A 72,089-nucleotide genomic window follows, 5' to 3' on the forward strand; every position below is an offset into this window, starting at 1 on the left:
TGTGTAGAAATGCCACTAAATGTGAATGCTCAGATTTTGGATACACACAGACAGCTTTAAGGAGGGAAAGAGCCGCTTTAGATGCTGGAAATGTGGAAACAGCGCTTTACAACAGTATCGCATTCTCAGGTGTAGCTGATAACTTTATGACATGTAAACATGAAATCCATCATATTCTTCATGAATGCTACTCAAATAGACAGGAAAACTTATCCTGAAGTGTTCTGTATAGACAGGACAATGAGTGACAAAAACTCAGTTCTCAGACACAGAGAACGCTTCTGACGAGGACTTAGAGCAGATCCTGACGCTTAACAGAGCGTTACAACAGTATCGCATTCTCAGGTGCAGCTGATAACTTTCTTACGTGTAAACATAAAATCCATCATATTCTTCATGAATGCTACTCAAATAGACAGGAAAACCGATCCTGAAGTGTTCTGTGTAGAAATCTCACTTAATGTGAATGCTCAGATTTTGGATACACACAGACAGCTTTAAGGAGGGAAAGAGCCGCTTTAGACGCTGGAAACGTGGAAACAGCGCTTTACAACAGTATCGCATTCTCAGGTGTAGCTGATAACTTTATGACATGTAAACATGAAATCCATCATATTCTTCATGAATGCTACTCAAATAAATAGGAAAACCGATCCTGAAGTGTTCTGTGTAGAAATCTCTCTTAATGTGAATGCTCAGATTTTGGATACACACAGACAGCTTTAAGGAGGGAAAGAGCCGCTTTAGACGCTGGAAACGTGGAAACAGCGCTTTACAACAGTATCGCATTCTCAGGTGTAGCTGATAACTTTATGACATGTAAACATGAAATCCATCATATTCTTCATGAATGCTACTCAAATAAACAGGAAAACCGATCCTGAAGTGTTCTGTATAGACAGGACAATGAGTGAAAAAAACTCAGTTCTCAGACACAGAGAACGCTTCTGACGAGGACTTAGAGCAGATCCTGACGCTTAACAGAGCGTTACAACAGTATCGCATTCTCAGGTGTAGCTGATAACTTTATGACATGTAAACATGAAATCCATCATATTCTTCATGAATGCTACTCAAATAGACAGGAAAACTTATCCTGAAGTGTTCTGTATAGACAGGACAATGAGTGACAAAAACTCAGTTCTCAGACACAGAGAACGCTTCTGACGAGGACTTAGATCAGATCCTGACGCTTAACAGAGCGTTACAACAGTATCGCATTCTCAGGTGCAGCTGATAACTTTATTACATGTAAACATAAAATCCATCATATTCTTCATGAATGCTACTCAAATAGACAGGAAAACTTATCCTGAAGTGTTCTGTGTAGAAATCTCACTTAATGTGAATGCTCAGATTTTGGATACACACAGACAGCTTTAAGGAGGGAAAGAGCCGCTTTAGACGCTGGAAACGTGGAAACAGCGCTTTACAACAGTATCGCATTCTCAGGTGTAGCTGATAACTTTATGACATGTAAACATGAAATCCATCATATTCTTCATGAATGCTACTCAAATAGACAGGAAAACTTATCCTGAAGTGTTCTGTATAGACAGGACAATGAGTGACAAAAACTCAGTTCTCAGACACAGAGAACGCTTCTGACGAGGACTTAGAGCAGATCCTGACGCTTAACAGAGCGTTACAACAGTATCGCATTCTCAGGTGCAGCTGATAACTTTATTACATGTAAACATAAAATCCATCATATTCTTCATGAATGCTACTCAAATAGACAGGAAAACTTATCCTGAAGTGTTCTGTGTAGAAATCTCACTTAATGTGAATGCTCAGATTTTGGATAGACAGAGACAGCTTTAACGAGGAACGGAGCCGATTTAGACGCTGAAAACGTGAAAACAGCTCTTTTTCAACAGTATTGCATTCTCAGGTGTAACTGATAACTTTATGACATGTAAACATGAAATCCATCATATTCTTCATGAATGCTACTCAAATAGACAGGAAAACCTATCCTGAAGTGTTCTGTATAGACAGGACAATGTGTGACAAAAACTCAGTTTTCAGACACAGAGAAAGCTTCTGACGAGGACTTAGAGCAGATCCTGACGTTAAAAGCGCTTTTCAACAGTATCGCATTCTAAGGTGTAGCTGATAACTTTATGACATGTAAACATGAAATCCATCATATTCTTCATGAATGCTACTCAAATACACAGGAAAACTAATCCTGAAGTGTTCTGTGTAGAAATCCCACTAAATGTGAATGCTCAGATTTTGGATACACACAGACAGCTTTAAGGAGGAAATGAGCCGATTTAGTGGCTGGAAACATGAAAACAGCTCTTTTCAACAGTATTGCATTCTCAGGTGTAACTGATAACTTTATGACATGTAAACATGAAATCCATCATATTCTTTCATGAATGCTACTCAAATAGACAGGAAAACTTATCCTGAAGTGATCTGTTTGAAAATCCCACTAAATGTGAATGCTCAGATTTTGGATACACACAGACAGCTTTAAGGAGGGAAAGAGCCGATTTAGACGCTGGAAACGTGGAAACAGCGCTTTACAACAGTATCGCATTCTGAGGTGTAGCTGATAACTTTATGACATGTAAACATGAAATCCATCATATTCTTCATGAATGCTACTCAAATATACAGGAAAACCTATCCTGAAGTTTTCTGTGTAGAAATCCCACTAAATGTGAATGCTCAGACTTTGGATACACACAGACAGCTTTAAGGAGGGAAAGAGCCGATTTAGACGCTGGAAACGTGGAAACAGCGCTTTACAACAGTATCGCATTCTCAGGTGTAGCTGATAACTTTATGACATGTAAACATGAAATCCATCATATTCTTCATGAATGCTACTCAAATAGACAGGAAAACTTATCCTGAAGTGTTCTGTGTAGAAATCCCACTAAATGTGAATGCTCAGATTTTGGATACACACAGACAGCTTTAAGGAGGGAAAGAGCCGATTTAGACGCTGGAAACGTGGAAACAGCGCTTTACAACAGTATCGCATTCTCAGGTGTAGCTGATAACTTTATGACATGTAAACATGAAATCCATCATATTCTTCATGAATGATACTCAAATAGACAGGAAAACTTATCCTGAAGTTTTCTGTGTAGAAATCCCACTAAATGTGAATGCTCAGATTTTAGATACACACAGACAGCTTTAAGGAGGGAAAGAGCCGATTTAGACGCTGGAAACGTGGAAACAGCGCTTTATAACAGTATCGCATTCTCAGGTGTAGCTGATAACTTTATGACATGTAAACATGAAATCCATCATATTCTTCATGAATGCTACTCAAATAGACAGGAAAACCTATACTGAAGTGTCCGGATAGACAGGACAATGAGTGACAAAAACTCAGTTCTCAGACACAGAGAACGCTTCTGACGAGGACTTAGAGCAGATCCTGACGCTTAAAGCGCTTTTCAACATTATCGCGTTCTCAGGTGTAGCTGATAACTTTATGACATGTAAACATGAAATCCATCATATTCTTCATGAATGCTACTCAAATAGACAGGAAAACTTATCCTGAAGTGTTCTGTGTAGAAATCCCACTAAATGTGAATGCTCAGATTTTGGATACACACAGACAGCTTTGAGGAGGGAAAGAGCCGATTTAGACGCTGGAAACGTGGAAACAGCGCTTTACAACAGTATCGCATTCTCAGGTGTAGCTGATAACTTTATGACATGTAAACATGAAATCCATCATATTCTTCATGAATGCTACTCAAATAGACAGGAAAACTTATCCTGAAGTTTTCTGTGTAGAAATCCCACTAAATGTGAATGCTCAGATTTTGGATACACACAGACAGCTTTAAGGAGGGAAAGAGCCGATTTAGACGCTGGAAACGTGGAAACAGCGCTTTACAACAGTATCGCATTCTCAGGTGTAGCTGATAACTTTATGACATGTAAACATGAAATCCATCATATTCTTCGTGAATGCTACTCAAATAGACAGGAAAACCTATACTGAAGTGTTCTGTATAGACAGGACAATGAGTGACAAAAACTCAGTTCTCAGACACAGAGAACGCTTCTGACGAGGACTTAGAGCAGATCCTGACGCTTAAAGCGCTTTTCAACAGTATCGCATTCTCAGGTGTAGCTGATAACTTTATGACATGTAAACATGAAATCCATCATATTCTTCATGAATGCTACTCAAATAGACAGGAAAACTTATCCTGAAGTGTTCTGTGTAGAAATCCCACTAAATGTGAATGCTCAGATTTTGGATACACACAGACAACTTTAAGGAGGGAAAGAGCCGATTTAGACGCTGGAAACGTGGAAACAGCGCTTTACAACAGTATCGCATTCTCAGGTGTAGCTGATAACTTTATGACATGTAAACATGAAATCCATCATATTCTTCATGAATGCTACTCAAATAGACAGGAAAACCTATCCTGAAGTGTTCTGTATAGACAGGACAATGAGTGACAAAAACTCAGTTCTCAGACACAGAGAACGCTTCTGACGAGGACTTAGAGCAGATCCTGACGCTTAAAGCGCTTTTCAACAGAATCGCATTCTCAGGTGTAGCTGATAACTTTATGACATGTAAACATGAAATCCATCATATTCTTCATGAATGCTACTCAAATAGACAGGAAAACTTATCCTGAATTTTTCTGTGTAGAAATCCCACTAAATGTGAATGCTCAGATTTTGGATACACACAGACAGCTTTAAGGAGGGAAAGAGCCGATTTAGACGCTGGAAACGTGGAAACAGCGCTTTACAACAGTATCGCATTCTCAGGTGTAGCTGATAACTTTATGACATGTAAACATGAAATCCATCATATTCTTCATGAATGCTACTCAAATAGACAGGAAAACTTATCCTGAAGTGTTCTGTGTAGAAATCCCACTAAATGTGAATGCTCAGATTTTGGATACACACAGACAGCTTTAAGGAGGGAAAGAGCCGATTTAGACGCTGGAAACGTGGAAACAGTGCTTTACAACAGTATCGCATTCTCAGGTGTAGCTGATAACTTTATGACATGTAAACATGAAATCCATCATATTCTTCATGAATGCTACTCAAATAGACAGGAAAACCTATCCTGAAGTGTTCTGTATAGACAGGACAATGAGTGACAAAAACTCAGTTCTCAGACACAGAGAAAGCTTCTGACGAGAACACTAAGTTTGGAAAGATTTTAGACCGTACTCCCTCAGATGCAGGCACTTATATTTCTTTTTTCAACAAAATTTCATAAATCTGTTTTACTTTCATATGCTTTAAATTCTTCTTAACACTGTTAAATTCAAGAAAAAGATTTGGCATGTCACTCTTTCCCAAATTTATTGTCTGTTTTTCAATAACCTTAACCCATTTTACAATACCTGTTTTAATATTTTCAAACACATTATCTACTGTTGACCTTCTAACGTCCTCATAGCATTCTAAAACACAGTCATATATTTCTCTATTGGGTAAGAAGCAACAATATCCTCAATCTGCCTAACTCCAGCTGACATACACAGCTAATACATATAAAACATTTTCCCATTCTTCTCTATTTTAGGGCTCAAACACATACGTTGTTCTATTATCTGAGTTATATCACCACAATCATATATCACATCCTTTAAGAATTCTGCCCATGCCCCAAAGATTTCCTGATAGAACAAAGGCACTGTATTTGTAACGCACTTTTCCAAACACATGAAAATTCCACCTTCACCTAAACCTCCACATTTAAATAGATAGTGCCTAAAAAAGACAATCCATCCACAATCTTTATTTCCATATAAATACTTCTGTACCATTTTAATTCTCATTGCTTTCGTTTTAGTATCTATATCAACTAATTTACGTTCTCCATTCTTGTAACTACCAATCAGTGGCTTTGTTGAAATCTTAACCAACTTACCACCCCATGGAAAATTAATTACATACCTCAAAATTTTATTTATTATTATTTATTTTATTTTGAAATTGACACTGACCTGCATCTATTATACCGAAAAACATAATTTTAGATTTTTAAATATGAGTTTTTGCACCGGAAGCCTTCCCATATATTTCAATGTCTTTCATAACACACTTCACACTAACTCTTTTACTGTGGAGGTAATATCATCTGCAATCCAATAAATCAAACTAATTTTGTCAAAAGGAATTTTAATACCTTTAATTATTCTATCTTTTTTGACAAATGCTGCCACAGGTTCAGCTGAAAAATTAGAGAAAATATAGCAAAAAAGCAGCGTTGCCTCACAGATCTCTCTAGTACATAATTTATTTTAACAATATAACAAAATTAAAAAAAAAAACCCTTTCATATTTAAATTCAGTCTGTAATATTATGTCAGTTTGTACTGAAAAGGTTAATGTTCTCATCTGACTGCTTTTCCAATAAAGCCTGTGTATATTCTCATTTGTCCAGGTCATAGTATCTTAAAGGAGTTTTTTTTAAATCGAAAACAACTGGACTAGGTTATTTGTCTGCGAAGACGTTTCACCTCTCATCCAAGAGGCTTCATCAGTTCGTGTACGCATCTGACCAGGCTAGGACTGGTCCTGGTTTATTTTCCAATAAACAGCAGTCCATTCGATTATACACAGCTTTAAGATCATTAAATATCACTCTGTGCCTTGCTTCACGTCGACTGTGTTTTTTAAACAGGAATGCCTCAGTATGGTGTTGCAAATAGGAAGTGAATATGAAGTTTAAACAGACTATATTGTCATATTACGTCAGTATGGACAGATGAGGTCAAAGTGTTGCTTTGAGCGTCCCGAGCGCAAACAGCAGTCTATTAGGCGTAATACAATGTTTGAAGTTCATTCAAAGCAACACTATATTTAGTGTTCAGACTCCTGCCCGACTCATACACACCGTGAACATCGTTAAAAAGCTATCTGGTGCCTTTTTTCATGTCACCTGTCTTTTGTCTCAGGAAAACCTCAGCATGCTGTTTCCCGTGTGTACGTGTGGCAAATAGGACGAATATGAATTTTAAACAGACTCTATTGTCGTATTATGTCAGTATGGACAAATGAGGTCAAAGGCGTAATATAGTATATACGATCCATTCAAGTAATACAATGTTCACAGGACTCATACAAACCTTTAACATTGTTAAAATGCAGTCTGGTGCCTTTTTTCACTGTACATGTCTTTTCATTCAGGAAAGCCTCCGCATGCTGTTTCCCCTGTGTACGTATGGTATATATAAATATGATTTTTAAACAGACTCTAACGTCATATTATGTCAGTATGGACAGATAAGGTTTAAGTGTCGCTCAACGTCCCGAGCGCTAACAGCAGTCTATGAGGCGTAATGTTTAAAGAACATTCAGAGCAATATAGTATTCAGACTCCAGCTGGACTCATACACACCGTTAATATTGTTAAAATGCAGTCTGGTGCCTTTTTTCACTGTGCATGTCTTTTGTCTCAGGAAAGAAATATTATGTCCGTTTGTATTGAAAATGTTAATGCGCTCATTTGACTGTTTCTCCTATCAACAGCAGTTCATTTGGTGTTATACACAGCACTAAGATCAAGAAATATCACTCTGTGCCTTTTTTTTTTTTACTTCGCTTGTCTTTCTTAACAGGAAAGCCTTTAAAATGTTAAAGTGTTGATCTGAGCGTCTGTAGTGCCAACGGCATTCCATTTGGGGTCATAGACAGCGTTAACATACAATGACATATACCTGAGCAGGACGTGTTAAAGTTTACAAACATAATATTACTTTTATTTTGGGAATGTGGCAGAGTTGAACAGTTGGACTTTTTGCACTTGGTTGGAACAGATATGCTGCTGTATGCAGTAAGTATAATATCCTTATGTTTTATCTTCGAGCAGTTATGTTTGGCTTCAGGCTGACTTTACTCAGCTTTCTGGATCTTCAAAATGTAAGTCAAATTTCTTGCAATGCTTGGCAGTAACTTTATTGAAGCAAGGCAATGGTCCATTTCACTGAGAATTGTTTTAGTTTTTCTGGTCCAAACCGAGGCTGTTGTCGGGATCAGGAAATTCCTTGTCTTGCCCTGAACAAATTCCTGACTTAAGTATTTAAGACTTTTCTTAACATTTGATTTATTCTCTTACGTTTTTCATTTTACTCTCTGTGATATGTTAAAGTCAGTGACCAACAGTGTGCTGATTTTTTGTTTCATTTTTCAGTCAAGAACGTCTGTTCAGTCTTTCTTTATTGTGACTGTTATTAAGTCATCCGTCTGTTCACTCACAGATCAATAAACTTCCATGTTGAGGACACCTCAGATTCATTGACGGAAGAAACAACACACTCATCAGTTTTATTTTAAGGCAAAATCACTCAACTTCCTTTGTGCCTCAGGTACAGTTTTCTAACATAACACTTTTGTTACAGAGGAATGAAACGACACTTCAATGTCACCACTGCTGTAAACTGAACACAGGAGCTGGTGAATGACGTCGAGTCTGAAGACTTGTCAATGTGCTCATGCTTTCATACAAAACAGTTGCTGTAGGAGAAACTAGTTCTTCTCATGAATCAGCAGCATCAGGTGATGAGACCAGTGATCAATGACATCATTAGACAAGAAGCAGAGCAAATCAGGTTTTATTTATATATAAAAATTGTAACTTTTTCAATCATTGGGAAAAAGAAACATCTATGAAAATAAGGTGAGAGAAGAAATGTGTTAAGTGTTATTAAAAACTTCTCTGCTTTCACAAAGTAACACGACACCTCAGAATAACAGCAGGATGCTGCTCGACTGCTGCTGCTCCATTTAGAACCACAATCCAACACTTATGGCTCAGAGCCTGAGAGCTGGGCTGAACCTCGCTGAGTGAAATCATGGCAGTGAGTATCTCAGACACGCTCCACCCTGACAGATGACAGAAGACTATCTGGGGAAAAAGTGAGCCAATAAAACTTGATGATGAGCTCCTCTTCACACAAATGCTTTCCACAAACACCACAAACACATAAAACACAGCTGATACATCCCCAGCTCAAAGTGTCAGTTTAGCTGAATGTGTGTGTGTGTGTCCTCAGGTTGACCGTTACCCAGCCTGCTTTGGTTGTCAGGGTGGATGGGCCACTGTAATTGTAGCATGTTGGTGAGGTTGGATGTGAGGGCTTGTAGATGGCAGCATCGACAGGCTGCAGTGATGTCACACTTCACTCCAGTGTCTCGCATGAAGCAGCATCAGGGCACCGCCCTCAGGCTTAGTCGTTGTCTTTCCCGCCTGTTTTACTCAACTGCAACAAAAACACAAAAACACATGTAACACAGGTCTGTGTTGTTGAGGACGTTTAAAGACATTTTAACTGAGATGGTTTCACTTACATGCTGGAGGACGGTTGTATCAACGAGCAGGGAGAAGAGACAACAGAACAAAAAGAAGTTAGTTCATCATATTGCTAGACTCAGAGGTAAGAGGTGCTGCACCATCTAGTGGAGAAAAGGTGAAATGCACCTACTTTAATAACATCCACCCAGTTCCAGCCTCGAGGCAGTTCTCCTTTATTATCTGAAAGAACAAATCCTTCTTTTAAAATGATGAATGTGTTTAGAACTAATATCAACCAGACAGTCAAAATTAAATAGCATCTGTTGCACAAAAATGAGACATCCTGTTGGGTTTAATTGTTTTATTGTACTCAGTGTCAGCATCATGCAGCTTCAATGAAGAGCTGAAATAAGAACACAGACCATATACAGTAGGTCATTGTATCATATGTGTGGGAAAAGTGTTTTTCAAGGTTAAGTTTAAGTTCAACAGTGTTATATGTGGATATCTGTCAGGACAGTGCTTCCCTACAGCACCTCCTCTCATAATTGTTTTCACGTTTCCTATATATACTCTGTTGGTGTGATGTGGTTGATGAATCTTGAAAATCAAATGTGCTTTCATGTGAGAGGGTCACAGAGGAACATGAATGAAACACTGTGGCAGTTGCAGCTATCCACTGTGGTTGGTTTGTCTATAGCACGATATTTCAATTTTGCAGTCAATGCGAGAGCCCCATTTAGGGTTGAGGTCCTTTTGGTGCAGTTTCCAAGACTCCTTCTCCAGCTGCTTTCCCTTTTCCTATTCACCAATTGGTTTGCTTAGTCAATTAGCTTCTCCTGTTAGGCTTTCTGTGACAGGGCCTTCAGTGCTGTAAAACCAGGCTAAACAATCCCAATTGGCCATGGGATGTAACAAGCTCTCTGATTGGTTGGAGAACTAACCAGTCATATCATATCCATAGGGTTTTAGGCTAAATTGGCTTTGGGCTTATTTATCGGTGGATTAATTGTTCATTTATAAATTCTTTTAACAATTCCCATTTTATTTCACATTTAAATATGAAATTAAGGAAATACTTTATTAGTTTTCCTGCGATGTCCCTGGTCCTCCATACTGTTGATTTATCAGTAAACTCAACAGCTAATAATGTTATGTGGTTTGTCGTTAGTTGTGTTAAAGAGGAGCTATTATGGCCATTTTTAAGACATTATTTTTCTTCTGCTGTACATTTTATACAAGACCCTCTCTCTGAAACGCTCTGTTAGCGCTCAGGGCCAGTATTCACAAAGAATCTTAAGGCTAAAAGTAGTCTTAACTTGCCGATTTAGGAGAAACTCCTAAAAATAATGGGCGTGTCAGTCCTAACTTTAGGATTCCTATTTTATTTTACTAAGAGCTATTCACAAAGCCAGTTAGCGCTAAAAGTAGCTCCTAAGTCTGGGAGAAGTTAGAAATAGTTGAGAGGACGCCTAACTCACTAAGACCAAATCACAAAGAATCATAAAAGGGTCAGCGCTGTCATTCCACGTCGCAGTGTTTTGAGAACCTAAAACGATGTTGAATTACTTAAAAGATACTGTCAATCACGAGGGAATAATGATTGTTGTGGAGTTTGTGAAGGATGCAATCTCCTACCAACTGACACAACCCGATCAGTGCGGAAATTTGTCTAGCAACACTGTGTTACTTGGCACAGAGAAAAAACGATCCACAAAACAATAAATGCGCTTTGACCTAACATCATAGGACAATACATACGATTTTTTAAAAATGTTCAACAACTACAGGGAAATAGAGCAGCTTTATAGCAATAGCTGGTCTACCTGCTGTGATTGATGCCATAGATGGAAACATGTAAAAATGATTGCACCATCGCAAGACAAGGAAGTATTTGTGGACAGGAAAACAAAATCACGCCATCAACACACAGGTTGTATTCAATGCTGGCTGTACAGCTGTAGACGTTGTTGTACAGTGTACAGGACTACCCAAGAGTCATGGATCTAAATGGAGAGTGACCTGAGGCAGCTGATTGAAAGGTTCATATTCTACCTGTCTGGTGTATGAGGTGTATGAAGATTTCTCCTGTCCCCCACCAAGGTCCCTTGGTGAGGGACAGCAGAAATCTTCATACACCTCAACCCACAGCCAGGGCCACAGCTACATTACAAAAGGTACACCTACAATAGGTTGTGGATAATAGGCTGCCAGTTAGGTTTATTTAGGTAGTCTAGGACTTTTTTTCCATTGGGAGAATTGAATGTAAGTTTTGATAGTAAAATTAAATTCTCCCAGGTCGACACAAACCTTATTATACAGATGCATTTTGGAGAATGCACTACTTTTGTAAACAGCTCTTAAGCCGTTATTATTTAATTTGTATTCATTTATTTCTGTTTTTTTTTTTTTTTTTTTTTTTATTATTACTGCGGGATGTTGCACATTTGTTTTCATGGGCACACACCTGTCTTTCATCAACCAATCGCTGTGGTTCCTGCAAGGGAGCTCATCCATTGAAACTGACAAAGCAATGCAGTCGCACTCCTAGCTTAGGAGTTTTCGCTTCTCCATACTAAAAGTTGGAGTGGTAAGATAAAATGCTACAAAAGCAGATGGGCTACAGCAGCAGAAGACCACACCAGGTGCCACTCCTATCAGCTAAGAACAAGAAACTGAGGCTACAATTCACATGGGCTTAACAAAATTGGACAGTAGAAGATTGGAAAAACGTTGCCTGGTCTAATGAGTCTCGATTCAAATTGGTAGGGTCAGAATTTGACGTAAACAACATGAAAGCATGGATCCATCCTGCCTTGTATCAATGTTTCAGGCTGGTGGTGGTGGTGTAATGGTGTAGAGGATATTTTCTTGGCACACTTTGGGACCCTTAGTACCAGTTTAAATGCCACAGCCTACATGAGGATTGCTGCTGACCATGTCCATCCTTTTATGACCACAATGTACCCATCTTCTGATGGCTACTTACAGCAGGATAACGTGCCATGTCACAAAGCTCAAATTATCTCAAACTGGTTCCTTGAACATGACAATGAGCTCACTGTACTCAAACGGCCTCCACAGTCACCAGATCTCAATCTAATAGATCACGTTTGGGATGTGGTGCAACTGGAATGAAAACCTCTGAGGAATGTTTTGAGCACCTTGTTGACTCTATGCCACAAAGAATTAAGGCAGCTCTGAAGGCAAAAAGGGGTCCAACCCGTTACTAGCGAGACGTACCTAATAAAGTGGCCAGTGAGTGTATAGTTAATGGGCTAAGTATATGAATCCACCAGTATAACCAGTATAAATCCGGCAGTTTGAACAGGTGAAGACTGCCCTGACTAATGTACCTGTTCTGTTGATGATCCTCCTCTTCTGAGCTTTTGTCAGCTGTTCCTTCTTCTCCCTCTTCTTGGTTGTTGAGCTGGTTGTTGTTACATCACTGCTTGATGTCAACGCCTGCAACAACAAGACATAATCAAAAGCTGTTTTCTTGAAACACAATGACTCTGATCATCACTGAAACTGATGTGCACAGCTGATGGAGAATGAAAATACAATGAATGTCTCAATTCAAAATGTCTCAATTCAAAATCAAGATATACAACCAAACTTCTGACTTAACTTTTCATAAGATGTGATTTTGAGGGAATAGATTATGTAATTGTATAAAACACCACAGCCATCAGTCGGAAGTATTGAGGATGGTCAGAAGACAGAACTGTACTCACCACAGCTGTCACTACAGGTTTATGGTTCTCCATGAGTGCTTCCTGGTTATCCTTGGCCCACTCAAACAGGGTGTACATCATGGCGGTCCCCAGGTTTGCCTCCACTTGCTCCTCCAGCTTTGACAGGATCATCTGCTTCGTCTCTGCAGAGCTGTGATTGAACCCAAAGAAAAAATAAGACAATGTCCATAAACAACGGTATCGTACTGCAGTCTCTCACTGACACAAGCTGACCAAAGACATTTTTGCTACTTTAGCTCATTTGAGGCCACTGTGTGTTGGCATTGGCGTCCCCTAGTGGTGGTGGCAAAGAGAAAGATAAGAATTCAGACAAAATGTATCTGCAGTGGCAACTTTTAACTGATTTGAGTATTTTTAGACTCATTATGCTTAAATTTGATAATGTTTTGGTAAATAAGAGGATTTAGTATTTCTGTTTTGTTCCAGGCAGTCTGGAGCTTTGAAAAAGCTTTCAGATATTCCTGTTCAGAAATAAATTTCAGAAAATCTAAGTCCACCGAACCAATAAAACAAACAAAAACACACAAAATCTCAAAAATTAAAAAAAAAAACTTAAGACAGGCTGTTTGTAAGTTTTCTCTGCCTCTGTACATGGTTTCTTGCTGGGCCATTGTTATGTTTACAAGGCAAGAGGTTATAATACGTTCTCTGAACAGCTATGTCTTCAGGGCAGACTGGAGGCTGCAGTGAGTCACTATCAGAGAGTGATGAGATGGGCCGGGGCTAGCTGGTTAGCATGCTAACTTCAGTTGAAGAAAAGACATGATAGAGTCAAGAGTTAACATTGGTGTTTGATGCTGAACGTGATGAAAACAATGATGTCAAACTCATCTACACTAATGGAAACTGTCAACAAGAAGAAGCCATGGCGGAGAATAAGAAACGGTCCAAAGTTTAGCTACACTTCACGAAAAAATGGTCATTTCAAGTCAGGGTCTAAACACTAGTATGTTACATAGAGTAACAATAAAATTAGTGTCACATTTAAACAGTTAAACTGGGGCTTCGGCAAACCTTCAGTCACATCCATATTGTTTTTGTACTGTTTCTACACTTTGTTCAGACTCAGTTGTGTTGATGCTGAAAACCTCTGTAGGCAGAAAATTAATTTCCTGATTAATTTCAATAACCAGAATCAATAATGGCATCGGCATATTAATTCCCATAAATACACATGGCTTTAATATTTCTAAAATAATTTTTTTTGGCCCAGACAGCAACAATTTTCACCTGGATTGTCCTTTTTTTAATTTTTTTACTCAAATTTCCTACTTAAAAATTAATCAAGGTGTCAAAAGACAGTATTGACACTAAAACTGTTCTGTGGTTCTATCAGAGCAGGTGCATCCCTCTCTATCTTTACGAATCAGAGAAGACCTCCTCTCCTAACACCCCAACATGTCTAACTAGCTCTTACTGTGAACTTTACTTGCACCTTTTTACTTAGTTCTTGCACCAAGGTCTCCTACTGAAGCTTTAGTGATGTCCCTCACTCGTAAGTCTCTGTGGATAAAAGCATCTGTCAGATGACTAAATGCAATTGTGTGTGTAAACTGTTTATTACAGTTGAATGGTCCTACGATTTATCCCTGCAGGTATGAAGTGATTGGTGTTTCCAGATTTTGCTCTCATCTGTCATCAGTAGTTCAAATAAAAATCAAAGCATGACCGAAGGGAGATCTGACAATACACTGTACTTCAAACATACATCCTATTGTTGAAAAAGGCATCAAGGGAGATTTCGGGGGCTGTCTCAGGATACGTCTCTGGCCATGTGATGTCCAGGATGAAAGCTTTGATGTCCTCAAGGTTTCCTATCTTTTATATAAAACAGAAGGTGAGACAAGTTACTACAGCAGAATCAATCCGAACAGCTTGTAGCTGTGAAGAATAATCTTCAGTCTTTGTCTTTCTTTTAATTTCTGTTGATTTGTTGTATTTTTAAAGCAGGTTTGTACGGTACAGAGTACTCACCCTAAACTGAAATGACACTGGGCTGACTTCCTTGAAACCCTCATCCCCTTCATAGATGGAGCGCAGAGCCTCCAGCTCCATCTGTGATTGAACAAGAGGTTAGTGACAGGTTAGTCTGATATAAGTAGTTGTTTGTCGCGCCCGAACACCGTTCAGAAATATGGTAAATTAAATTTGAGGCAGTTTGAGGGGTGTGCAGGACAGAAACTAAACTTTACACATCACCATGGTGACTTATTTTTTTATTTGGCATATATGGAATCCTCTAGGCATAAAATGACTTCCATAAATATAACCTTTGACTTCCTAAAGCCACTTTCTCCTGTAAATGGAGCAAGGTGGCTTCGGTGAAACGTCGATATTTTGTGGGCATAATATTGCTACTGATGGTTACAGTGTACACCGAATAACTTTGCAAACGTTTTCTAGTGAGACAACGTCTTTAATTTTAGTTTCTGTGGCATGTATTCCTATCAATAACGCAACACATTAATTTAGCAGATTTTGGATGGAGTTTGGTGATATTTTCTCCGTTATGAACGTCGCGAATCAGGGCTTAACAACGGATGAAAACCCACTTGACACCCTGGTCTGGCCGCTTCTATAGTTACAAACAGTGCTTGCACATTAAAGTAAAACTAACATGTTGACTTATTTTATGTCTGACAAGTAGGGAAGCCCTGAAACCCAGCCTCAAATGCTAATAGCCATGCTACTGATATGTAGTTAGCTATTAGCCGCTAACGGCAGTGGCAACTACTGCACCATCATTCATTCATTCATACCTCTTGATCCTCGTTCGCTGTCATGGTTCTCCTCCTGTTTCTGTTCACAGCTTCAAACCTATAAAACTTCCACAGTTAACGACCCATTTCTCTCATTAAAACTTCACTGTTTTAATTTCACAACTTCCCCAACTGCTACAACCACTGACACCATGCCAGTACACGCATGCGCTGTAGGGCACGCTACGTAAACTGAACCATGTTGTCGTGCGTGGATACAGTTTATTATTATAATTATTACATTAAAATGATTACATTATTACAGTTACATTAAAAGAATAATGTTTTTGGGAATACATTTGACCGCAGCATATTGTGGATAAACTGATATAATAAAAGAAAACATTCACATGGATATAGCAGGAATATAATATGAGATGTAAGGGAAGTGATTTTGGGTAGTATATGTTAATAAATACTGTTAGTGATGAAGTAAGAGACACATCAGGTAAAACGGGCTTTAGTCTGCATACTGAATTATCCTGTGATTTATGTGGATTAGATAATACCATACTTTCCATTTTATAAATTGTTTTTGACACGTTTGCGTTTACACAGAGCTATCTGATAATATAGTACTGTTTACCAGCGTTGAGGAAGCTGCTTTAAAAGAACCTGTTGTGACGGTCAGTCTATCTAATAAATCCAGGTCTATGTAGTGGTGAAGGAGTCGCAATCATCTGCTGACTTTATTACATTCTTTGGTACACAGCACACGGAAGATTTTCTTTAGCATCAAGCTACCTACATGCACACACTACTTTCGGTTTCCGTTGCCGGGTATTTCAGAATAAAGGTCCTGTAGACATTTTTACCAAACGTTACAGAACCCATACCGAAATGTAACATAGCATATCAACAGTGATGTTGCCATATATGTAACCTATAAAGGGATGTATTATTGCATATGTACATCCTCTGGATATATGAAAATCTAAGTTTAGTAAAAGTTATATACATGATATATATATATTAAAAATATCTATATGATGTTTTTTTTTATGGTATAACATGTTGTGACCATACATGTTAAAGACACATATTGAATTTATATATGCAAAACAATATACATATAAAAATTCTATATGTTTATATATTTTCTCTATATTAATTTCTTATTCATTTTAAACATGTCTGTTTTCACATTCTGGGAAAGGGGTCTCAGACTTTTTGACTCCACTGTTTATAATATCAACATATATTGACAGACTTTGAGGTGGATATATATTTATGCATCAAATGTTTACAGTGTGAGCATGCTTACATTAACATACATCTTTATTTGCGTTAGACATATGTGACCTTCTTAAGGCTCACCTTAACCCGGGTTTCCCAAGACTGGATTCTTTTTTATCCATACAGGCCAACACACAGATAAGTATAAAGTAGGTTAGTCAGAGACGTGGCTTCGAGAGCAATTGTACAAAGTTTATTAAAAAGAGTAAAATGATCTAATATTTGTATATTTACTATTACACAATACTAATATACCAAGACACTTGCCTGGCTGGTTTAAGATAGCACAAATGTGGCGATGCTAGAAGAAATTACTGAAAAAAGAAAAAACTGTTTCTGGGCAAAAGGGTCAATCAAAAAGGGGGCTGCACTGTTCCTAGAAAAAAACAAAAACAAAAAGGATATGATTAGTAACGGAGGATGACTGCTGGGGGGCCAGCTTGTACCTGACTACTACACCACATCTGTTACAACAAATGACACACACACACACCAATGGCGGCTGGTGCATTACTCTCCGGGGTGGGGGGGGGCTATACCAAAAAACAAGAAGCCATTTGTACTACGATATCACACTAGTATATTTAAACAAATGAAAATACCTGTTTTTGTTTTTGCTGAGCTGAAAGTACATATGTTATAATAAAATATAACACAATAACAAAACATAACTAGAAAACTCCAGGGAAATTTTGAGTGCCACAGGGGTTATTGCCGGGATGAATACATGATTTATTTCCAGTGTTCAAAAGTCACCCTGATCATATTCTGGTTTTGAGAAATGTCTTGATATAAAACAATGTCACATCCCTCCATCATGTATTATGTGGGAAATATCTCATATTGTTGTTTTTTTTAATAAAACAAGAGGCAACATGTCTTCAAACTGGCATTTAAAGGGTTAAAATCCTGAAAACTAATAAACATTTGGTAGGTTTGAGCAGAACTGAAGCAGTTTAAGAGATGTATGCAAAAAAAAGCAGAAAAAAATATTGATATATGATGATTTTATAGTATTTTCTTTGTGTGTCCTTTTTTGGACGCGAGGAACCCCAGAGGGTACAAAATGTGTTACCAGTGTATAATAAACCTGTAACAGTAACTGACATTAGATTTTAAAAATATGTCAAAAAAGACACTTTCTTGCAGAAATCCATACCTTCAGCTGTAACACAGCCAAAATGATCAGCAAATCAAAAAAGAAAAGTGAAGAAAATGTCCAAAAAAGGACAGAGGGACCCCTGAGGGTTAATAAATCCCATGAACCGCTATTTAAATTACCACTATTATGTTTTTTTCGGTGCTAAATTTAACATTACTGGAGAGGAGAGCAATGCGACTAGAAGTGACAGCGAGAGAGGGCTAGTAGCTTCTCCTCTCCTCTGTCTCAGCGGAGACCGTCACAACTTCATTCACTCATTTAACAAAACAAAAAAAAAAAGCAACGAAGGAAGCAGTAAATGGACTTACATATTTAAGACCTAACTAAATGTAATTTAAGACCTAACATGCGGCTAATGTAAAGCTAGCGGAGCTTGGAGAGTTGGTTATCTGGTTGCTAGGCCCAGAATTTGGCTTCTACATGGCTTCAAAACAACTGCAAATTATGAGAAAACCGTTACTTCTTTTCATAAACCGAAAAGACCGTGCCAGACACTGAAGCCAGAAGTTTCTACAGTCTCTATTTTATTCAGATATTCCTTAAAATTAGTGCGTAAGCTCAGTGCGAAGACAGAGTGAGATTCTTTTGAAAAAAAAAGACGATTATATTAGGTGTCAATGAAAGTGAGACAGGTATTGCTGCCGGACTCGGCAGCCCCGTTTAAATTTTGTGCAGACCCTGCCTGTCAAAGTTACATTTTATGAATCCCAACAACTATGTCTACATTTTCAGAAAGAATTATTTGTCTCCTTTTTACGGTTTGGCCGCGAGCTCGAGTTAAAAATAAAAATAAAGGTTATTTTTTACTGCTTCACGCACTCTAGCCAACTGACGCTTTCACTCTAACTTTGAAGAAAAAGGGATTTGCACTCCTCCTTTGAGTGCTCCCAGTTTGAAAAGTTTACATGTTATGTAAAAACAGTTCCTGTTTTTTTGAGAGAGCAGAAGTTTTCCTCTGTTTTATAGTTTGAATCACATTTCTACGTGCAGATATGAGAGAGCTGGGTGACTCAGCAAAAAGGTGCAATTTTGTCGAAAAAAGGTGGGTTTCTAAAGAAAATTCCAATGCATTTCTAATGCATTATTTATTCTCAGTTTTTTGGGAATAACTTTGGGAAAAATTGGAATTTTAACACCAAAAGTCATAGCACCCCTTGCGGGATCAAGACGCATGTTTTGATGTATATATTACCGGGGTTTTCTCAAAGCTGCGGGATGAGTTACGCGCCAAAATTTGGCGGAATAATAATAAACCCGAAACAGAGGCACTCCTCTCAGCTATTCTAGCTGTAGAGGAGTGCCTCGGAGCTGAGCACCAGTGGCACTAATAATAACAAAAACAGTTCATAATAAGTAAACAATAATAATTAGATCAGTCCACTTCCTTTGGCTGAAGTGTTGTATAGCCTGATGGCAGTGAGAACAAAGGATCTCCTGTTCTATAACTTCTATAACTTAAAAACATAACCTCATCGGTGGATGTAATAACTTATCATTCTATATCCTTCCATCCTCTATCCTGCAGCAGCATTCAGAGTATTCCCAACAGGCATCAAATTGACCAGTTAGTCTCCTTCTGTGTGTAGCTGCCCACTCCACCTCATCCTTTCTCCCTGCCTGCTTATGCTCCTTTGGACTTGGTTTCCTGTTCAGATTATTTAACTGTTGGTGACCTCTTGACTAAATTAACTAAATTTTTACCCCAACTTCCTTTTCGATGAGTTCTGCCTTTGAGTTAGACCTTGATGTACTGAGCTGTTATAAGTAGTTTCCATTTGTATCTCAGGATTTTGAGTTAAAAATATATAATAATTAATATTACATTTAGATTTATAAATTTACAGATTTTTTTGTTATGTCCTTTAAAAAACAGCTGTGAGGGGAGTTAAAGACAATGATATATATAATGTGTGTGTCAATCCACAGCAGTCTGACAGAGCTGTAGCTGATGCAACACTCATATGAAGTTACAGTATGTCTGCTTAATTAGAGCCACAGTGTTAAAGTGAATTAGCTTTGATATAGTAAACCAACAGGACATGGACTGATGAGTGTGTAATGTTAACTGCCAGCAGCAATGTGGGGGAAGCAGTGATAATTTTCAGTATGCAGCTGAAACTGACACGTGCTGTTTGAGTTGTGATGATGTAGATTCCCCTCAGGTGAAGAAGGCAGCCATAGTGAGGAAAAGGAAGAGGAGGATCAAGAGAGATGATGAAGAGGGAGGAGGTCGCTGAGAAGGTTCTGGCTTTCACTGTGAAGTGTGTGAGGGTTGCTCTCTACTGAAAAAATGGAGGGGGTTTGTTCAAATAAACCTGATTGATAACTACTGCCTCTACAAATACCGGAATCAACTGTATTTCATTGTAAACACCTCTAGGGCATGGCCTAGCATCCTCATGGTGGTTTCACAAACAGAGGAATTTGTAGTCATTAAAAAGAGGAGATCCACTCAATGTGTTTACCTCAGATTAACAAAGCATCCCAATAAACAGGCGCTGGTCATTTTTTGTCAGTAATGGCTAAAAAGTGTTTTGTGTTCATCCTCTAACTTCTACCCTCCTTTGAAGAGTTCTGGTGATAGGCCAAAACCATGTTTTTTGTGGTCATTGCGACCTTAGACCATTGACCACCAAAATTTAATCACTTCATCCTTGATGCTAAGTGAATCTTGGTACAAAAGTTCCATCAAGACGTTACTGAGATATCGTGTCCACAAGAATGAGATGGCTGGACAATATGATAACAATATGTTTGGCTGTTAAAGAGGAATATAGGAAAACCAGAAACCGGATACACCCTGACAACTCTATCCCCCTCCCAGACCTGCTCCAACCCCCCAATCTACCACCCCACCCAGTTGGACATCCTACCCCATACAGGTCAAAAAGGAAAGAAAGGGTCATTGCATCAACTGTTCCTTTCAAGATTTTGTCTTATTTCTTAAGCTGATGAAGTCCTGACTGCAAGGACAGGATCTGCCTATTCTTTCAGAATGTTAGATTGAGCTCTGTTGCTGTTAATATGCAACAAAGCATATGAAAGAACGTGTTGTTGGTTAAATGACAGTGGGAGTGATTGATCTGACTCTACAGATAATATGAGAAATGCACCTGGATCAATGCTCTGTTTGATGACTTCTGTGATGACTTTGAAAATTTTCAACCAATAACCCTGTAAACTGGGGCAGGATACAAACAGTAGCTGTGGGCTGGGTGCATCAATGGCATCAGTTCAGTGGATTTCATCCCCCATCTCTTACATCGGTCCTGGGCTTTAGGAGCTGATCTCTCTGCAGCCGCTACAACAGCAGGAACTACAAAAACCTTTTTCCACATGTTGATTCTGTGTAACACCTTCAAATTGAACTGAGCAAAAACACACATTGAAATATTTCCTGAGAGAACATCATTTAAAATTCTTGGTATCACTTTACACTGAGACTATCCTTATAAAATAACAAGTAATTAGCTTGTTAACACTTTATAAATATATATAAGCTGTTTTAACACATTAGATTAAAAGGGCAATAGTGACCTGTTGCTTGCCAAATAGTGAGGCCACATGTATCTGTACTGCCTCATATCTCATTAGTTACTGAGCTTTCTTTGTCTTTTCCATCATCCAACGTTTGTACCTGATGCTTCGTCACACATTTGTTATGTTACTAGCAATTAACCATGTCAGCATCTTAATGGTCAAAACATTCCATTTAGATTAGATTTGATTAACTTTATTTATCCCACAACTGGGAAATTCATTTACCACAGCAGAAAATAAACATCTATAGAATAAAACATCTATGTAAATATACAACAAAAATATACCAAATATACACTAATAAATACAATATACACAATACACACGATATGTACATGAAAAAGTGCAAGTTTGCACATGGTCAGGAAGAGCAGGAGTTGTGGAGTCTGACAGCTGCTGTAAAGAAGGACCTGCGGAACCTCTCCTTCTTACAGCGAGGATGTAAAAGTCTGCTGCTGAAGAAGCTACTCAGAGACCCTACAGTGTCATGCAGAGGGTGAGAGGTATTGTTCATGATGGATGTCAGCTTAGCTAATTTCCAGATCAGTTTGTTGAGCCTCTGCCTATATTAGCAGATCATTAACATAGATCCAGACACTAAGGCTTTGGCAGTATTGTCAAAGATTTGAATAGAAAGCAGACTGACTGTCATAGTCAGTCTAGTGTCTCACTATCTTACTTCATTTATTTTACTCACTAGCTTCAACAATATATATATATATATGCATCTTACTGAAAAATTTATATTAGGTAAACGCGAATGTAAACAACTCAAAAATGGTTATGTGAATAATACTATAGAACTAGAAAATTCCAGGGAAATTTTGAGTGCCACGGGGGCTACTGCCGGGATGAGTACATGATTTATTTCCAGTGTTCAAAAGTCACCCTGATCATATTCTGGTTTTGAGAAATGTCTTGATATAAAAGACTCTGATATAAAACAATGTCACATCCCTCAATCATGTATTACGTGGGAAATATCTCATATTCTGTCTTGTTTTTTTTAATAAAACAAGAGGCAACATGTCTTCAAACTGGCATTTAAAGGGTTAAAATCCTGAAAACTAATAATCATTTGGTAGGTTTGAGCAGAACTGAAGTGGTTTAAGAGATTTATGCAAAAAAAGCAGAAAAAAATATTGATATATGATAATTTTATAGCATTTTCTTTGTGTGTCCTTTTTTGGACGCGAGGAACCCCAGAGGATACAAAATGTGTTACCAGTGTATAATAGACCTGTAACAGTAACTGACATTAGATTTTAAAAAATATGTCAAAAAAGACACTTTCTTGCAGAAATCCATACCTTCAGCTGTAACACAGCCAAAATGATCAGCAAATCAAAAAAGAAAAGTAAAGAAAATGTCCAAAAAAGGACAGAGGGACCCCTGAGGGTTAATAAATCCCATGAACCGCTATTTAAATTACCACTATTATGTTTTTTTCTGTGCTAAATTTAACATTACTGGGGAGGAGAGCAACGCGACTAGAAGTGACAGCGAGAGAGGGCTAGTAGCTTCTCCTCTCCTCTGTCTCAGCGGAGACCGTCACAACTTCATTCACTCATTTAACAAAACAAAAAAAAAAGCAACGAAGGAAGCAGTAAATGGACTTACATATTTAAGACCTAACTAAATGTAATTTAAGACCTAACATGCGGCTAATGTAAAGCTAGCAGAGCTTGGAGAGTTGGTTATCTGGTTGCTAGGCGCACGCAGGCACACACACAGGTCAGGAGCTGCCGTTGCCATGGCAATGTGAAAATCTGCCCAGAATTTGGCTTCTACATGGCTTCAAAACAACTGCAAATTATGAGAAAACTGTTACTTCTTTTCATAAACCGAAAAGACCGTGCCAGACACTGAAGCCAGAAGTTTCTACAGTCTCTATTTTATACAGATATTCCTTAAAATGAGTGCGTAAGCTCAGTGCGAAGACAGAGAGAGATTCTTTTGAAAAAAAAAAGACGATTACATTAGGTGTCAATGAGAGTGAGACAGGTATTGCTGCCGGACTCGGCAGCCCCGTTTAAATTTTGTGCAGACCCTGCCTGTCAAAGTTACATTTTATGAATCCCAACAACTATGTCTACATTTTCAGAAAGAATTATTTGTCTCCTTTTTACGGTTTGGCCGCGAGCTCGAGTTAAAAATAAAAATAAAGGTTATTTTTTACTGCTTCACGCACTCTAGCCAACTGACGCTTTCACTCTAACTTTGAAGAAAAAGTGATTTGCACTCCTCCTTTGAGTGCTCCCAGTTTGAAAAGTTTACATGTTATGTAAAAACAGTTCCTATCTTTTTGAGAGAGCAGAAGTTTTCCTCCGTTTTACAGTTTGAATCACATTTCTACGTGCAGGTATGAGAGAGCTGGGTGACTCAGCAAAAAGGTGCAATTTTGTCGAAAAAAGGTGGGTTTCTAAAGAAAATTCCAATGCATTTCTAATGCATTATTTATTCTCAGTTTTTTGGGAATAACTTTGGGAAAAATTGGAATTTTAACACCAAAAGTCATAGCACCCCTTGCGGGATCAAGACGCACGTTTTGATGTATATATTCGCCCCGAGGCACTCCTCTCAGCTATTAGCTAGCTGTAGAGGAGTGCCTCGGAGCTGAGCACCCGTGGCACTAACAAGGCTCCAGTTGAGCAGTCACAAATGTGAGTACCTCATCAATAGATGGTGATGTGTTTCACACTTTACAATAAGGTTTCCTCTTACCAGTTATAAATGTTTGTAACTCATTAGTAAGGTTAATGAGTAGTAAGCAGTAACTTGATCTCTCCAAATAGTGAGCCTGCATGTATGTATGTATGAAAACAGATTATAATAGTTTATTTATGAATTATCAAGTGTTGATAACCAAATTGATAACGTAATTACAATTATAAATCCTTTATAAGGATAGTCTTATTGTAAACAGGTACCAAATTCTTCTACATTATATATCTCCTCTTATTATTATTACTCATTCATACTGTATATGTGCACTGTCAGAGCAAACTAAGCCTTTACTGATTCCAAGCAATTAGCTGAACCTGAGCAACCTGACTTAACTCTGAATATGAGATTCATCATAACGGCACTTCACCTCGAGTGTTGATTTAACGATCGTCAGTTCTGAAACTGCAGTTTGAGATGCTGTTGTATTGTGCTGCATTATATTTACTATGTTGTTCCCAGTTGTGTGTGCAGGTGTGTGTGTATGTCTGCAGGCTGTAGGGGTGAACAGACGCCATCCTCTGCCTTAATAGGCAGGAACTTCACAGAGACACCAGCGGGCCATTACAGTTTTCTGTCTGTTGAATATTTTCATGCTGATTTTGAATTTTTGTCATTCCATTATTACAAACTGCTCCAGTCAGTTTTATTTTTGTAGCAAAATATTTGTCTCGAGGGGCTTTAAAATCTGCCCTTAGACCCTTGATGTGGATCAGGAAAACTTGCCCAAAAACCCTTTAAATGGACACCTTTTTTTAATCTTAAAGGGGACATATTATGCTCCTTTTCAACAAGTTTGAATAAGTCTCAGAGGTCCCCAAAGCATGTCTTTGAAGCTTCTTGCTAAAAAATCCACTCTGATCCTATATTTCAGCATGCCTGTAAACCCCTCTTTTCAGCCTTGTTCAGAACAGGCTGTTTTTGTGTCTGTAGCTTTAAATGCAAATGAGCTGTGCCTGACCACGCCCCTCTCCGGAAGGGGATGCTGTTCGGGCTTCTGGCACCATGCTCTAATGTTTACGGTGACTGTGACAGGCGACCTGGCGTCGGTAGCAATTTGGTTCAACCACACGACTTTTATCCAGAATCTGACCCAGAGGGAGAGGCTGCTGAAGAAGTTCAAACTCTACAACTGCAGCAAGACGTTTCTGAATGTTTGGTAATCAATTTTGTGTATTTTGACATTACATTTTCAGTTTGTTGATGAGTGCTGGCACACAGTTACTAACATGTAGCTAGGTAGCTAATGCTAACTGTTACTGTCTCGTCATTACTGGGAGCTCTTTTGGTAAATAAGCACTATTGTGAATTGCGTAATGTAGTTATCTGTCATGCCTCCTTAGATATACTTTTACAGTCTGAAAATGTTTGTTGTATGTGGACTGCTACAGGTGTTCAATGTCAGTACTAGTCAGATATTTTAATAGATGCTGACAAAGTAAATAATTTTTCTCCATGTTTTGAGCAGAGATGCTCATCATGACATCTTCCTTTATGTAGTAAATTTATTTTATGTATTACAATGAAAGCTGTAAATCAGCATAAACATGTCTGACAGCAACAGTAATCTTTAGTCAAAGACTAAACTGGGCAGTTTTCTACACTACACTGTTGTCAAGCTCCATATTATATGCAATAAGTGACATGTTATAAATTACCTATGTTATATGCGCTTGATATGTAGCCAAGCTTACTTCTTACCCACCTTAGCTCCACTGTCTGTCAGTGTTTGAATTTCACAAGCTTTATATTTTGGTGAATGTTACCATTTTTCTCTATATGTTGGATAGGTGCTCCTGTGGAAACTGTGCAACCATGCCCACAGAAGCTGAGAATATCTGCTGCTAGGAGATACCACAGGTAGCATTCTCACTGGACAAACTAATCAGTAATTTGTTTTGATTACATTACATTAATAATAAACCATAGCATTTACCATTTGCAATTCACTGTAGGTTACCAGACGGCTATGGGAGATCGAGGAAGATTTACCATGTATGGTAGACCGTCCTGGGTTGGAGCTTGCCTCAATGTGTACTCCCTCCAGAATGCCTGCAACATGTACCGCACTGACTATGGTCCTTTACGGTTGAGTGGAATACACCAGTACGTTTTGCTTCTTTGTTAAAACATAGTTTCAATCTAAATAAAATATGTTAGGCAGTCTTGTTTTACTTCAGTGCACATATTTTTACAATGGTAATAACACACTACAAATAGAGTAACACACCCTCAAATAAATTAGTTTAGCTGCTCTTTGATTTGTAAAGTTCTTTTATCAGCAGATAGTGTGCATATAATATATGAATTCAGAGGAGTCATTTCTTTAGTAACAATCAAGTATTTATTTACATCAAATGAGGGACTTATAATCAGTGATAATAAAAAAACTGTAGGATTCACTGGATCGGTAAAAAAAAATTGTGAGACACATCATAGATATATGTTTGAAAGACTAAATGCCCTGTCCAGTTGTTTTAGTCAGTACAGGTATCTAGCCTATAGGAGCTTTGTGAGCTGGTGCTGGGGCTTCCTTGGTCGCAGAATCCGGGTTGTCATTCCAGCCTGCCTGGTCCTACGCATCCATGCCGAGTTTCCTGACGCCACATGCCCCAGTACGTGGGTTTTAGACTGGCCCATGATAGAACCGGGACACAGAGCTGGATATGACCTCCTCCTTCTCAGGCCGCTCGAACTGTGCAGTGAGGTCCTCTGGGATTTGGATGGCCAAAGCAGCTTCTGTGTATGGTCCCAGGTCAACAAAGACTTTTTCAAATATGAGGTCCACCACATTCCCTGTTTGATAAAACACAAAAGATTTTGTTTACATTTTTCACTTTTTTTTGTTGTTTTTTACAAAACAATGACTGAAAGTCTGTTTCTAACTTCTTCTTTACTGTATTTTGTTGTTGATGGAACTGTCATAACATTATACGTGCAATACTCAATACAATGTGTACAAAACATTTTTTGGTTGAAAAATAAAATAATATAACACACCTTTGGAAATTGGACCTTGAACAGTGGTTCTCCTTCTTTTGTTTGGGCTTGTGGTCAGTCAGCATTTTCATTGTAGTACATGGCAGCCAGGTAGAGTCTGGAGGTACAGTAAAGAGAAAATCAAAGATGTTAATTTTGACAGAAACCTTAGGCTACACACTCTCACAAGTTCTAAGTAACCTAAGCTTCATTAACCTGCACATTATTCCAAGACTGATAAATGACTGTTAGGTTTATCAAAAGTAGATGCACTTCAGATGGCTACAGACCTGTACTTCTGATGTGGGGCTGAAGTCTGGCATGCAACATCCCTTGTTGCAGGAAGCTGTATAGATACACTTGATGTGCTGGCCTGAACAGAGGAAACAGAGGCAGTAGTTATGGCAACAGTTGCAAGCAGTGCAAAAATGATAACAACAAATGCACTCAATTATGTGTAAATCGGGTTGTCAATAGCTTGTAAATATGTGTAAAATGCAAAAAATGTATATTACAGACTATACCCTTGGACATATCCCCTTAACTCTGCGCTTATCTAGATATTTCCTACAGGCACTGTATCTGTAAACATGATATAAACGTTAAAACGGCCATCATAAGGCATGACTCTCACAAATAACTTTCACAGCACTAATAAACAAGCCCGGACACCTATGCTAATCACTACAGAGCCTGTTTTTAGTCTGAATTTTGTCGGCTCGACTTTACAGACAGCTAAAACGCATTTAAAGTATAATACATTTAACAGGGTGGCTCTAATCAATGTCACACGGCGATACCAAGCAGAAGAATTACATACAATCTGTACCCGGCTGCGTGTCGACGACGCTAAAGGTTAGCCACATTAGCTGCCATGCTCACAACACACGCAACAGGCTCTCGTGAACATATAGTAAAGCAACATAAAATGGTAAAACTTACAGCTCCCAAGTTCAAAGTTGGACCACGGACAGTCGATACTGATCCAAGCTTTATCTTGAGACTTGTAGCAAATCCTGCATTGTACTGGCCCTCGTGGAGAAAGCAGTCCGAGGTGAAATGGTTAGCACACACGTACAACACTTTCGGGCTTGGAGCGAGAGCATTTCCATCAAAAATAACATGAATCCACTGGGTCTTCAGATCCTCGGGCGTAGGGATTAAAAAAAGACTTCTGTGTTGGTTTGTGCAGCCAACAACAAAGCAACTACTGTGTTTCGCTTGTACCTTCGACATTGTTCTACCGAAAGCCAGTGTCTGCGAGGGAAGTAACGATAACGTCTGCAAGGCGGACTCAGTGGGCGGAACACACACCTAGCTCGGGGAGTGTCACCCACCCGGGGGAAGGTGGCATCGCCCTTCTTGACGACATCAGGGGAAAATCTCCAATTCGCCCGTTTGAGCACACATTTCTTGAAAGGTGGAGAAAGCAAAAGACGGAGAGGATGGACTTTTCTCATGTTTGGGGGGTTCGTAGACATGCCAGGGACACATACTACTGATAGAAAACCATGGAAAAGTGCATTTTGCATAATATGTCCCCTTTAATATACAAAGAGCTTCACAATTTGCTTTTCATTTAGCCACACACTTGCACACTGATAGTGGCAGAGCTGCCATTCAAGGCACCGGGCTTACCCACCAAGGTTCAGCTCACATGCTGTATAGACAGAAGGAGCCGGGCACAGAACCCCCAACCTTGTGGTTAGTGGATGAGCAGCTGCTCCAACAGCAGACGTGAAGAATAGAGGAACACAGTAAAATTCATGGGGAGATGTGTACAAAATGCCAAAATCTTAATTTTCTTTAATGGATTTTAGATGTTGGTGTTTGTAATTCTAAGACTTTTGTAAACTTTTGTATCTAGTGTGAATGTGTTTTTGATGCTGACTGCATGATTGACTATTCACCCAGACCTATGTGGATGATGTTCAGAGGTCAAAAACTATTGTTTACTGGTAATAATAGATAGTCAGTGTGTTACCTCAGTCAGTTCAGCAGTTGAGAAAAATGTTGTACCGAAGGAAAGTGCTGTTTTGACAGGAAGATAACGGGTTGAAATATTCTACATGAAGTAAATATTTAAACAACCATTGGATGTTTCGGTGGGCATCGTTTAAAAGTGTCTAAAACTGTTTTTTTCTGCTGACCCCGTTCACAGTAGCACGTCACTCCGCGAGTGTACCGTGTTCTCTGCTGCCTCTCTTAACTTGCAGCGCACTGATCTGAATCTCCTGTAGGTAACACACTGACTATACATGACTACCTCACACAATCCCACATCCAATAACCCCAACTATTCCTTCAAGCATAACTGTGATATAATTACAGGACAGTTTCAGTTGTATCTCTGAGTGTAACTGTGCTCTGCTGCACTTCACTGTAACACTTCAACTCTGCATTGTGTGTGGAGAATAAAGAGCAGGAGGCTTGCTTATCTTTATGTGGCGCCATTTATTGTCTGAACAGGAACACAAAACAAACTGGTCATTCACACAGCACACTTCTAAAGAACAGAAGTTATTTTAGCACAGATGCTAACTAGCTAGCTTAAAGAGTGCGATATGCCGTTATTTGAACATTTCAGCACTTAAAACATACAGCGACTCTCTCATAACACTATTCATGAACATTTCTACAAATCACAGAGAGCATATATGTTCATACTTTGTACATACAGACGTTATTGCACAATATTTGCACACCGTGCTACGCTCTGCAGCTCACTTCAGGCACATCTCTCATGAACTGGTGATCTCTCAAAGCTGCCAGTGGCATATATCTACCTCCAAGAGAAGGTGCCTGTTACGGCCGCCACTCTGGCCATTTTTGTTGTGTTTAATTTCCCTGTCTGCCAGGCTGCCTGCCGAGCTGCCTGCTCCGTCCACCCAGATGCTCCACCCTCTCTGGCCTGATTGGTGCGGTTTGTTTGCAGCCGGCCAATCCCTGCCGCCCAATCAGGAACCACCGGATATAAAACTCCGGCCAGTCTGTCAGTCCAGGCAGCTGACTGTTAGTGGCAGCTCGCCTCTTTGTTGAGAGAATATTTGTCTTGTGTGAACTGTAAGATAGCAGAGATTGGTAGTTTGTTTTGTGACAGTTTTGTTTCTTTTTGTTTTACTCTTGGCATCTTTGAAGCCTGGAAGTGGGTTCAGGTTGAGGATTTAGTATTACACTCATTTTGCTGATTCCTCCACTTGTAGCTATTTGTTGTTACATACACTAGGTGAAGGGATGCTGTTCCTGGTGTGTTTTTGGTTTTTGTAGGAGCAGTTTTAGTTAGTGTTGGCAGATTATATTATTTTTATTATTTTTTATTTTTGGACACACGGTGGCAGTAATGGGAGACACACACAGGATATATGTTGGGTATAGGTGGGAGGAAGTAGGTAGGCACAGGAAGTGGGAGGGCACACAAGTTTTCACCAGACCTGAGGCACAGAGGACAAAGGGACAACACCTGTAGAGAAAGTGGTATGTTGGAAACCTTCGGGGTTTTGTCAATAAAACGACAATTAAACCAGCAAGGCTGACTGGACATTGATTCTGTCTTTTTGGGTCTGCGTAAAGACAACTGGCTGCCCCTCCTGTGCAAGTAATGGCAATATGGGAAATTGGATGAACAATGAAAATTGCTATTACAGCTAAGTGAAAACTTCGCTTTATTGGAGTGGATTTGGATTTGTGGATCATTCATAAGGAATGAAAGGATTGTTTTCACGGAAAAAGAGGTTGTTTCATGCACAAACCTGACGACCACACCTCAATCAACGATTGATGCTGCCTGTGCTAATCAGTGGACTGATGATCGAATGACTGCATGCTACAATCAGCTGTTTGAAACACCTCTAACTGGATTGCTGCAAATATGTCCGATGTTGCTGGAAGGGAACCTGAAAGGGAAAAAAGGGTCACTAAACACACTGCTAAAGGTTTGGAAATGTTTGTTGAAAAATGTCAGAAGACAAGAAGCATTAAATGCAAACAGGCAAACAAGTTAATGGAAACACTGAAAGAGCTCAGTAAATCAAAGGAAAATGCAACTGAAGTAGAATCTAACTTGTGTGAATTAATCAAATTGTGTGATGAAGCAAAGGAAAGCCATGAGTCACTGGTGAAAGTACCACTGCCTGAAGATGAACTTGAAAAGCAAAATCAGTGGTTTCAACAGAGAATGGAAACTCTTGATGGTTTTATTAAAGATGTACATGTGTGGTTAACTGATGTTGGACAGCAAATAAAACACACCATTGTTGAGCCTGAAAATGCCACACAACGCAGTGATGTAAATGCTGATGAAATTGGACCAGATGACAGTGTTTCAAATGCCCCAAAACCCAACTTAAAGCCCAAATCCAGTTCTTCTACTTCATCATCATTTGCAGCTTCAACATCCTCTGTTTGCATTAAAGCTCAGGCAGAAAAAGTTGTTCTCATGGAACGGATTGCTGCCCTGAAGAAAAAACATGAGCTTGAAGCACAGCAAGAACAATTAAAAAGGATGAAAGAGCAACTGGAACTGGAAACTGAACTTGCAGCAACTACTGCAAAGATCAATGTATTGGAGACCATGGGAGCTGGAAGCAATTCCAGTGTTTCTGATGGAATGAACTCTTATCTAAGGAAAGCAACTGCTCAACGTGAAGCATCAGCTGAATTAAAGCCACATGCAGATGAACACCTACCTGTTGAAAGACAACATGTTCAGACTCATGTGCAAGGTGTACAGAGCCATGTCAGTACTGCACCCCCTGTGGTGAACAAAGGTAATTCAAGTGACATCTGTGACATAATTCAGAGGCAAAATGACATAACTGCACTTCTGGTTCAACAAAACCTCTCATCTACTTTACCACCAAGAGACATTCCTGTTTATGATGGTGATCCTCTGCAATATGAAGCCTTCATCAGAGCATTTGAGAGAGGAGTGGTAAAAAAGACGGATGACCACAGTGACTGCTTACATTTTCTAGAGCAGTATACCAAAAGGCATCCGCAGGATTTGGTCCACAGATGCCAACATCTGCCTTCAGCCCTGGGCTATAAAAAGGCAAAAGATCTGCTTAAGGAACATTTTGGTAACGAACATAAGATTGCCACTGCATATATCGATAAAGCATTTGCCTGGTCAGTCATCAAATCAGAGGATGTGAAATTATTGCAGGCATTCTCACTGTTCCTTAGAGGTTGTTGCAATGCAATGGAACATCTCACCTATATGGAGGAAATGAATGTTGTATCCAGTATGAGAATCATTCTGCTGAAACTGCCTTACAAGCTCAGAGAGAGGTGGAGGAACAGGGCATGTGAGCTACAGGAGCAACGTGGACATCGGGCTAAATTCCCTGACTTGGTAAACTTCATAGAAAAACAAGTGAAGATACTGTCAGATCCACTTTTTGGAAACATCCAGGACGCCAAGCCAGCAACAGCTGCCAAAAGCTCTGCTTTTGTGAAACCAAGAGAAAAATCAAGACCAAGAGTAAGTGGCTTTGCAACTACTGTAACACCGATAGAAACATCAGTGCAGGAAAAATTGATACCAAATGAAATGAAAAGAAATATCTCGACCATCACAAACTCTTTAAGTTCTTGTCTGTTCTGTAACAAAAGTGGTCACACATTGGCGTGCTGTCCACAGCTCAGGAAGAAAATGCACAGAGAAAAAATAGACTTCCTAAAGGAGAAGGGGGTCTGTTTTGGATGTCTGAAAATAGCACACATGAGCAAAGACTGCAAGAGTCGTTTGATCTGTGATGTGTGCAACCAAAATCACCCTGAAATACTTCACATTGAACACAAGGACAAAGAAAAGAAGCCAGAACATACAGAACAAAAAGAGAAATCAACTGGATGCAATGCTGTTCTCTCACCTCAGACTTGTGGGCATATTGGGGCCGGTGATGAAACCTGTATCTTCTCCATTGTACCAGTACAAGTTAAAAGTCACAAGGGGGACACAGTGTTGCAAACATATGCATTCTTGGATCATGGAAGTTCATCTACATTTTGCACCGAAAGTTTGTTGAGAAGGCTGAACAGAACAGGACATAAGACTAATGTTCTTTTGCGTACCGTGAATCAAGTGAAGTCTGTGAGCAGTTATCATATCAAAGATTTAGAAATATCTGGGCTGGACAATGATGATTTCATTCAACTTTCTGATGTGTTTACACACAAGACTATGCCTGTTTCTCAGTACAACATTCCTAAACAAGAAGACCTGCCAAGTGGCCATACTTGAAAAACATCAAGATTCATGAAATAGACTCTGGCATTGACTTACTCATTGGAACAAATGCTTCCAAGGTACTGGAACCTTTGGAAGTGGTCAATAGCCAGGGGGATGGACCATATGCTGTGAGGACCCTATTGGGGTGGGTCATTTATGGTCCATTGAGAGAAGACGATGACATCAGGGAGGAAAATGGCTGTCCTTCTGTTGCTGTCAATCGCATATCCATTGTGAATCTAGAGGAATTACTGGTGAAACAGTATAATCAGGACTTCATTGAAAGAACCAGCAAAGAAACAGAGGAGATGTCAAGAGAAGATGTCAAATTCTTGGATATCATGAATCATTCAGCAAAGATGAAGGATGGACACTACTGCCTTGACCTGCCTTTCACACAAGAATATCCAAGCATGCCAAATAACCGCTGCATTGCAGAGCAGCGCATCCAGAGCCTGAAACGCAAATTCATGAAGAATGATAAATTTCATGATGATTATAGATCTTTCCTCACAGAGATGATTGACAGCGGTTATGCTGAAGTGGTACCAGAAGACCAACTGGACCGGACTGATGGACATCTCTGGTACATTCCACATCACGGTGTATATCATTTAAAGAAGGGAACTTTAAGAGTTGTATTTGACTGCGGTGCTGTTTTTAAAGGAACATCACTCAACTGCCAACTGCTACAGGGCCCAGACCTTACTAACTCGCTCATTGGTGTCCTCATCAGATTCAGGCAAGAGCCAGTTGCTTTGATGGCTGACATTAAAGCTATGTTTCATCAGGTCAAAGTATCAGAAAGGCATATCGACTATCTGAGATTTCTGTGGTGGCCCAATGGCAATGTGCAGCAAAACCTTGTTGAATACCGGATGAATGTACATCTTTTTGGAGCCGTGTCATCACCTAGTTGTGCAAACTTTGCATTGAGAAAGACTGCTGAAGACAACAAGGCTCACTTTCCAACAGAGGTGACAAACACCATCAAAGCCAACTTTTATGTTGATGATTGCCTTCAGAACAGGATGCAATTCAGATGGTAAAGGACCTGACTGCTCTCTGCCCGAAGGGAGGATTCACACTCTCAAAATGGATCAGCAACAGCCGCGCTGTATTAACATCTATCCCACCAGAAAACAGAGTCAAAGAAATCAAGCATTTGGACTTGGACAAAGACAATCTGCCAATAGAGAGAGCTCTAGGACTGCACTGGTGTGTTGAGACAGACGTCTTTAGGTTCAAAATTGCAGCACGAGAACGACCACACACAAGATGTGGCATCTTATCTGTTGTAGGCTCTATATACGACCCCTTAGGATTTCTTGCACCATTTACTCTGCCAGCCAAACTGATAATGCAGGAGCTCTGCAAGGAAAACATTGGATGGGATGAAAATATACCCCAAATCTTCTCTCAAAAGTGGACAGAATGGCTAGCAGATCTGAAAAAAGAAAAAGGCTATGGCATTGCTTCATATCTAAGATTAGAAAACATCCACAAAGAAGTGCATGTTGCATTCATAATTGGAAAATCAAGAGTGGCACCATTGAAACAGATGACAATCCCCAGACTCGAACTTGCAGCTGCAGTCTTAGCTGTCAGAGTAGACATAATGCTACAAAAGGAATTGCAGCTTCCACTGGACCAATCAATCTTTTGGATTGATAGCACTACAGTGCTTAAGTACATTAACAACGAAACTAAACGCTTCAAAACATTTGTAGCAAACAGGATCTCCTTCGTGAGGGATGCTACTAATGTAAAACAATGGAGGTATGTCAGCACAAAAGAAAATCCAGCAGACGAAGCCTCTAGAGAGCTAACAGCAAGCCGTTTCTTAAACTGTAAGAGATTGATCAAGGGACCAGAATTTCTCTGTAAACCAGAACTAGAATGGCCAAAACCTCACTGGGAACCAACAATATCAGTCACTGATCCAGAAATCAAACATGACATCACAGTGAACATCATTGTCAGAAATGCACTGAACCCCACAGATTCTCTGATCAACTACTTCTCATCATGGAGAGTTCTGAAGACTGCTGTGGCCTGGCTACTTAAAGTAAAGACAACACTCTTGAAACTGACTCAAAAAATAAAAGAGATTCAGACTGCTGTAAGTAGTTCTCAGAAAGATCCAAGCAAGCTGAAGGAGAATGTGGAAAAGGAGATGCAATCTTCATAACAACACTTCATGGACAGTGTTTTTGTCTTGAAGATCTCATCCAAGCTGAAAAGGCAGTAATCTCTTTCAGCCAAAGACAAAGATTCAAAGAAGAACTCGCTGTACTGGAAGCTGGTAAAACTCATGTCAAAAGAAGCAGTCATTTGTACAAACTGGATCCAGTGCTGGATGAGGGACTTCTGAGAGTAGGTGGTCGCCTGAACAGACTGGCGATGCCTGAAGAAGTGAAACACCCGATTATTCTTTCAAAAGACCTTCACATATCGACACTGTTGCTACGACATATCCACAAACAACTTGGACATGGAGGAAGAAACCATATGCTTTCTCGCCTCCGTAAAAAGTATTGGATCATCAAGGCTAACTCTGCTGCAAGAAAGATCATATCAGACTGTGTTGTGTGCAAACGACAGCGTGGGAAGGTGGGAGAACAGAAAATGGCAGACTTGCCCCTGGAGAGGATTCAACCAGATAAACCTCCATTTACAGATGTTGGCGTGGACTACTTTGGTCCTATAGAGATCAAAAGAGGACGAACTCTTGTGAAAAGTTATGGTGTAATCTTCACCTGCATGGCAAGCAGGGCAGTACATCTTGAAGTTGCACATACACTCGACACAGACTCCTGCATTAAGAAGATTTATCTGTCGCCGAGGTCAAGTTTCATCCTTAAGGTCAGACAATGGCACAAATTTCATTGGAGCGGAAAGGGAACTGAGGGAAGCACTCAGTGGCCTGAATCAAAATCCAAAGTGCTATGCTTCAGCATAGCACTTTGGATTTTGTCCTGATTCGAGGGATAAAATGGTATTTTAACCCACCAGCAGGATCCCATCACGGTGGTGTTTGGGAACGATTGATCCGTATGGTTAGAAATATGCTACGTTCTGTTCTCAACCAACAAGTTTTGGATGATGAAGGTTTGCAAACCTTACTTTGACCCATAACCAAGATTTCTGATGACCCAATGGACCTGGAAGCACTCACACCAAATCACCTTCTTCTGTTGAAAACCAAGCCAATACTGCCCCCTGGACTCTTTGTGAAAGAAGATTTATACATCAAACGCAGATGGAGACAAGTGCAGTATATGGCAGGTCTCTTTTGGAAACGGTGGACGCAGGAATACCCGCTGCTAATCCAAGAACGACAGCGATGGTCAAATGTGAAAAGAAGCTTTGCTCCAGGTGATATTGTTGTAGTCGTTGATCCCACTGCACCTCGAGGCTCTTGGTTAATGGGAAGAATACTGGAAACCAAAGCGGATGCACAAGGTCTTGTGCGCACAGTTAAACTTCAGATGAATAACAACATCTTGGAAAGACCAATAACTAAAATTTGTCTTCTCCACGAAGCTGGGGCCTAAGAAACAGACTGTTAAACCTACAGATTAAAAGAAAAAAAAAGGGAAAAATACTGAAGAAACAGGAAGAAAAAAGAATGCCAACACATAGTACTTTTTGTTGTTGTTGTTGAAAGTTCCAAAAGTAATATAGCTCCTTTTAATATTCATCAGTAATTGTTTATTTAGTTATATTTAAAACAATTAGGGGCCGGTGTGTAGGAGCAGTTTTAGTTAGTGTTGGCAGATTATATTATTTTTATTATTTTTTATTTTTGGCTTTAGATTTCATTATTGATTTGGACACACGGTGGCAGTAATGGGAGACACACACAGGATATATGTTGGGTATAGGTGGGAGGAAGTAGGTAGGCACAGGAAGTGGGAGGGCACACAAGTTTTCACCAGACCTGAGGCAGAGAGGACAAAGGGACAACACCTGTAGAGAAAGTGGTATGTTGGAAACTTTCTGGGTTATGTCAATAAAACGACAATTAAACCTGCAAGGATGACTGGACAGTGATTCTGTCTTTTTGGGTCTGCGTAAAGACAACTGGCTGCCCCTCCTGTGCAAGTAATGGCAATATGGGAAATTGGATGAACAATGAAAATTGCTATTACAGTTTTTGGTCAGCTTTGGTAGCCAGTTTGGTAGCCACCATGTTTTTCCTTTTACTTTGAATTGGGTAAATGATTTTACCGATTAGCTCCTAGAGAGTCCTCCTTTTGTTACATTCTGTTTTTGATTTGGACAGCACCCGCCGGCCCCGTTCCTTGGTTTGTGTTTTGTCCATGTAAACCATTATTTTTTATAATTTATGTTACAATAAACAACCTCATACCTAATACCAACTGGTTTTTGTGTTGCTTCCCTTTCCCCTGTGAGCTGGGTTGTAACAGTGCCCTTGAGCCATTAAATCCATATAGATACATAGATGTGAGATCATAGCAATTACAGCAAGTGGAATCACATGCTAGACAAACTCTGTTACATCATTAACCATGTCCATCTCTATCATACAGACTCATTGGCTGTACATCACTAATATTGAAATACACGAACCAGTTACAGAAAAAGATGTGAAAAATAACAGTTCTGATGAAGGAGTAGATCAGTGTCAAAAAGGTACAAAAGGCACATCAGTTAGTTCTAGTTCTTTTTTATCCACTGCAGTTCTTGTGGAGAAGATAAACTCTCATTACCAGTTCCACCACACAAAAATTTCATTTTGCAAAAATAAGTACAGAAGTTTTAGAGACTTGAACAACCTGTAAACAGAACGCTGAGATCAAGCATGAATACCATATAAATATTTGTGTCTCTACTGTGATCACTAGTCAGCTAATTGGTCATCAGTATGGAGTCAAAAAAACAGAGGGAGAAAGAATGATTTGGAACAAGGGTCACCAACACCATTTTACATGCTATAGTGCTAGTTAGTGTGACGCCCAAACCGTCACATCACCAAGAGATGGTGGCTCACATAGAACGTCACTTTGATGTTCTCACCCACTTTCAATCTGAACTATGGAGCCCCCGATTATCGGCCTGGCCAATTTTTGGTGGTAATGAAGGAAACCAGGGTGAGTGCTGCACAGGGTCAAAAAGGTATTGTGGAGAAAACTGTGAAACCAGGTGCTCTTCCAGGATGAGGCTAGTGGTCAGATAAACTAAAATTGTCCAGTGTAATAAGTCTTATAAGAATTGAAACTGTACAATGGCTGTCAGAAAAACTATCGAGGGCACTCTGATTTGTGACGACCCTTTTCCATTCTCCTGGCATGTTGCCTCACTCTTCTCCTGCAGTTATGGGAGTTTGCTTGAAGGCGGAGCTTGGAGGCTGGTTAGGTAATACGAGCCCGTTTGGGTAGGGCCTCCCAAAAGGCATAAAGGTCCGCCCCTCAGGTAGTCTGTCTCTCTCTCAGCTGGGCCTGCTGCAGCCACTACAGCCTGTCTCCCTTTGTTTGGTTTGTTGCATCTTACAATATACACTACACCATATTTTCACCCATCCACACACTTCTAACATGACTGATAACTTTCTTACTTACACACACCATTTGGTTGGTTACTTTGGTTATGCATTTGAGTTAAATAAATCGTTTCTTGATCAAAGTGTCTGTGTGTGGCCTCCCTTTTTGTTGCTGGCCTAGAGCCAGTCGGTAATAAATGGGGGCTCGTCCGGGATCCTTAATAGTTAGTGCTGGGAAACCGGCAATGTAAAGTTTCTGTAGGGGAGTGTTTCACACAGGTTTTGGTGCTTTGGTATTTTTAGGGGCTTTTGTGGATTAACTGTTTGTATTCCACTAGTGGAATCCATACAAGTGTTGCTCCATAGATCTTGTCCTGCAAATATTACACATTTTCCTGAACTACCAGTAAGGGTTGAAGGCTTCTGAGTCATTTGGAACCCTTATTCCTGATAGGCATAAGCAATGTGGGGCACTAGCTGTCTCCATTGAATTTTTTTGTTTAAATTTGTTGTTTTTGTGCAGTAAGTGGTTAGAGCTGTGCTCGGGGGCACTACCAGGACTGTCTAGGTGATTTTCAGTATGCTGGAAGTTAACGAAGGTTGCTGGGCTTTGTGTTTAATCCATCCCGCTGCTGACCTGCATGAAGACTAGGGTTGAGTGAGTTAGTTAGTATTGGTTGGGCAGCTAGCCAGAGGGATAGGGTTCCATATTTAAAGCAGCCTGTTAACTCTGTTGTGTAGTGGTGGGAAATGTCTTAATTGTAGTCTTGGCCTATCTGGGATGGATTGATTTATTGAGTCGTTCATGCTGGAAAAGGTGCTCCAAGGTGGTGAAATTGTGAAATGGCTTCAATTGATGATTTTGTTCAGGATCCATCTGAGGATTTGCTTAACTCTTACAAATGAGAACAGCTCTTTAAAGTGGCTGATTATTACAGTGTTGAGCTTTCTAAGAAGCTAAATAAAGAGGAGTTGTTGGCCACGTTGAAGGCACAATTGGTGGAGTTGAATATTTTGTCTGTTTCAGTGGAGGGTGTCAGTGCCAGAGTAGCTAGTCTGTCTGTAGTTTTCTGCTAGGGTTAGTGGGCCAGGTAAAGTGATGGCTCCTGTTTGGACTGGGCTTGGTGCTGGTTTGACATTTGAGCAACAGAAAGAGCTTCTCCTGCTACAACTGCAACAGGAACAAAGGAATGTTGTGGAGGTAGAGATATTGGCCCTCATTTATCAAACGAATGTACGGCAGAAAACCGTGCGTACGACAATTTCCACGCAAGCTTCGGCATTTATCAATTTGGGCGTGAGTGGAAGCTACGATCAGATCTCACGTCAGGTCTGAGCTCGTGTATGCAAATCTGAGTCAGGATTTGCGGTGCAGCACAGCAAAATCTGTCTGAGTCTGAAAATAATTATTAAACAAACCTCAGCATAAACAGTCACATATTTAGAACAGATCAAAACGGATTCTTAAAACGAATAAAACAAGATAAAAAAAAAATTTAATTTAAAAAAAGACCACGTTTTTTACTGATACCACTTTTTTGTACAATAAAACAATAAGATAGGCTAAATAGCTTAACATGACATCTAATTATTGCACATTAAAATGTTAAATAATAATAAATACAAGCAGAAATGTGTGTTTGCAAATTAGCTCATGGCAAAATTGTGTAATTGTTTTTTGTTTTTTCCGATGGGTATGACACAACTCATCAATCGCAAAAACTACCACTCTATAAATGTACAGGTGATTTGTGATGCCAAGCTATCACTTTTAAACATGGTGGCCGGGGGGACACACACGATTCTTTTACTTTTCAAAACATCTGTGTTGGCGCGCAGCTGCAGGAGGGCGCACTGCAGAGCCAAAGTCATATCCGTTACCCTCTTCCACACAGCGGTTTTATGAGCTCCTTTGATGCCAATCTTCAGACTGTCAAAAAGCAAATCCTTATTTTGCGCCACCTCGGATGTCAGGATGTCGATCTCCATCTCTGAAAAGTTTCGTTTTTTGCCAGTAACGCTTCTCTCCACGTTTGACCTTAGTGGGCGGGGCCTCCGAACCAGGAATATTTAAGGGCGTAACATGTTAATGACGATCGAATTCAGCCGCCGCATTTATCAAGACCCAATCATTCGTACGCTGGGATTGGTTAGATATGAATGTTTCATGAATCACACGTGGATCCTATCGTACGACCAATTCCTCGCTCAGATCTGCACCTGTTTTCACGCAAGATTGAGAAATGAGGGCCATTGAGACGAGGCCCGTCTTCGGGAGACTGAACTAGCCCATGTTCAGGCAACACAAAAGTAACAGTTAGAGCGTTATAGATTGGACATTATAAGTGAGGGAAAGCTTCAAGCTGAACTAAAGGCGGAAGAGTCAAATTCGTGTGTTTCTCGCACTCCAGCATTTGATATTGCTGTCAATTTACGGTTAATTCCAAAGTTTCATGAAAAGGACCCTGACATCTTTGTTGTGTTGTTTGAGCGATTAGCTGTAGCTCGAAACTGGTCTGATGCTGAGAGTACCCTACTGCTCCAATGTGTGTTCACTGGTAAAGCTCAGGAAGCTTTCTCAGCCTTGAATGCTACAGATAGTGGTAGCTATCAGTTGGTTAAAGCGGCTGTACTCAAGGCATATGAACTGGTACCTGAAGCGTATCGTCAGCGGTTCAAATGTCTTAGGAAAGAGAAGCAGTCCTACATGGAATTTGCTCGTGACTTATCTACTCATTTTAGCCATTGGTGTGTTGCTTCTGAGGTCAAAACCTTAGGAGAATTGCAGGAACTAATTTTGCGTGAGCAGTTTAAAAATACTCTACCAGATCGTGTTGTGACTTACATCAATGAACAGAAAGTAAGCAAGGTTTCTGATACTGCCAAACTAGCCGATGAATTTGTCTTGACCCATAAAGAGTTTGGTGAGAGCCGGGGTGGTGGAGATAGTGGCAGCAGAGAGAGCATTGTGGAATTTTTTCCCACCAAGCTTTGTCGGAAGGGACTGATAAGTTTTCAGCTAAAGCAGGTTATAGTTTACAGGGTAAGTTGGACCCTAACCATATTTGTAACTATTGTTGTGGTAAGGGGCACTGGAGAAATAAGTGTCCGGTTTTGAAGAAGAAATTTAAGTCCGGCTATGTACCTGCAAAAACCAGGAGAGAGAGCTCGTGCCATTGCTGCTGTGCAGGCGCACATGAAGCCCTCTTCCTCAAAGTTGGTGTTTGAGGTTCCAGTTGTGGAACAGGAACAGGCAAATTTTTCAGCTAAGGATGGTATTGACTCTGGTTATGCTGCATTTGTGACAGTGCCTGTAAAGATTTTAAGGGATTTAGGGGGACTGGATTAATTTATTGTTGAATCTATGTTACCTTTTTCTCAGAGACAGACACTGGTTCCTGTGTTGAGGTTCAGGGAATGGGTTTGACTGTTTTCTCAGTTTCCCAGCATAAACTGATCCTGTTTTCAGATCTGGTCCAAGATGATGTGGCCATGGGAGTCCGCCCTTCCTTGCCTATGGGGGGCGTACAGGTAATCCTAGGAAATGACCTGGCTGGTGATAGAGTGTGGCCTGTTGTATCTGCACCTATGGATGCCCCAACATCTCAGGGAGAAGGTTTCGATTCTCCCAAAAATCCTCCTGTGGTACTATCCAACTGTGCAGTGACACGCGCTATGAGCCGTGGTGGTGGTAGTCCACGTGTTGACAGTTAAAATAAGACAGGAGAGTCTGTGTTTCCTGTGCCTGCTTTTCTTTTGCCTGTGTCTTGCAGTGATCTTGTGAAAGAGCAAAAAGCTGTCCCCACTCGTCTGGCACTGTACAGCCAGGTTTTACCAGAGGCCGAGGTGGAGAGTGCAATTTGTTGAAAGCCTATTTTGCTCACTCTTCGATGACAGGTTCGGGGACGTCGACTTCCTCTGTTGCTGTAGCAGCCCCAGTGGGTTATTCACCCCCACCTTTTGATCAGGCGGCAGAAGTTGAGTGAGAGTTGTGTATGCCAGACGATGGGATGTTGAGAGGACGTCTCAAAAACTCTGAGTCTCTTGCCAATCTTGTTGGAATGTTGAGACATTTACCTGATTCAAATCGAACAGAGTTGGTGAATTTGGTTAAGAGTTACCCTTGCCTTTTCAGTGACATTCCATCTCGTACTCATCTTATTGAGCATGATATTGAGGTGGGAGAGGCCCAGCCAGTCAGACAACGTTTTTATCGTATGTCTCAGACAAGCGTGAACAGTTGGAAGCGGAGGTCAGGTACATGTTAGAGAACAACATTGCTGAGCCTTGTGCATCCAGTTGGTCTTCCCCGTGCTTGCTAGTAAAAAAGGAAGATGGTACATTTAGACCTTGTACTGATCTTAGGAAGGTGAACCAAGTAACCAAGCCTGACTCTTTTCCACTCCCACGTATGGACGATTGCGTGGACCAGGTTGGCTTGGCAAAGTTTGTCAGTAAGTTTGACTTACTTAAAGGTTACTGGCAGGTTCCTTTGATGTCTCGAGCTAGGGAGATTGCAGCATTTCTTACACCCAGTGGTTGTATTCCTACATGGTTATGCCATTTGGGTTACGTAGTGCCCCAGCTACCTTCCAGCGCCTAAGGAATAAGGTGGTGTCTGGATTGGTGGGCTGTGCTGTGTACTTGGATGATGTTGTGATTTATAGTGACTCCTGGGAAGATCACCTTCAGCGCATCCAGGCCCTGTTTGACCGGTTAGCCTGGGCATCGCTTACTATTAAAAATGCATAATGTGAGTTTGCCAAGGCAACCATCACCTACCTAGGTAAGGTATTTGGCCTGGGGCAGGTGTGCCCAGTAAGGGCTAAGGTGTTAGCAATTGATCAGTTTCCCACGCCAACGACCAGGAAGGAACTTTCTCAGTTCTTGGGGATGGTGGGTTACTACCGTGGATTCTGTAAAAATTTCTCCACAGTCGTTGCTCCGCTCACTTCCCTTAGAAGGTTAAATTCGAATGGTCTCTTCACTGTCAAGAAGCTTTCGACTCTGTGAAAGCGTTGTTGTGTTCTGCCCCTGTCTTAGCGGCTCCTCAGATGAACCAGCCCTTCTTGCTCTATGTGGATGCTAGTAAGGTGGGTGCTGGGGCTTTACTCATGCAGGCAAATGAAAAGGGTGTCGATTGTCCGGTGAGTTTCTTTTCTGAAAAGTTCAACTTGCATGAATTGAACTACTCTATTATCGAAAAGGAAGCATTAGCACTCATCTGGGCCTTGAAACATTTTGAAGTTTATGTTGAGGGTGGAATAAATCCGCCGGTGGTGTACACTGATCATAACCCTCTAACTTTCCTCCACTCTCTCCAAAACCCAAATCAGCGTCTTATGTGTTGGTGTCTGTTCCTCCAGCCCTTCCATTTAGACAGCTGCCATGTCAAGGGAGCTGAGTTTTTCTTCTTCAGTTCTCTTCCTTTTTCTGCACGAGAGGGATATGTCCTTTTTGATATCATGATACCATTACTAATACTACCGTTTTTCTCTTCACTGACATGATGTGCAGGTGGTATGGTTATGAACAAGTTTATACTCATTGCGTGACAGCCTAATGATACAAATAAAGACAGGTAATTTTAATTCTCCCCAAATACATTGAGGCTGAACTTGCAGCTTGGGGCCCCCTAGTGGCTGCATAGTCCGCATATTGTCACTAACTGTATCTGATCAGTTCTGTGAGTTTATCTGAGCCTGTTCACAGATGATAGCTGCTGCTGAGGGTCAGAAAATGAAAACAATGTGCTCAAAGAGGCTAAGGGCTCTAGAGAACTGTGGGGAAGAGCCTTTCACACTATACAGTCATTGATCCATAATTACTATAAAAACATTTTACTGCACCTTTAACTTGTAGTATTTTTTTTACATTATGTAAGTAACCATCTGCATTTTAAAATAAAAAGCTCCATCTCATCACACTGACGTTGAGTTGCTGTGTGCAGTGTCTCTGAGGGCTTATGAGTGATCCTTTCTGACATCTCTATTACTGCGAATCTGTCTGGACAGAGAGGCATGGCCAGCAGAGTCTAGTCAGAAACACCCCTCACCACTACTACCACCACCACCCCCAAGCTGAGATCGATAGTCATTTGGTCAGACCAATTCAACCTCAGTCAGCCTGCTGTGCTGTGCTTTACTCCTGAGCATTAACATTTACATGTCAATTTTAGTTAGATTGGACTCACTGGAAGAGGTAATTGAAGAGAAGGCCAGTCAGTGTGTGTGTGTGTGTGTGTGTGTGTGTGTGTGTGTTATTATTTTCTGAAGTAGATAGTGAGACAGAACAGCTTCCTCTCCATACTAATGTGTTTGTACTGCTAATACCAATGAAGGCTCAGGGCTTTCTATATACTGATTTTCATAATAAAACCTGTCGTCTAATAAACAGAGGTAAAACTGGGCAAAATCTACAGACACATACCTGTTGATAACTGATATTTTGTACCAATGCTTCATTGCATTTTGACCATTTTAATGCGAAGACTAAATCAATACATGAATTAAACTGGTATGCGTGTTTCCCTTTTATTACTACTCTTATCAGAGTATAAAAGCTTTGTACTTGTACAGGTCAAGTAGCATAAACAGGATAAAGAAGTAAAAGGTATTTGATATTTTTAGATATGTTATTTTCGGAAAAATATATTGACTGTAGGCATCAGTTATGCTTATTATATCATCTAACGGCCTGTTTGTTTCAAGCATACACCAGCCTTCACTCTCTCAGTTTGTTTGGCTCCCCATTGCCTTCCACGACAGCAGGGTGCTGGGATCCACATAAAATCATTCATACACAATCAGCATATAAACATATAACAAACAAACAAAAAAGCATTGACTGACACCCTGTCAGTCTAAACAAAATTACATAATTAAAAATCAAATACTCAACATATCAGACAACTTTAACAATACATGTAAAAAATGTAAACAGTAATGCTATGCATTAAAACAAACAAACATCCTTGCAGATGGTTTCATAGGGCGATCTCTTTCATCAGTTTCTCTTAGAGTGATTTTTTAAAGTAAATATTTGCTTCTGATTTGCTTTATGTGTCGGTAGTGAGTTCCACTGGCTGGAGACTGGAGACTTGACCCTGATGACCCTGGCTGACCTGTCTAGTTTGATGATGGTTACAGAACAATTAGTACAGACAGGTCAATAACACAAAGTCTGGTTTTCTGTCTATGATAGCATTACGGATAAATGTCAGAAGGCTGGACGTTAATTTCGCCAGTCAACTTTAACAGACTGCGGTGCATCTTAATGACATTAGTTTGAAACAAGCAGATGAGAGCTAGTCTTGCAGCCCTATTTTCTGGAGTATTTTGATATCTTTTTTTACTGTGCTTAGTTTAGTTAGTTTATTTCGAACATGTGCGAGTAACACACAAAGTAAACTGAAAAACAAACAAATCCAATAACAATAATCAAAACAAAAATAATAATGTTAACCCAACATGTCCGAAAAGGAGTAGGATGAAGCATATGCTTATTTAAACCTACCCCTTCTCCACAACTCAATTATCAGTCTTTCTTCCCAAACATATATATTTACATAAAGTAGAAGAAAATAAATAGATTAAATAAACAAATACATAAATCATTTATCATTTATGAAAACACCCGATTATTAAAGCCCTTCTTCCTCCCTGTACCTCGTGAAAACCATGTGTTTGTACCACTTTTTAAACTGGATCATGCTCGGACATTGCCTGAGCTCCACACCCAGTCTGTTCCACAGCCTCACTCCACAAACTGACAGACAAAAACTTTTTAATGTTGTACGTGCCCGCTGATGTTTTAAGTTGAACTCACCCCTCAGATTATAACCCCCAACTCTGTGAAAAAACAATTTTTGAATATTTCCAGGAAGTAGATTGTTTATTGCTTTGTACATAATTTGTGCTGTTTGGAAATTAACCAGGTCAGTGAATTTTAATGTTTTTGATTTTAAGAATAGTGAATTTGTGTGATCTCTATAACCAGTATTATGAATTATTCTTATGGCTCTTTTCCGCAGTATGGATAGAGATTGTATTGTACATTTATAAGTATTACCCCAAACCTCTGCACAGTATTGTAAATATGGTAAAATCAGTGAACAGTAGAGAATGTGGAGTGATTTGTGGTCCAGAATGTGTTTTGCTTTGCTCAGAACTGAAATGCTTCTTGACAGTTTGCTTTGTACATATTTTATATGCGACTTCCAGTTTATTTTATCATCAATTGTTACCCCAAGAAACTTGTTTTCATATACTCTTTCAACGTCCACCCCATCTATTTGTAACTGTACTAGTGTATTCTTATTGCAATTACCGAATAACATGAATTTAGTTTTACTTAAGTTTAACGATAATTTGTTTCTGTCAAACCACATTTTCAGTTTGCACATTTCAGTGGTGATCCTCCCCAGTAGTTAATGTAAATCCCCCCCACAACAAAAAATACTAGTGTCATCTGCAAATAACACTAATTTTAGTGTTCTTGAAACTTTGCATATGTCGTTTATGTAAAGTATAAATAATATTGGACCTAATACTGACCCCTGTGGGACGCCACAAGCAATATCCAAGCATGACGATGAATGTTCCCCCAACTTCACAAATTGTTTTCTGTTACTTAAATAACTTCTCACCCAGTGCAATACTAACCCCCTAATCCCGTACCGTTCAAGTTTATTGAATAATATGTTATGATTAATTGTATCAAAAGCTTTTTTGAGATCTATGAATACTCCAACTGAATGCAGTTTGTGATCTATAGCGTTTGTGATCTCCTCAATTGATTCTGTTAATGCCAGTGATGTTGAGCTGTTTGCTCTAAATCCGTATTGACTGTCAGAAAGTAATTTATGTTTGTTTATGAATTTGTCCAATCTGTTATTGAATAGTTTTTCTAGAATTTTGGAGAATTGAGGAAGTAAAGAAACTGGCCTGTAATTTGTGAAGTGGTGTCTATCCCCAGTTTTATACAGTGGCACAACTTTAGCTATTTTCATGTTGTTAGGAAATTTTCCGGTTTGGAATGATAAGTTACAGATGTATGTAAGTGGTTCAGAAATCCCCTCAATGACCTTTTTTACAACTTTCATATCAATTTCATTCAGATCAGTAGATGTTCTGTATTTACATTTATTTACTATATCTATTATTTCTTTTTCTTCCACTGCTGTAAGGAACATTTAACTGGGATTTCTCACTATGAGGTTATCATTCCAATCCTCAGATAACAATGGATCTGGAATTTTTCTTGCCAGGTTTGGTCCAACATTTACAAAAAAATGATTAAAGCTATTGACCACATCATCCATATTGTCCTTTTTAATATTATTATCGATAAAATATTGAGGGTAGCTCTGTTGTTTAGGACTATTTTTAATAATACTATTTAATATGTCCCATATTCCTTTAATATTGCTCTTGTTATAATATAATATTTTAGTATAGTATTCTCTCCTACATACCCTTATAATATTAGTTAACTTATTTTTATAGTTTTTATATTTCTTTTCTGCCTCTTTAGTCCTTAGTTTTATGAATTCTCTATATAGTGTATTTTTCTTTTTACAGGCATTTTGTAATCCTTTCGTGAACCATGGACGATCTTTATATTTTTGTTTTTTGTAGTATCGTTTTATTGGACAATTTTTATCATATAATGCTGTGAATATTCTTAAAAATGTTTCATATGCACTATCAATATCACTTTCATTATATACCTTTTCCCAATTTTGTGCCAGTAAATCATTCTTAAGTATAGTCATAGTTTCCTCTGTCCTCACACGTCTGTATTTTAGTTTTTCTTCTGGCTGATTTCTCTGGCAGTTGCTGTCATAAACTGTAAACACTGGTAGGTGGTCACTGATGTCATTAATTAATAGTCCGCTCATTGTATTATTTTCAATATCATTGGTAAATATGTTATCGATTAAAGTGGCACAATGGGATGTGATTGTACTAGGTCTGGTGATTTTTGGATATAAACTCATGCTGTACATTGTATTGATAAATTCGTCGGTCATTTTGTGCCTATTTGAACTGAGCAAATCAATATTGAAGTCACCACAAATGAAAACAACTTTTTGATTAGTTTTTGAAAACATTTCCCCTATCCAGTCCTTGAATGCTTCAATATTAGAGCCCGGTGCTCTGTATATACAGCTGATTATTACATTTTTGTTTTTTTCTTCACATATTTCAATTGTTATACATTCTAATAAGTTATCAATGACAGTTGTCATATTTTCTACTACTCTATAATTCAAGTTATTATCCACATACATAGCCACTCCTCCTCCACTCTTGATCTTTCTGTTTACACAGTTAAATTCATATCCTTCCAATTCAAAGTCCATTCCTTTATCCGCATTGATCCACGTTTCTGATATCGCAATTATTTTAAATGTTTTAACTTGACCTAAATATTCCTTGATGTTATTGAAGTTTGCATATAGACTTCTGCTATTGAAATGAATTATAGACAGTTTGCTGTCCGTTTTAATAGTCTGATTGTACTGTTCAGCTGTGTAATAGCAGCAGTTGTCGTTAATGTTAGAGAAGAAGTTATTGTCCGGGTCTATATCGTGCTCCAAGTCCAGTAAATTATGGTCAGTGTATTGAAATGTTCTCAGTTCCAGCTTTTCATGATCAGCGATCCTTTGAATTATATCCCTGTTATCTCCACTTGTAGATGAATGAGTTCTTTCAGACGGTATCATGGTGATGTGTTGTGTATAAGTCATCATACCTTAGTCCAGATTGTGATAATTATGCGTGTTTGTCCATTTCCTCCATGTTCCTGATGACCAGCACTTTGGCTTGCTCTGGTGTCCCGTTTAGTTTAATGAATACTTTACAGTTTGATGTCCATGTGTGTTGAATTTTTCCCTGTTTTTTCATGAGGCGTGCTTTTCTGGCAATATCGGCGATTCGTTTGGTCAGATGCTCATTGATAAATACGTTTGATCCTTTCAGTTTCCTTCCTTGTTTTAACAGTGCGGCTTTGTGCTTTGCTTGACCACACAACCGTGCAGTACCCTAGATGTGAGAGAACATGTGCCACCTGATTCCTAACTAATGGTGTTACGCAGAGGGAGCATTTATGCATAATAACGATACCCTTCCCCATTTTTACAATACTTGCATTAATATGGTCTGACCATGTTAAGCAGTCATCAATTATGACATGAAGTAATTTCATTTTCCTAACTTGCTGCATTGGTGCCCCCCCTATGGATAGATCTAGTTGGGGTCACTAGCTAGTATTTTTCTTGTGCCAAAGACAATTCACTTTGTTTTGGCTACATTCTAAATCAGATTATTTTCATCTACCCAATCAGACACAGAGTTCAGTTCAGTGCTTAATGCTTCATTTAGTTCATCAGTGGTAGACGCAGCACAAAACAGGGCTGCGTCATTTGCATACTTTATTTTTGCTTGTTCTAATACATATGGCAAGTGGTTTGTGAAAATAGGAAATAAGAGAAACAACTGATGTGTCAGCCAGGATGGTCGACCCAGGAATTGAGTCAGGAGCAGATGAGACGTCAATTGGTACCCCCGACGCTGGAACAGCTGATGAGTCAGCCAGGGTCGTTAGCAAAGGCTCGAGGTCACAGGAGAGTTGAGGCTTGTGGAGCAATCTCAAAAAAGCCATGAAGTTGGCATAGGCTGCTGGGTCCATTTCTTACTCAGTTCATTCTGTCACAGTTTGTGGTAAGGCTGGACCCAAATGCAGCCAACATATGGGGATGAGTGCAAAAATGTTTATTAACAGAAGACAAAAACTGGTGAAAAACCAAAACACGAGGAACCACAGTGGATAAAGATAACACAAGGAATTTCAACAGATACCAGAGGGGAGAATAACAGACGAACAGACACACAAAGGGGAGCACAGAGACTGAATAGACACAAAGGAGGCAAGGGTGATTGAACACAGGTGAAACCCATTCAGGCAGGGTAGACAATCACCAAACAGGGAAACAGGACAAAGACAGGAAGTACGAACATCAAGAGACACACAAGGAAACTGACTACAAAACAAAACAGGAAATAACAAAATCAAAACATAAATTGTCCATCGTGGACATTTATGACAGAGAGCTCTGCATTGGTATCATGCATTGGTATCATGCAATCACATTTTTCTACCTTAAAATAGTTTTCTATTTCTTGAGACTTTGTGATATAAACACCCTCATGATCAACAAAAGTGGTGTGCATATTTGATTTCCTTCTCATAATTTTATTCAGTGTCTTCCATATTTTATTGTTATCATTTGTTGCGTTTTATGTTTTTTTATGTTATGTGTTTTTATGTTTATAATATTTTCTTTTTGTATTCTTACTCACTTTGGTGACCTTATTCCTTATTATATTTCCCTATTGTTTAAACAACCTGATTGATTTGCAACCTTCCTAGCATCATCACGCTGAGTCATCAAAGCCTCCAACTCATCATTTAACCATGGGGCATTGTTATGTTCCTTCTGTGCCAGTTCGTCTCGTTCTTTCATGACAGCGTTCCATAATTTTTCCTTGTGAGTTTCTTAGAGCCAATAGTTTCCTGACCTGTTTTTGCCTTTTGACCTTGCCTTTTGCCTGCTGATTTGGATACTGTTGCGCTTCTTACCGATCACCTGTGTAACAACCTCATTCTGATTAAAAGGACTGACCTTTTAACTGAGTCTGTGTTTGTGATTGAGTCCAAGCCTGTGGCTTAGCATTGACACGGAGTGTGATCCTATATCCCATTTTGGGTGTTTTAATATTCCTTTTAATGGCAACCAAGTTGATCACTGCAACTTATGTAATCCATGCAGGTTGATGACTTTGCACCAGCCTTATTTGTAAACATTGTGGTTGGTTGGTTCACAACTTGGTTTAGATTGCAAGTATATGCTACAGAGTGGAGCTTTTCTCTCAGATGGCAATTTGTGGAGAGTTAATCGATGTTCAAATAACCCAATATAAACAATTCTTTGTTTTCATCAGATATTTTATCAATAAGATCATACTACCCAATTAAGTATTTTATATTAGCATTCGGAGGCCTGTAACAGCAACGATTAACATTGGCTTCAAGTGTGGCATGCAATTCTGCACCAAAATAGCTTCTATATCACTCAACAAAAAATCCTTACGGTCATTTGCTGGTATTTGACTCTTTTCTGATGCCATTTCCTTCAAAGAAGATAGCAACCACAGCTATTAATAATTATAATTACACTGAGCCCATCTGCTTCAGAGACAGAGACGTTCAGAGGTGTGTCAGTCAGTTGGCTTGGTTCCACCCTGGCCTCGTACAATAATGAGGTGTTTTTATCTTCTTGAAGTGCGGTTCTCCAATACACAATGACCCCCTGCCACAAATACCGTGCATGAAATGCAATTATTGTACAGCAGGAGAATACAAGGTGGTTTTCATCCCTTCACTGTTCTTAATTAACTTATCCACTTTACAAAAGAATTCTGGCCCATAGGGAAAATTCTAAATTGGCTGAGGGAGGCTTGCCTCCTCTTGAGATGTGATAATCCAAATAAACATCTCTCACCAGGATAACTCAGAATAACTCTGCGTTTTTTGTGCTCTGCAGTGGAGAAAAGAGCAAGTAGGGGAGCTTTGTTCATGTGTTTTAGCAGAGGAGGGGTACGCTTTAGGCAGAGTTTCTGTCATTTGGGGATCCAGCTAAGCCCTGATTGATAAAACTGGGCCTGTGTTGTGAGAAGTGTGTCACACTCCCCAGACAGGTCTGCTAATAACATTAGCAGAGAGGAAGGAAACGTTTGACTCTATCTTTCGAGCACAGGATGTCACTCGCACATTTGATATCTCTTCAGAGGCAACAAAGCAAACACTCATAACACTGAAACCATATGGCATGTATAAATAAGTTATCTGGTGGAGAGAGAGGAGTGTTTTCTCTGGGCTACATTCAGCTAACAGCTTTGTGTTTGTGGTTTTGAACTGGCAACTCAATGATGAGACGGTGCTGACAGATTACACCCAGTGTTCGGATGTTTTCCATCTGCTGTCAACAGCGGCTCAGAAACACTGTGCTTGTAAACAACCTTGTTATCTTGACTATTATGATTCACTGATACCGGTACAATATATGAGTTTGCCTGTATGGGCCCAATACTATTGTTTTATTAAAGGGAAAGTTCAACATTTTGGGAGCTGTGCTTTATTTCTCAAGAATACAGAGCTGGAGTCAGGCTGTAGCTAGCCTAGCTTAGCATAAAGACTGGAAACAGGGGGAAACAGCTGGCCTGGCTCTGTCCAAAGTTCAACAATACACCCACAAGCAGCAAATACCCTGAGTACTTTAATTTGCACATTCAAATTTTTTATGAAACCAGAGCAGTTTTATGTAATACCATTCTGCAAACTAAACCTAGATTATCTTATTAACCTGAATGAGTGGGTGGTTGCAGCCTGCCTCGGTACACAGGGTCTGTAGGAAGGCTGGCGAAAAATTAGATTATGATCTGATCTGCCATGCGGTCGTAGAGCTGAAGCAGTGTTAGCCTCCTTGGCGTTTGCATACAGTAGATCACAGGGGACTGTTCTGGCTCTGTTCTTGTTCACCCTGTATATGGTGGACTTTAATACAGCCACATCCATGAAATTCTCAGATGACACAGCAATGTTGATGTGTATCAGGAGGAACAGGCAGGAAGAGGAGTACATGGCGATGGCCTTCAGTGAATGGAGCAACAAGAACTGCCTCCTTCTGAACACCTCCAAAACCAAGCAGATGGTCATCAACTTTCGGAGGTCTAGGCCCACCCTTCAGCAAGTCAACATTCAAGGGAAGGACATTGAGGTGGTGCACCCCAGAACTGGCTCTTTTTCCTCAGGAGGCTCAGGTCCTTTGATGTCTGCAGTGAAATGCTGCACGTTTTATCAGTCACGTTTTAAAAGTAGTAGTAAGGCCATTGGTGGCCAATGAACTTTTTTATACTACAGTCTGCTGGGGCAGCAGCATGTCAGACATGAACACAAGGACACTGGACAAGCTGGTCAAAAAATCTGGGTCTGTGCTTAGCAGGAATCTGGACTCACTCAGGACTGTTGTTGAGAGACACATGCAATGTAAGATGGAGGCCATCTTGGACAATAAAAACCATCCTCTCCACAACATCCTGGCAAGACAGACAAGCAGCTACAGCTGCAGCCAACATCTCGTCACTGCACTGCAGAACAGAGACGTGTAGGAAATCCTTTGTCCCTACTGCCATCCCGGTAGGTAGGGAGGTATCTGCCTATCTACCTATCTACCTTCCTACCAACCAACATATCCATATATCCATCCCATGTATGTAAACTGTTTTTGTAACAGGGTGTAAACATGTTTATTTCTGCTGTAAATTTGGATATTTTGTGGCTCTATGGGATTAACTCAACCCCATCTTTACACTTTTTTAAAACTTTGTTTAACGAGTCAGCAAATGTCAGCGGTTGACTGTCAGTCACCCTGGAAACCTCCAGATGGTGACTCTGCCCTGCCCCTGCAAATTTGAACAAAACGTAAAATGCAACAGTCTTAAAACAACAGTACCACAATAACAAACCTGGAGTTAGCCCCATAGCTTCTCATTCAAATAGCAGAGGCACAACTCAATGAAATAATGTCAGTTCTACAAAATATTCTTAACATTTTAGAATAAGGCTTGACGGTTTAGAGAGAATGAACTTTTCTGTAGCGCCATTAGGAAAAACTGTATGTACATTCATGATCTAAGTGGAATCGACCCATTTGAACTGAACTCCACAGCCTTTCATTTCCAGCCCCACATAACTCATAAATCAGTGTTGTTCATCCAACACTAATTCATTATAGGGAGTAAAGAGGCTGCTAATGAGGATTTTTGCCTTTTCTCTTAATTTTTAGTGAGTAGAGCTATTATTCTTACTTCATTGTCTGGTTTTTAGCTTGACCCCCTACTTGGCTTCTGCAGAGCTTTGTCTGTGAAATATTATTGGAAAAGTAAAATTGCAATCTTCAAATTAATCCATGCAGTCCCCTTTCTTCTGCATAGTTTTTCAACTTTAAAGTCTATTTTGCTCTTGAAAATAACAAACTGCAGAGGAAAGCCTTAAGCTCTCCATCATACAGAATATAACACAAAAAGTCCTCAGAAACACGAAGAAACAGCCACAGTAATACAAAAAAGACAAAGCACTTGGAGAAAAATGGGGCCAGCTGTTTATTTGCTCATGAGAATAATATGCATATATTTTAAAAGCCAAATACTCATCTACAAAAGGGACGAGGATAGATGGAATACAGCCAGTTTCATTAAGAGGGGTACACGGTGAAGAGGAAGGAGCTGTCAGGAGGCTTGTGGGGTAAATAAACACTCTGTCATTACAGATGCAGCCGCTCTGAGCTGGGTTTGTTTGACAAAAGATAAGTAGCATCTGTTTCACTTGGAGTCCTGGAGCTGTTTAACAGGGAGCTCCACTGAACTCCATTCACCCTCAGTAACTACCTGGAGGCTAAACAGGAGGAAGAAGTAGGGGTGCTGACTTTACATGCTAGAGTATGATGTCCAGTCCCCACAGGATGAGACAACAACTGACTGTTTTGTTCTAGATGAAGGTCAACCAAAGTCAAGCTTGGCATGATGCATTTATTGAGTATATAAGAGTATTGCTCCTCCTTGAACCGTCACCTTACCGTGGTGGAGGAGTTTGAGAGCCCTAATGACCCTAGGAGCTATGTTGTCGGGGGCATTTTGCCCCTGGTAGGGTCTCCCAAGGCAGATTGGTCCCAGATGAAGGGCCAGACGAAGAACGGTTCAGAAGATCCTAATGATGAGAAATATCAAGAGCCTGAGTACCCGGCCCGGAGGGACACCGGGGCCCCGCCCTGGAGCCAGGCCTGGGGTTGGGGCCCGTGGGCGAGCGCCCCTTGGCCGGGCCTTGGCCCATGGGGCTCGGCTGGGCCCAGCCTGATCCAGCTACATGGGTTCGTCTCCCAGTGGGCTCGAACCCATGTAGAGTCAGCGGGATCGGATGCAGTGTGGATTGGGCAGCAGACTAAGGCGGGGGCCTTGGTGGTCCGATCATCAGTTACAGAAACTGGTTTTTGGAACATGGAACGTCACCTCTCTGGCGGGGAAGGAGCGGGAGCTTGTGGAAGAGGTTGAACGATACCAGCTAGATATAGTCGGCCTCACCTCGACACATAGCATCGGCTCTGGAACCCAAGTCCTTGAGAGGGGCTGGTCTCTCCTCTTTGCTGGAGTTGCTCTGTGTGAGAGGCGGAGGGCCGGGGTGGGCTTTTTGGTGTCCCCCAGGCTCTCTGCCTGTATGTTGGAGTTTACCCCAGTGGACGGAAGGGTTGCGTCCCTGCGCCTTCAGGTCGGGGATCGGTGCCTATGCACCGAACAGCAGTTCAGACTACCCGCCTTTTTTGGAGTCTTTGGGACGGGTGGTGGAAAGTGCCCTGAAAGGGGACTCCATTGTCCTATTGGGAGACTTCAACGCTCACGTGGGCAATGACAGCGTAACCTGGAAGGGTGTGGTGGGGAGGAACGGCTTCTGTGCTAGTCACAGCTTGGCCATAACTAACACCATGTTCAAACATAAGGATGTAGTCCTTTGTAGTCATATCATCAGACCTGCGGCCGCATGTTTTGGACACTCGGGTAAAGAGAGGAGCAGAGTTGTCAACCGACCACCACCTGGTGATGAGTTGGATCAGATGGCGGGGGAAGACGCCATGCAGACCTGGCAGGCCCAAACAGGTTGTGAGGGTCTGCTGGGAAAGGTTGGCGGAAGAACCCGTCAAGATGATTTTCAACGCAGGGCGGTGGGGGACATTGAGTCCGAATGGGCCTTGTTCCGCTCTGCTATTGTTGAGGCGGCTGTTGCAAGCTGCGGCCGCAAGGTAGCTGGGGCCAGTCATGGCGGTAACCCCCGTACCCGCTGTTTGACAACAGGGGTGGGGGAAGCCGTTAGGCTGAACAAGGAGGCCTACAGGGCGTGGTTGGCCTGTGGGTCTCCGGAATCAGCTGACTGGTACAGGCGGGCCAAAAACTCGGGCGTGGGAGGAGTTCGGTGAGACAATGGAGGAAGACTATCGATCGGTTCCAAAAAGGTTCTGGCAAACCGTCTGGCGCCTCAGGGGAGGAAGGCAGCAACTCACTCACACTGTTTACAGTGGGGGCGGGGAGCTGCTGACGTCAACTGAGGATATAGTCGGATGGTGGAAGGAATACTTACCAACACGTATTCCGTGGAGGAAACAGAGCCAAGACCTAACCCAACCTGGGGATGGATGGTTTAATCTTCGGGGCAGAAGTCGCCGAGGTAGTGAAACAACTGCGCGGTGGCGGAGCCCCGGAGGTTGATGAGATCCACCTTGGGTATCTCAAGGCTCTGGATGTTGTAGGACTGTCTTGGTTGACATGCCTCTGCAACATTGTGTGGACATCGGGGGCAGTGCCTCCGGGGTGGTGGTCCCCATCTTTATGAAGGGTGACCAGAGGGTGTGTTCCAACTACTGGGGAATTACACTCCTCAGCCTCCCTGGTAAGGTTTATGCCAGGGTACTAGAAAAGAGGGTCCTGTCGATAGTTGAACTTCAGATTGAGGAGGAGCAATTTGAGGTGGGTCGGGCATCTGGTGAGGAGGCCTCCTGGATGCCTCCCCAGGGAGGTGTTTCGGGCATGTCCCACCGGGAGGAGGCCTCGGGGCCGACCAAGGACACGCTGGAGGGATTATATCTCTCGGCTGGCCTTGGAACGCCTCAGGATTCTCCTGGAGGAGCTGGTGGAAATGGCTGGGGAGAGGCCCCTGCGACCTGGATCCGAATAAGTGGGAGACGGCGAAGACGAAGAAGACGAAGATAAGAGTATTGAGTGTACAAGTTAAATTATAACACCCAGCTATTATTATCAACACCCAGTAGCATCAAATCAGCTTAATCCAGCTCAGTGACCACCAGCTGTTCGACATTCAGAGTTCAGTGTGGCACAAGTCTTCATAAACACTCTGAATGCAAACCATGTATTACACATAATTTTAATTTTTTCATTTCAAAGATCATAGTGTTTTTCCATTGCTTAGACCAGGGCATATAATCATGTAGATCTGATAATCAAATATTCAAAGTTTAATTTTACTTTTTATTGTTTTGGGAATTCAACAGGTCTAAATGTGAGATTTGAATGTTTTTGCTGAGTGAATTGTAACAGCAGAGTCTACCCTTATTGTCCAGAATTTTCAGTCTTACTATTTTTTCAAGCGGAGCTGTACTGGCAGGACATATCCAGTTTTACCATCAAACACGACAAACCACACAAGTTGGATGCAGGATTTGGAAACCTCCTCCTAGCAACTCTGCTGTACTTCATTCACTCAAATACTGTGCTGCTTCTGAACATGATCCACCAAGTGACTGTGTCCTACAACACGTTTAGGTGTTGCAGTTTAGTTGTATAGAAAAGTCATTTCTAGGGAGACAGGGTTATAGCTGTATTGTGGTGTATACTTGGTTAGCTAGTTAGCTTAGCTCACTAGCCTCAAGGAATGTTTAGAACTAAATCTCACAATACCTGTTATATTTGTAGAAAAGGGGACCTTTTTCAAAAAGCTATTTTGTCTCTTAAACAACCCTGTACTGGATAATAACTCAAGAGGAAACTCTAACACCAGCTGCTGAAGGTTTGGGGTGCACACCATGTGATAACAATGTGTAAAATTGTGTTAAACAAGTGTGAAAACAACATAAATCTATAAATGTGCTTAGTAGGCAACACTGCAGACTATAAACACCCCAGATAGAAGCTAGTTTGTGCCAGTTCATTTTGAAAGAGCAACAGCCAATGGAGAAACTCCAACACTTGACCAATGGTGTAAACTCATGAATCAGTCATGTGGCATTCGGCTGACCAATGGTGCAACTCTATTACTGAACTTTATCACTCACTCAGTCACAGAGGTGCACTGTCAGGAGAGGCAAACCAGGCAAATGCTTGGGGCCCCCAAGGGGAAAAGGGGCATCTGATGGCCCCTCATATTGGCACATTTTGCAAGGACAACAATAAACCCCCTTAAACCTCCCATAAAGACATAACTCAGTGCACTTTTGTTACTCCTGATTATGTGTGCTGCTAGTGTCTACTTACTTGCATGTGAGGCGTTTAGGAGACAGTATGCATGTGGTGGTGGTTGTAGTGGTGGTAGGGAGTTCTATGCCTCGATGGACTTCTTTGCCAGGGGCCACTGCTCAGTCAGTCATGGACATTTGCATTTATAAGGCTGGCCCCACTGCCGTGGTCCAGCCTATAAAGACTGAATGATGATGTCTTCTGGTTCATATACGTACAGTGGCACAGGTATTTTATTTTTACCGGGAGCAACTGAAATATGAAAGGTAACTGAATTTACATTTGTAGCCAGTTTTGAAACACAAAGATCGCCTTCAAACTCTTACATCATGAAGTGGTGAACCATTCAGTTGTCATAAATATCATAGCAGAAAAAAACACTTAAGCCACAAAAAAACCCTTGCTTTCAAGCAGCAGGATGCTCTCAATAGGCAAACTGCAGGAGTGGGGGTTATTTTTAATCCTATGACTCTCACCACCTGTGCAACCAAAAGCCAAGTGAAGCGTGACACAAGGAAGACAGACTACCTCCCTCCATACATCCCTAATATCCACATTTGAAAAGCAGAGGATGGAAACTTCTCATCACCACTAATCCCGCTGTGAACAATCAATTAAATGAGCTTCATAATATTGCAGGAATAATTATTTGTGTACAAAAAAAACACCTGAGAGTGAACAGACAAGTTCAAATCAATAAAACAAAAAGGTGACTAAGTGATTAGAGCATCTGCTCAAGCGTATTTGAGTAAAACACTGATCAAGAGTCAGCATGACTGAGCTGCAAGGTTTTTATTCAATGCTTCATTAAGTCATGTTCACCAACACATTATGTTAATCAAAATGTGATCCAAACAAGCCCATTAAAAGAGATCTGTGAAGTTAAACAGACTCTTAACCAAATTCAAGCGCAGAGTATTTAAGATAGAAGCCACTGAGGCTGCAGCCCTTGACCTAATTTATAATTGTAGTGTATTCTGATCGGATACTGCAGGATAAATGTCAATCTGTCTCTAAGCATGGGAAGAGTAATGTTTCTAATGTTTGGATGAGGCAAGAAATATGAGCAAGGTATTAATGAAATCCCCAGGTAAGACCGAGTTACCTGGAGGAGAAAACTTGTTATAAGTATTTCCAAATCAGCACTATACTGTATAAAGATCATGTTTAGGGGTCAGAACAAGTGGCTGTTACTGACATTTCAGGTGTCTCACTTTCAGATTGACCTTCAGATAAGAGGTTCCGATAATGTAACTAAACTACTTATGGTATTTGTTCTGCCTTCTGACTAAGTAGCCGTGATGTCAACATGTCGTTGGTTAGGACATTATCATAACTGATGGAAACTAGAATCACCTCCTTGCGGTTGCTCCCTCCATCAACCAGCCAAGTATCATGAAATATGGTAACAATCTCCTCTTCCTGAGTTATAGTGTTGAATAATGACCAGAAGTGTTTTTGGAGAATATTATGATGTCACGGTGAAGTTGACCTTTGACCTTTTGGATATAAAATGTCATCACTTCATTTTATCCTTATAAACATTTGAGTTAAATTATTTATTATTATAAATAGTGTACGAATATATAATCAGTAGTTTTTTTTGTTTTTTGCACCAAGAGGAAAGACAAAACATAAGATAGCCTTCAACATAAGGCCATAAGAAAACAGACAAGATGCACAGGATACAAAATTATATAGATGAACAATTAACAAATCTAGCACACCTGACACAGACTAACTAGAAGAAAACAATAGGAAAAAAAACAAAAAAACATATATAATATATTCATTTACATACACACATACAGATCTGTACTTTGGCAGATGTGAAGGTAGTTTAATGGTACGTATCGTGATTCAAGATAATTTCTAAAGATTCGGGCCAGTATTTTGTGGTATTGCTGTGTTAGGGACCTTTCATAAAGGAAATGTAATTCCCTCACTTAGCATTGTATTTATCCACCTGATTGGTCAACCTAAAGTAAAGGCGCTCATGTGCAGCCACAATACCTAGCTGAGAAAACCACACCCTGACTGGCAACAGGTAGACCGCCTTCCATTTTGTAAGAATAAGTTTTTTCCCCAACATGAGGGATGTCTGGAACCAGTCTGCCTGTGATGCAGGTAGATGTTTTAAAGGGAGAGGATAACCCAATACAAATAAGCTCAGGCAGAATGGGATGTCTAATTTAAGGATAATATTGATATTCTCGTGTACTGCTGTCCAGAAGTTTTGTGCAACAGGGAAGGACCACATCATGTGGAGGAGAGTGCCAATGCCCACCCCGCACCTCCAGCAATTCAGGCTGTCTCTTAAATTCACCCTAAATAACCTGGAGGGGACCAGTATACCCTGTTTATTATTTTAAATTGTACTAATCTCGTTCTGAGGTCCAGAGATGATTTTTTTATAGTTTTTAAAAAAAATATTATTCCATTCCTGCTCTGTGAAGGATAGGTTAAGTTCAGTCTCCCAGGCTATTAACATGTTCAAGAAGCATGGAATAATATTTGGATGCCTCATGGTGAGTACCAAATATTTTAACTACATTAGAGAGAACGTCTGAATTTGGTGGGGCAGTTGAAGTGGAGCCGAATGTTTGAGTTAAGAGGTGTCTAATTTGAAGATATCTCCAAAACTGCTGCTGATGGAGACCAAATTGTTGCTTCAGTGCTGTGAATGATTTAATTATGCCTTTTTCATATAAATCCCCCAGCACCAAAATGCCTCTATCTATCCACTGCTTCCAAAGAAATGGTTTCTTCTTTATTTCTAACTTAGGGGTTAAGCCAGATGCTTGCTGATGAATTCAGGTGGGGGTTAGATTTAAGCTTAATTGAAATTCTTTTCCAGATCAATTACATGTTAGTAAGTATAGGGTGGGTCTGCGCTTCATCAGACAATATTCCTGTGATAAAGTGGAGGGGAGGGAGTGCCTCACAGAGTGTCCATTAAATGCAATACCAGGGCGGAGCACGCTCAGGGGGCAAACACCAGTGGGCAAGATGTCTGAGACCATATGCATAACAGTATAGTAATAGATTGGGAATACCCAATCCACCTTGGTCAACCGGCCTTTATAGTTTAAGAGAATGTATCAATAATTTTGAATAGTGCAGAAAGTGACTGCTCAGGCTCAGAGACAAAAACGAGTATATCATCCGCATACAGCATAAGTTTGTGGACCTACTGGCCAATTTTTAACCCTGAAATTTCCGGTTCCAGGAGAATGGCTGTGGCCAGAGGTTCGAGGGCCAACGCAAGAGGCCCGGGGAGATGCCGTCGCCTTGCCTGGTTCCTCTACCAAGCACAAACCAGGGTGAAATCAGGCCATTGGTTAATACTGCTGCTTTAGGATGAGTATACAGCAGCCGAATCCAGGTGATAAATTTATTGCTGAAACCAAATGACTCTAGGTGAGAAATAGATAGAGCCACTCAACCCTATCAAATGCCTTTTCGGCATCCAGAGAAATGGCGGCTGCAGGGGAATCATTATTACGAGTAGCCCACATAATGTTAATCAGGCGTCTGATATAATCGGTGTAGCTACGTTTGGGGAGGAAGCCCACCTGGTCGGGATGAATCAGCGAAGTAATAACCTTATTGAGCCTCAAAGATAGAAGCTTTGACAACACCTTTTCATCATAACCGAGCAGCGAAATGGGCCTGTACTTTTTGCAGTCTGTTAGATTTTTACCGCTCTTTAAGACTACTGTGATAACTGACTCCATCAGAGTGGGGCAAACAGCGAGTTTCAAACGCCTCGTTGGAGAGTAAAGGTACCAACTCAGTAGCATAACATTTATAAAATTTGGCTGTGAAGCCATCAAGCCCAGGGGATTTACCAGAAGGAAGGCTGCCAATAACCCCTACCACCTCCTCTACAGTGATGGGTGCATCTAATAAGTCATGTTGTTCTTCTATTAGAGTAGGAAGACTTAGACTGCTAAGGAAGGCTCTAATATCATTACTATTTGGATTGGTTAACAAGCTCCCCCCCTGATCTTCAATCGCAGGGATGGCACTCATACTCTCTCTATGTTGTATATATCTCGCCAACATTCTTCCTGCTTTGTCCCCTTCTTCAAACTGTTTCTGTCTGGCTCTAAATAGGGCATACTCAGCTTTCTCAGTGAGAACAGTGTTGAACTGATATTTGAGATGAGTTAATGAAGTTAACTTGGTGGATGACATGTCCTGTTTATAGGTATTTTCTGCTGTCTGAATCTGCTTGTCTAATTCAATTTGTTTTACCATGGTTTGTTTCTTCTTATATGTAGCATGTTGGATGATAAATCCTCTAAGGAAAGCTTTCATGGCTTCCCATGCTACCCCCATTGAAGGAGCTGTAGGTAAATTGGTTTCTTTGAATAGGGTAATTTGGGCTTGTAAGGTTTCTCTGAAAACAGTATCCATGAGAAAGCTTGAATTCATTCTCCATCCTATGATACTTAATATTAGGGAGGATGTTAACTGAAACATGGGCATGATCTGAGATGTGTATACTGCCTATGCTACAAGATTATGCGGAAGATACAATGAAGTCAGAAATAAAAAAGTAGTCAATCCTAGATAGTGATCCATGAGGCGGAGAGTAAAATGTATATTCTCTGGATGTTGGATTATGGAGGCGCCACATATCTACAAGACCCAAACCCTTACACATGTCCTTTAGTATGTTAACCGATCTACCGTGTCGAAGTATATAGGGTTGCCGGTCCAGGACTGGGTCCCACACCTGATTAAAGTCTCCGCCCATGATCACTGGGTAATTACCCATCTCATTTAATTTACATTCCAGAAGCCCTAAAAAGGGTGGGTCATCTAGCATAGGCATTGGCCAGAACTACGGTAAGGCCCTGTATTTCTCCTAACATTACTAAAATCCTCCCTGAGTCATCTCTGGTCTCTTTAAAACATTTATATTGCAGGTGTTTATTAATCAAGATAGCGACTCCCCTACTGTGACTAGACCCACATGCTCCAGACACATGTCCCACCCATCCAGTACACAGTTTTTTTGTCTCATTATCTAATAAATGCGTTTCCTGAAGAAATCCAACTTTGTGCTTTGACTTAAAATAGGATACCACTTTTTTCCTTTTAATAGGTGAATTTAGTCCCTTTACATTTAGGCTCAGATAACACAAACCCTTATTATGTGACTGCATATTTTGCGCATGGCATGATTATGTATCCTTTTATCTCAATATCTGCCAAAAACTGATGTAAGCTACACACAACATAGGAAAACAAAAACACACCAATATAACATTTAAAAGAACATCCATGTAACACAAGAACTGCAAACTCTAGCATGTTCATTGGCACTGCGTTAAGCTTTAAACTAAACATACTATGGTCTGTGACACGTAGAGAAAAGCTGCCTTTATAGATCAAACCATCGTGGAAAAAATGTTGCAGCCAGTAGAGCGAACATTAAGTAACGTTCATGTTACACATTGGGACACCCGCTCTCATTTATGATAGTGATAGAAGATAAAAGTACTGACTTAGAGATGAACAGACACGTCTTGGGTCAGCAGATGAAAATTAACATTAATATATTTAGCAACATTATTGTATACTGGCCCTAATAACTGTTAACACCTAATCAACAAACAACATAACATGTTGTTTCAGATTATGAATTTAAAGAACCGAAACCTTTGCGGTTCTAGGTATATAACCAAAAGCAGGATAGCTAAGTCTGTAATACAGCAAAGCTCCAAAAATCTGAGCAAACTGGCCCACACCTCCAGGATATATTAAAACAGGTTAAATTTACACACATGTAAACCCGAATCACAGTGTAGGGAAAAACAGTTACCCTTCATTTGCACAGTAGATAACAACAAAAGGGTAGAAAAATTGAAATAAAAAATACCACATGGCGGTGAGCATACTTGGATCCATTAAGTGTGCGGGGGAAAAAAATGTGTCCATCCTTGGGATCATGAAACTCCCAGCGCCATCCTCCTTCACCCTTGGGATTGATGACAAATACAGCCAGGAAGCACAGGGAAAAACCCATGCGGTGTTCATGGAGCATCTGCTTGCACTGTTTAAACCGCTTGCGTTTCTCGTTCACTGCCTTGGAGTAGTCAGGAAAAATCATGATATGGTGTCCTCTCCACATCAACTTTCCCTTGTTTTGGGCTGCCTGCATAATCTGATCGCAGTCTTGATATCTTAGGAACCAAGCCATTATGGCTCTAGGTAGCTGGCCTTACGCTCTGCACGGTGCAAGCACCCGGTGGGCTCTTTCTTTTTCCAAACCCCTGGTAAAGTCGTGCCCTAAGACTTCTGGGATCACTTCAGCTAAAAAAAGGGCGCCAGGAAAGCCCACAAAAACCAAGTTGTTACGGCAGCTTCTGGAGTCAAGGTCGTCCACCTGCTCACGGAGAAGCTCCAGGTCAACTTTTACGAAGTTTATCTGCCACGATGGCTAGAATCGATTATCAGGCAGCCATCATCCAGCGCATGGTCACTTGACTCCCAATCTAGTGTATGAATTTGTGAGTTATGGCCAAAACGTGTTTTGTGAAGTCACAGTGAACTTGACCTTTGACCTCCAAAATCTAATCAGTTCATCTTGAGTCCAAGTGAGTGTTTGTGCCAAATCTAAACACATTTCCTCAAGGTGGACTTGAGATACCACATTCAAGAGGCCAAAACCATGTTTTGTGAGGTCAACGTGATCATGACCTTTGACCACCAATTCACCTTTGATCAGTTCAATTCAAGTCCAAGTGAATGTTTGTGCCAAATTTAAAGAATATCTGTGTTACTGAGATATCGTGTCCATGAGAATGGGGCAGACATCCTTCATCACACTACCTATTCAACAAGATTTAATCATGTAGAAAATCTACAATTTCAATATCCATTGTCCCCCGCAGTTGGTTTTACACGAGCACAGCACTACAACGTCAAGCTAATCATGAACTGTTATGAATAAGCTTAAAGGAAAAATTTCTATGTGTAGACTGCAGCTTCATTCATCACAACTTTTATAAACTTATAGGTTTAGGTAGGTAACATCTGTTCATTCATTACAGTGTGTCTTCTGTGTCTTAAGTCTGCAGTACCTCACCTACAGATAAGAATCATGTGGGCAAAACATCAGGATCTGTTTATATGGATACATGATAGATGCAAATAGGCTTTATTCTATGTTCATTATTTCCCCTAATTGTGTAGTGATAATGAATAACATGGCATTCTGATTGATCATTATTGTGACATAATCACTGAGACATCATTTTGTTCTTATGCAAAACATCTAAAACTGACTTGAATTTCATCCACTCCAGTTCCAAAGAAACACTATCTCTGTGTGACCCGGTGGTCTGCTGTGTAATCACAGTGTCGCTGGTTTGATTCCAGCTTTGTTGGATTTCCCCTTCTGTCTGTCTCTGCTGTCAGCTTTTCAATATTTAAAAGGCAGAATGCCAACAGCATAAAAAGCTGTCGTATCTGTAAATTCTAAACGCCTAATTCTCTCAACTACATTTATGACTGTGTGTTAATCAATAAAAGTCATCACATTATATGGACAGTAATGGATTCTGCCAACAACAGTCAGGCCAGAATAAATGAGGATGTGTCTGAGGTCAATATCACCTATGTAAAGCCCACAAGGCAGAATCATAATAAAAAGTTAAAGCTGCACTAATCAATATTTTCTGATATCAGCAATGGCTCAAATGACTGTGCAATGTGAAAGGTGTAAGTTGCAGTGACAAACTAACTCTGCAGCTCCCCTCCCCTAGGGTGGCCACCTCTCCTTGATTGTTCTTTTTCTTGAACGACTGTCACTGAAAATGAATATTCTTTCCCAGGACATGAATTGTCCCAATCTTAATGAAAATGCACGTCTAATCTCTACCCACCTACCCCCTACCTACCTCTCTACAGTACGTACCTTCTTACCTACCTACAGTACGTACCTACTGTGATGTCACGAGAGGGTGTGTCCTGGGTGCCAACAGCCAACAACTGTTGTCCACTGCCATGCAGTTGGTAGAGGCGGTAGAGCAATACCAGGCCTCAGTAGAGATGCTACACACTTCCAGGAGGGAGTCCAGGAGTGCATCCCCGGTACAGCCGGGAGGAGGTGACCCACAGCCCATCCAATCCAGTAGCCGGCCCTCGAAGAGCCGCTGGGGGCCAGTCTTTCCAGTGGAGAGGCCCTGGAGAAGGTGAGCCCTGACAGTGTTTTCGGTGCGGTGAGTTGGGTCACAGCTCTTGGCAGTGCCAGAAACCCAATGAGCCCATGCCGACCACCGAATCATCTTCCGGCTGACATACCCACCTGTATGCCTCACTTTTAGAGGCCACTGACAACCCCAGAGATCGCCGTCTGATTTGCCCGGTAACTCTAAATGGTAATGATGTAGAAGCGTTACTTGATTCCAGTAGCAACGACACCCTTGTGCATAAGTCATTAGTAAGACCCGTCACCTTTGACCTCAGAGAAGGTAATTGAAGTCTCATGTGTTCACGGGGACACCAGGGAGTACCCCACTACAGAGCTGACCCTGACCACCACCAGGGCGCACATACATACCCTGGCTGGGGTGGTTGACACCGTTCCCAGTCATAGTGCTGGTCGGGTGTAACTGTCCAACTTTTCACCTGCTGTGGAGAGACATCCAAGAGCAATCAGCCCAGGAGCCTCAAAAACATAGAGGTAAGACTCACCAACATTGAACCAAACATTGTCCAAACACCATCTCAGGATGTTTGGTCTCCAGAGTATGCCCTTGCAGGTGTGGGGAGCTCCCCAGAGGAGGCAGTCAGCCCCAGACAATGAAGAGGAGAAGAGTGGCCAGGACAGTATCCTGTAATCCAGCGGTGAAGGTGAGCAAGGAAACGGGGGGCTGCCAACTCTCACAGGCCAGTATGGAACTGCCCAGGTCCAGGACCCCATTCATGTCCAGGGTTACTAAGGACCTATGTGCCCTCCTCAAGGTAAAGCAGCTGAGGACCTCAGTGTACCATCCCCAAACGAATGGCCTAGTGGAGCGTTTTAACAAAACACTCAAGCCCATGCTCCAGAAGGCAATCAGCAAGGATGGACGCAACTGGGACCAACTGCTCCCCTACCTGCTCTTTGCGGTAAGAGAAGTGCCCCAGGGCTCCATTGGTTTCTCACCCTTTGAGCTCTTGTACTCCCACAGACCCAGGGGGCTGCTGGACATCGCCAAGGAGGCCTGGGAGGAGCAGCCATGCCCACACAGAACTCTCATCGAGCATGTCGAGGCCATGAGAGATAGGATGAAAGCCATCTACCCGATAGTACGGGAACACATGCAAACAGCCCAACGGCAGCAGCAAGCCTCCTACAACCGACCTACCCAGCCCAGAGAGTTTAACCCAGGAGATCCTGTCCTGGTACTGTTTCCAACGGTTGAATGTAAGTTTCTGGCCACCTGGCAAGGGCCGTATGAGATAATTGAGCGTGTGGGAGAGGTAAATTACAAGGTGAGGCAACCCGGAAAGAGAAAACCAGAACAAATTTACCATGTTAATCTGCTGAAGAAATGGTATGCTAGAGATGCCCTGTTCAGTTCTCTCCTCCCCAGAGAATCCAAGGAACCGGCTAGAGAAGAAGTCCAGGTGGGCCCAGATCTGTCCCCACACCAACGTCAGCTGACTCTGGAGCTGGTGGATCGCCATCAAGACGTCTTCTCCTCCCTACCTGGCCACACCCAGTTGGTCCAACATGAAATACGGACCTAACCAGGCAAAACGGTAAACCAGAGGCCTTACAGGGTGTCCGAGGCCCACAAAGCGTCCATACAAAAAGAGGTCGGAAAGATGCTGGAGCTGGGAATTATTGAGGAGTCCCAGAGTGCATGGTCAAGCCCCATTGTACTTGTTCCCTAACCAGATAAGTCAATACGGTTTTGTAATGACTATAGAAAGCTCAATGATGTGTCACAGTTTGATGCTTACCCCATGCCACGAGTGGATGACCTGATTGACTCCCTAGGTCATGCTCGTTTTATAACCACCCTTGATCTCACAAAAGGTTACTGGCAGGTGCCCCTTACCCCAACATCTAAGGAGAAAACAGCCTTCGTTACCCCGGAAGGCCTCTTCCAGTACAGAATGCTCCCATTCGGGCTCCAGGGGGCACCTGCCACGTTTCAACGCCTGATGGACCGGGTCCTCAAGCCACACAAAAGGTACGCAGCAGCATATTTGGATGATATGGTAATAGAGAGTCCAGACTGGGACAGCCACTTACCCAGGGTGCAAAGTGTACTTGACTCTCTCCGAGAAGCAGGACTAACGGAAAACCCCAAGAAATGCAGACTTGCCTTCGGCGAGACCAACTACCTGGGGTATACCATAGGAAGGGGCCTAGTAAAGCCCCAGGAAGCAAAACTGCAGGCCATCCAGGACTGGCCACGCCCACTCACAAAGAAGCAGGTGAGATCATTTTTGGGCCTGGCTGGCTATTACAGACGATTTATTGCTGGTTTTGCCACCCTAGCTGCACCCCTGACGGAGCTGACGACCAAGCGTCATTCACGGATGGTGAAGTGGAACCCAGAAGCCGAGGAGGCTTTCAACAACCTGAAACAGGCCCTGTGCTCCGGACCAATCCTTGTGGCCCCAGACTTTGACAAGGACTTCATTGTCCAGGCGGATGCCTCAGAGGTAGGGCTGGGTGCTGTACTGTCCCAGACACATGAAGTTGCGGAAAATCCCATACTCTACCTCAGCAGGATGTTGCTTCTACGGGAGGTGAACTACTCAACAGTAGAAAAGGAATGCCTGGCTGTGACATGGGCCCTGGAGACGCTGCGCTTCTACCTCCTGGGGTGCCATTTCACAGTGGATGGCCAGGAACAAGGAGACCAACGGTAGAGTGACGAGGTGGTTTTTGAGCTTGCAAGCATTTAATTCTTCTGTCGTTCACAGGGCTGGCAAGCACCATGTTAATGCTGATGCCCTCTCCTGGCGTGACGCCCTCTTCACTTCTTCCACCCCGCCGAGGACGTCGGGGTTGGGGGCGGGGCTGATGTCACGAGAGGGTGTGTCCTGGGTGGTAAATACATTCCTCTCCGATGGCTGCAGTCAACCCCCATAACAAATAGAGGAATGCTCTGTCCCCACCTGGTGGCAGGGAAGAGAGACTATAGGAGTGGAAATTACCCACTTAGCACAGCTGTTAAGGATTGAGTCTGATTCACTGCTGGGACACAGCCTACTAAAGCCCAGAGAGAGACAAATAGGGGGGGGGAGTGTTTGGAGGACGTGGACTGCAGACCAGTGGGTAATGTGTTGAATCAAGGAAATGTATGATGGATTGAGAACTATTTTTGAGAGACATTTAAGTTACACTGCCAGAGAGACTTTTTGTGAGAATCTGAAGAAGGTATTTAAGTTGATTTGTTACTGTTTTCAATGTGACAAAAAGCCCTGTTTTTGTTAATAACTTTGGAAAACATCAGTAAAAGACTTGATTAGTTTTGAAACGTTTTGTGTTGTGGTGTTCTTGATGCCCATGCCAGACATTCTGTGAGTCAAACCTCTCATGACATCACACTACCTATCTCACTACTGTAGCATGCAAAGGATTGGGCATCCTTGGTTTAGTTATTGTAAAAAGTTGAGTAGAATATGAACAGATCAAAAAAAAAAATGCATAAACATGAATCAAAATTTTAAGCACAATTAGTGTTTTATTTTTATTGAGCACCATACAAAAGTTTGGGCCCCTCCAGGAATGCGAGATCTTAGATGACTTACCAAGGTCTCCGACCTTAATTAGCTTGTTAGCACTGTGGCTTGTTCACAATCATCGTTAGGAAAGGTGAAGTGACACATTTTTTTCTTTACAAATACTCCTCAAACCTTGCCCCAACAATCAGCAACCCTGAGCTCCTCGAAGCATCTGCCTCTGAAAATTATAATAATTGAACCCCACAAAGCAGGAGAGGCTATAAGAAAATTGCAAAGTGTCTTCAGGTAGCTTTTTCCTCAGTTTGTACTGCACAGACTCCAAGGCCATTAACACACTAAACACTATGCAATAATCATCCACCAACTATTATTCATCCCACACTGTCATCTACTCATGCAATATTGCATTTTATACTATTTATTAGTGTGCAATACCAAGACACCTCAACATCTTAATGTTTGTACATACTTTCTTCTATTTATACTATTTATTTTAATTTGGAATTATTCTGTGTGTTATTGTGTTGTTTTATTCATATGCACCAATTTAGAAGCTGTGCTCCAAATTTCGTTGTAAAAACCTCCTGAATGTCTGGTTCATAAGTTATGAGAGAAACAATCAACACAAAGGTTAGCAACAACCTCAGCTCCAATTCTTCCCTAACGTCTCTGTCTTCCATGCATCGTCATTGAAACACTTTAAATGCTACCTTATTCAGTGTTTCAGGACAAAAACAATATGAACACATGTAGAAGTATATTCCGAAAGACTTGTGGCTGTTACAGGCCTCTCTCTGATGCCTTTGGCTGGCACAGTGTTTTCTCTCCCTGGGCAGTGTGAATGTGTCTGGGTCTAAAATTTTGACCTTTCATTGTGAATAGCGGTGACAGTATCCCCCCAGAGCCGAGTAACAACAACACCATTTGTGCCGTGGCTCAGAGAATGAGCGAAGCATCCACTCTCCCACCGGCAGGATAAAGACTCACTGAAGTGGTCAAACGGCAGAGGAGACATTTTCCAGATGAGGTGAAATAAATCCATCTCATTCCGCAGCCTGTCCTGCCAGCTAAGTCTAAA

At 40.9% G+C, this 72,089-nt stretch overlaps 1 protein-coding gene and 2 long non-coding RNA genes across 3 annotated transcripts; 1 reads left to right on the forward strand and 2 right to left on the reverse strand.

The window, feature by feature from the left end:
• Window positions 1–8,572: 8,572 nt before the first annotated feature.
• rwdd (RWD domain containing 4) lies at window positions 8,573–15,949 on the reverse strand. Its single transcript, XM_056369961.1, has 6 exons — window positions 15,786–15,949; window positions 15,001–15,081; window positions 14,735–14,844; window positions 13,006–13,156; window positions 12,625–12,733; window positions 8,573–9,508 (listed from the first exon to the last, which is right to left on the reverse strand). The coding sequence occupies exons 1-6, from the start codon at window positions 15,807–15,809 to the stop codon at window positions 9,405–9,407; spliced, it is 579 nt and encodes a 192-aa protein (XP_056225936.1). The 5' UTR covers window positions 15,810–15,949; the 3' UTR covers window positions 8,573–9,404.
• Window positions 15,950–25,448: 9,499 nt separating this feature from the next.
• Window positions 25,449–27,461, forward strand: LOC130164580 (uncharacterized). Its single transcript, XR_008826627.1, has 3 exons — window positions 25,449–25,606; window positions 26,238–26,307; window positions 26,403–27,461. It is a non-coding gene; the product is annotated as an uncharacterized LOC130164580 (long non-coding RNA).
• LOC130164581 (uncharacterized) lies at window positions 27,106–28,950 on the reverse strand. Its single transcript, XR_008826628.1, has 4 exons — window positions 28,369–28,950; window positions 27,717–27,799; window positions 27,448–27,544; window positions 27,106–27,243 (listed from the first exon to the last, which is right to left on the reverse strand). It is a non-coding gene; the product is annotated as an uncharacterized LOC130164581 (long non-coding RNA).
• Between the last annotated feature and the right edge of the window lie 43,139 nt (window positions 28,951–72,089).

This window comes from Seriola aureovittata, chromosome 23 (assembly GCF_021018895.1).
Source record: "Seriola aureovittata isolate HTS-2021-v1 ecotype China chromosome 23, ASM2101889v1, whole genome shotgun sequence".
Classification (NCBI taxonomy): domain Eukaryota; kingdom Metazoa; phylum Chordata; class Actinopteri; order Carangiformes; family Carangidae; genus Seriola; species Seriola aureovittata.

Coding starts and splice junctions, on each gene's coding strand:
- rwdd (XM_056369961.1), bottom strand. CDS start 15,809: ATGACAGCGAACGAGGATCAAGAG. Junction 13,157..14,734: donor GCCTTTTTCAACAATAGGAT/GTATGTTTGAAG, acceptor GTTCAATCACAG/CTCTGCAGAGACGAAGCAGA. Junction 12,734..13,005: donor AACCTGTAGTGACAGCTGTG/GTGAGTACAGTT, acceptor TTGTTGTTGCAG/GCGTTGACATCAAGCAGTGA.